General features: G+C 42.4%; 4 protein-coding genes across 8 annotated transcripts in view; 2 read left to right on the top strand and 2 right to left on the bottom strand.

Moving 5' to 3' along the window:
• Positions 1–13,867: 13,867 nt before the first annotated feature.
• Positions 13,868–26,137, bottom strand: LOC139389353 (HscB mitochondrial iron-sulfur cluster cochaperone). The gene is made up of 6 exons (XM_071136037.1): positions 25,589–26,137; positions 24,190–24,286; positions 15,233–15,322; positions 14,545–14,689; positions 14,241–14,288; positions 13,868–14,110 (listed from the first exon to the last, which is right to left on the bottom strand). The coding sequence occupies exons 1-6, from the start codon at positions 25,942–25,944 to the stop codon at positions 14,016–14,018; spliced, it is 831 nt and encodes a 276-aa protein (XP_070992138.1). The 5' UTR covers positions 25,945–26,137; the 3' UTR covers positions 13,868–14,015.
• On the top strand, positions 25,611–45,400 carry LOC139389352 (volume-regulated anion channel subunit LRRC8A-like). 4 transcript variants are annotated; one of them, XM_071136034.1, is made up of 8 exons: positions 25,611–26,208; positions 27,031–27,125; positions 34,076–34,220; positions 34,380–35,543; positions 35,813–36,145; positions 36,330–36,515; positions 39,159–39,449; positions 42,894–45,149. In XM_071136034.1, exons 3-8 carry the CDS (start codon positions 34,083–34,085, stop codon positions 43,167–43,169), a joined length of 2,388 nt encoding a protein of 795 aa, XP_070992135.1. In that variant the 5' UTR covers positions 25,611–26,208; positions 27,031–27,125; positions 34,076–34,082; the 3' UTR covers positions 43,170–45,149. The 4 variants fall into 4 exon arrangements, with proteins under 4 accessions (XP_070992135.1, XP_070992134.1, XP_070992136.1 ...); XM_071136033.1 differs by having other exon boundaries at positions 26,033–26,208; positions 27,031–27,162; XM_071136035.1 differs by lacking the exons at positions 25,611–26,208; positions 27,031–27,125 and adding an exon at positions 28,992–29,303 and having other exon boundaries at positions 42,894–45,400.
• Positions 45,401–52,355: 6,955 nt separating this feature from the next.
• On the top strand, positions 52,356–55,719 carry LOC139389806 (peptidylprolyl isomerase (cyclophilin)-like 3). Its single transcript, XM_071136770.1, has 6 exons — positions 52,356–52,398; positions 53,796–53,870; positions 54,442–54,535; positions 54,754–54,821; positions 54,900–55,018; positions 55,303–55,719. Exons 1-6 carry the CDS (start codon positions 52,396–52,398, stop codon positions 55,427–55,429), a joined length of 486 nt encoding a protein of 161 aa, XP_070992871.1. The 5' UTR covers positions 52,356–52,395; the 3' UTR covers positions 55,430–55,719.
• A 2,158-nt stretch (positions 55,720–57,877) lies between these two features.
• LOC139389650 (collagen alpha-1(XXVII) chain B-like) overlaps positions 57,878–70,838 on the bottom strand; it is a 100,194-nt gene continuing 87,233 nt past the window's right edge. Inside the window, exons 33-60 of one of the 2 annotated variants that reach the window (XM_071136518.1) lie at positions 70,505–70,558; positions 70,327–70,380; positions 70,069–70,122; positions 69,650–69,703; positions 68,227–68,334; positions 67,868–67,921; positions 67,450–67,557; positions 67,299–67,352; positions 66,742–66,795; positions 65,672–65,728; positions 65,506–65,559; positions 65,349–65,402; positions 65,119–65,172; positions 64,890–64,943; positions 64,655–64,762; positions 64,416–64,523; positions 64,115–64,222; positions 63,930–63,983; positions 63,057–63,119; positions 62,769–62,822; positions 62,628–62,663; positions 62,007–62,060; positions 61,832–61,855; positions 61,667–61,732; positions 61,240–61,411; positions 60,839–60,948; positions 60,073–60,294; positions 57,878–59,790 (exon numbers count right to left, since the gene is read on the bottom strand). In XM_071136518.1, coding sequence (XP_070992619.1) covers positions 59,644–59,790; positions 60,073–60,294; positions 60,839–60,948; positions 61,240–61,411; positions 61,667–61,732; positions 61,832–61,855; positions 62,007–62,060; positions 62,628–62,663; positions 62,769–62,822; positions 63,057–63,119; positions 63,930–63,983; positions 64,115–64,222; positions 64,416–64,523; positions 64,655–64,762; positions 64,890–64,943; positions 65,119–65,172; positions 65,349–65,402; positions 65,506–65,559; positions 65,672–65,728; positions 66,742–66,795; positions 67,299–67,352; positions 67,450–67,557; positions 67,868–67,921; positions 68,227–68,334; positions 69,650–69,703; positions 70,069–70,122; positions 70,327–70,380; positions 70,505–70,558 — 2,193 coding nt within the window. In that variant the 3' untranslated portion in view covers positions 57,878–59,643. Of the gene's footprint in view, positions 59,791–60,072; positions 60,295–60,521; positions 60,571–60,838; positions 60,949–61,239; positions 61,412–61,666; positions 61,733–61,831; positions 61,856–62,006; positions 62,061–62,627; positions 62,664–62,768; positions 62,823–63,056; positions 63,120–63,929; positions 63,984–64,114; positions 64,223–64,415; positions 64,524–64,654; positions 64,763–64,889; positions 64,944–65,118; positions 65,173–65,348; positions 65,403–65,505; positions 65,560–65,671; positions 65,729–66,741; positions 66,796–67,298; positions 67,353–67,449; positions 67,558–67,867; positions 67,922–68,226; positions 68,335–69,649; positions 69,704–70,068; positions 70,123–70,326; positions 70,381–70,504; positions 70,559–70,838 lie in introns of those variants that run through there. The other variant, XM_071136519.1, reaches the window with a different exon arrangement.

The raw sequence follows: 70,838 nt of genomic DNA, 5'->3' as shown, positions 1-70,838 counted from the left end.
AAGAGATTTTCCCAGGAATCTCTCAGTAAGACCCTTATCAAAAGCTTAGAAGAGTTGCCTGCTTGCTGCAGTGAGTCCCTCTCTCTCCCTCCCTCTTTCTCTCGCTCCCTCTCCCTCTCCCTCTCACTCCGTCTTTCCATCTTACTCTCTCGGTGTCTCTCGCCTGTCTCTCTCTCTCTCTATCGCTTTCTCAAAGAATACTCTCCTAACAAAGACACAGCCTGCTGTGCAGAGAGGGGCCTGCTTGTGCCGTGTTTGGATTTGACATTATACATGTGTTTTAAAAGAGGAAGACACGACCCCACTATAGCCTTGAGACACTCACAATCCTCACAACGCTGTTAATGAGCCAGGTCCCCTTCAAGTTAAAACAGACCCAGACGAAGAGATTATTTCATACCCAAAATAAAAAATAAAAATGCAGCCAGATAACTCAGTGAGAATGCAAGAAAACGCCTGCAGTCATATCTTTAAAAAAAAACAGCAAAGGAGAAACAACCCCAACAACAGGTGAACATGAGTTGTATTTAAATGTGTTTGGCTCAGATTAATTTCACCTATCATATCACTGCATGTCAATGTTAATAAGCTTTCCATGCCTACAGGGATCCATTTCGATGGCACTGGCAGTAAAAATAGTACTCTGTCAAACTGCCTATTCATCTTATGCAATGATCCTATCATCCCACTGCCATCACAAGTCACAAAGCATTAGTCCAACTTCTTAGCTTTATTTAATGTTCCTCATTAGAGGTAAAGTGACATAGTGCACAGAGTCATTAGAAAGTATTCACACCCCTTTACTTTTTACACATTTTGTTGTGTTGCAGATGTTGTGTTACTGGTCTACACACAATACTCCATGATGTCGAAGTGGAATTTTGTTTGTAGAACATTTTAGGAATTAATTTAAAAAAAATTAAAAGCTGAAATGTCTTGAGTCAATATGTATTCAGCCCCTTTATTATGGCACGTCTAAAAAGTTAATGAGTAAAAATTGGCCTAACAATTAATACGTTGCATGATGTTTAATAGTGTTTAACATGATTTTTGAATGACTAACTCACCTCGGTACCCTACACATACAGATCATTGTAAGATCCCTCACTTGAGCAGTGAATTTCAAACACAGATTCATCCACAAAGACCAGGGAGGATTTCCAATGCCTCACAAAGATCATGGAGGCAAATCCAAAACAACACATCTCTGAGTACCACTCTTCATATTTTCAAGCATTGTGGTGGCTTGTGATGGATATGCTTGTTATCGGCAAGGACCAGGGAGTTTTTGTGGATAAATAGAAACAGAATAGAGCTAAGCACAGGCAAAATCATAGAGGAAAATCTGGTTCAAACTGTGAGAAAATGTCACCTTTCAGCAGGACAATAACCTCAAACACAAATCAAATCAAATTTATTTATATAGCCCTTCGTACATCAGCTGATATCTCAAAGTGCTGTACAGAAACCCAGCCTAAAACCCCAAACAGCAAGCAATGCAGGTGTAGAAGCACGGTGGCTAGGAAAAACTCCCTAGAAAGGCCAAAACCTAGGAAGAAACCTAGAGAGGAACCAGGCTATGTGGGGTGGCCAGTCCTCTTCTGGCTGTGCCGGGTGGAGATTATAACAAAACATGGTCAAGATGTTCAAATGTTCATAAATGACCAGCATGGTCGAATAATAATAAGGCAGAACAGTTGAAACTGGAGCAGCAGCACAGTCAGGTAAACTGGGGACAGCAAGGATTCATCATGTCAGGTATTCCTGGGGCATGGTCCTAGGGCTCAGGTCCTCCGAGAGAGAGAAAGAAAGAGAGAATTAGAGAGAGCATATGTGGGATGGCCAGTCCTCTTCTGGCTGTGCCGGGTGGAGATTATAACAGAACATGGCCAAGATGTTCAAATGTTCATAAATGACCAGCATGGTTGAATAATATTAAGGCAGAACAGTTGAAACTGGAGCAGCAGCACAGCCAGGTGGACTGGGGACAGCAAGGAGTCATCATGTCAGGTAGTCCTGGGGCATGGTCCTAGGGCTCAGGTCCTCCGAGAGAGAGAAAGAGAGAAGGAGAGAATTAGAGAACGCACACCTAGATTCACACAGGACACCGAATAGGACAGGAGAAGTACTCCAGATATAACAAACTGACCCTAGCCCCCCGACACATAAACTACTACTGCTGCATAAATACTGGAGGCTGAGACAGGAGGGGTCAGGAGACACTGTGGCCCACTCCGAGGACACCCCCGGACAGGGCCAAACAGGAAGGATATAACCCCACCCACTTTGCCAAAGCACAGCCCCCACACCACTAGAGGGATATCTTCAACCACCAACTTACCATCCTGAGACAAGGCTGAGTATAGCCCACAAAGACCTCCGCCACGGCACAACCCAAGGGGGGGGGCGCCAACCCAGACAGGATGACCACATCAGTGACGCATCCACTTAGCCACTTGTGGCTTATCCCACAAGGCCAAATATACACCAGATTGCTTAATAAGACGTCATTGAATGTTCCTGAGTTGCCTAGTTACCGTTTCTTACGTAAAATCAGCTTGAAAATCAATGGCAAGACTTGAAAATGGCTGTCTAGCAATGATCAACAACCAACTCGACAGAATGATCAACAACCAACTTGTAGAATTTTAAGAATAATGTGCAAATATTGTACAATCCAGGTGTGCAGCGCTCTTATAGACTTCAGAAAGACTCACAGCTCTAATCGCTGCCAAAGTTGATTCTAACATGTATTGACTCAGGGGGTTGAATACTATTCTAATTAAGATATATTACTGTTTTATTTTCATGATATGTTTTACAAATGTTCAAATTTTTCTTCCACTTTGTCATTACAGAGTATTTTGTGTAGATTATTGACAAAAAATGACAATGAAATCCATTTTAATCCCACTGTGTAACACAACAAAATGTGGAATAAATTAAGGGGTGTCAATACTTTCTGAAGGCACTGTAAATAGCTCAACATGTGTTCTAAATGTTGTTGTTGTTTGTTGTTTGTAAACAACAACAAGGTCAGGGTCAACACAACTAAGAACATTGTATGTGGCACAAATCATTCCCTAAATTCTAGACCTCAGCTGAATCTGATAATGATTGGTGTGACTGTTGAACAAGTTAAGGAGACTAAATTACTTGGTGTTATCTTGGATTGTAAACTATCACAGTCAAAACAGATAGATTCAATGGTTGTAAAGATGGGGAGAGGTCTGTCCATGATAAAGAGATGCTCTGCTTATTTGACACCACACTCCACAAAGCAAGTCCTGCAGGCTCTAGTTTTATCTTATCTGGATTTTTGTCCAGTTATGTGGCCAAAAGCTGAAAGGAAAGACCTAGTTAAGCTGCAGCTGGCCCAGAACATAGCGGCATGTCTTGCTCTTAATTGTGATCAGAGGGCTAAAATTAATACTATGCATGCCAGTCTCTCTTGGCTAAGCGTTGAGGAGAGACTGACTGCATCACTTCTTCTTTGTAGAAGAAACATTGTGTTGAAAATTCCAAATTGTTTGCATAGTCAATTTACTCACAACTCTGACACACACCCTTATCCCACCAGACATGCCACCAGGGGTCTTTTCACAGTCCCCAAATTCAAGAAAGCGTACAGTATTATATAGAGACATTATTTAATGGACTCCCTTCCATCTCATATTGCTCAAATGAACAGCAAACCTGGTTTCAAAAAACAGACAAAGCAACATCTCACGACACAATGCCTCTCATCTATTTGACCTAGATAGTGTGTGTGTATGTATTGATATGTAGGCTACGTGTGCCTTTTTTAAATTGATGTAGTTCTGTCCTTGAGCTGATATTGTCTATTAATGTTCTGTATTATGTCATGTTTCATGTTTTGTGTGGAACTCAGGAAGAGCAGCAGCTGCTTTCGCAACAGCTAATGGGGGATCCTAATAAAATACCAACACTACGGCTTGAGTCCAGTCTAGCGCTGGCAGGAGTTCAGATCTTTGGCCTAACACTGTGTTGGGGGCCAGGGCCTCACGGCCAGAGCCGAGGTGGGTAGAATAAGAAAGAGGACAAACATGTACTCAGGAAGAGGTAGTGCCATATTCAGGAGAAGAGCATAACAGCGAGGGAGACCATTTTGAAGAAAATAACATAACAGCGAGGGAGAAGAGAATAGGTTAGAGGGAGCACGGAATATTTAACAGGTAGACAATGGAAATATTAGAGGTAGCATGAAACCTTGAACAGTGGTAGACAATGGAAATATTAGAGGCAACATGGAACCTTGAACAGTGGTAGACAATGGAAATATTAGAGGCAACATGGAACCTTGAACAGTGGTAGACAATGGAAATATTAGAGGCAACATGGAACCTTTAACAGTGGTAGACAATGGAAATATTAGAGGCAGCATGGAACCTTTAACAGTGGTAGACAATGGAAATATTAGAGGCAGCATGGAACCTTGAACAGTGGTAGACAATGGAAATATTAGAGGCAGCATGGAACCTTTAACAGTGGTAGACAATGGAAATATTAGAGGCAACATGGAACCTTTAACAGTGGTAGATTATTGACATATTAGAGGCAGCATGGAACCTTCAACAGTGGTAGAGAATGGAAATATTAGAGGCAGCATGGAACCTTGAACAGTGGTAGACAATGGAAATATTAGAGGCAACATGGAACCTTGAACAGTGGTAGACAATGGAAATATTAGAGGCAACATGGAACCTTTAACAGTGGTAGACAATGGAAATATTAGAGGCAACATGGAACCTTTAACAGTGGTAGACAATGGAAATATTAGAGGCAGCATGGAACCTTTAACAGTGGTAGACAATGGAAATATTAGAGGCAGCATGGAACCTTGAACAGTGGTAGACAATGGAAATATTAGAGGCAGCATGGAACCTTTAACAGTGGTAGACAATGGAAATATTAGAGGCAACATGGAACCTTTAACAGTGGTAGATTATTGACATATTAGAGGCAGCATGGAACCTTCAACAGTGGTAGAGAATGGAAATATTAGAGGCAGCATGGAACCTTGAACAGTGGTAGACAATGGAAATATTAGAGGCAACATGGAACCTTGAACAGTGGTAGACAATGGAAATATTAGAGGCAACATGGAACCTTGAACAGTGGTAGACAATGGAAATATTAGAGGCAACATGGAACCTTCAACAGTGGTAGAGAATGGAAATATTAGAGGCAACATGGAACCTTTAACAGTGGTAGACAATGGAAATATTAGAGGTAGCATGAAACCTTTAACAGTGGTAGATTATTGACATATTAGAGGCAGCATGAAACCTTTAACAGTGGTAGATTATTGACATATTAGAGGCAGCATGGAACCTTTAACAGTGGTAGATTATTGACATATTAGAGGCAGCATGGAACCTTTAACAGTGGTAGATTATGGACATATTAGAGGCAACATGGAACCTTTAACAGTGGTAGATTATTGACATATTAGAGGCAACATGAAACCTTTAACAGTGGTAGATTATTAACATATTAGAGGCAGCATGGAACCTTTAACAGTGGTAGAGAATGGAAATATTACTCCCTTGGAAAAGGCAGAGTAGACATTCGCTCACACACAGAAATATACACACACGCTGTGTAGCTAAGGTAACACACATCAGAGACTGAGTGAATATTAGCTGATAATGAGACTGGTGGAGGACCAACCACAGCTCAATTCACACTTGTGAACCAGAGGACCAAATTCATTCTCCATTGGTCCAGACCTCAATCATTTGGTTTCTCCATTGTTCCAAACCTCAATCATAGGATTTCTCCATATAAATATGATTATTTTACATTCCTTTTCCTGACTAAATTTACCATGTCAGATTGTGAGCCATACTGGCAGAATCTGTCAGTTTGGGACCAGGCTAATAATTAGCTGTTTCACATTTGGTTTCTGTCAGAAACTTTTGTGAGAAACTTACAAGGTTACAAGATGTTTATTTTATTTTTTCTATCACCCTCAGCTATAACCCTCAGCTTCCAGTAGCAGAACCAAGGAAGCGACTAAAGGGATTAGACAGACAAGCAAACAGTGCCCAAATGTTTTCCCTTTCCACTTTAAGCCCAGGTGCCATTAAAGCAGCAGAAAAAAAGTCTATTTTTGCTTCATTTTCTTTCCCACTCACTGCCGCTAACTAAGCCTACCTTTCTTAATCTAAAACCACATGTACCTAGTTCATTCCACCATGCATTCCCATCCAAGTCAATTTCTCTTGCTATGCTGCAGTTAGTGTTTTCAACCCCTTCCCTTTTCTTTCAAACTCAATTTCAAAGAGTCCCTGGAGACAGCAGTGGCCTCCGAGTTGGTCGATCACATTTTCTCATTAATTTAGAGGCGGTAGATGCCTTCCGATTACAGCATGAATAATAAATAGGCCTGTGAGTCTCACTGCAGTGGGTGTGCCAGGCAGACCTACTGTTTAATTTACTGTCTCTCCAACAGTAATAGGGAAGCGGCTTCTCCAAAGTGGCAGCAGGAACACATTACATTGTTGTTCCAGACTTAATAAACAACCAGTCAAGTCCTGTTACTGTATGGATGGATGTTCCCAGAGAATCCCAGCCCCTAAGAATAGTCCTGGTGCATTTTACATGCCGTTTCTGTTTGACATAGATTGGAGAAAGCAAGTTATGTTCCCCTCTAATACTAGTTTCAGATTGCTGTGTGAGGAACGACTTCACTAATTAGTTGATCTATGTGATGGTGGTTCTGGTTCTGATTGTTGCTTAAGTGTCCCTGTTCTATACATGTAATCACTTTTCATTTGAGTCGAACAAATTGCATAAAATAGGCTAGTAGCAAGGCCTCCAAATTTGTTAGATACCCCGACCTGAGGTAGAACAAAGCACAAGCATGTTTTTTCCCGGCTCTAATGTCTCCCATTTATTAAATGGATGGTTGTGTACAAATGTCTTTCTGTAAAAGTGGTTAAATGTAGCGATAGTGTGACACACCCCATAAACTCAAAAAATACAGAATGCCACAAACTCATGTAACGCAATATTACATGCTCTGATATCGCTAACATTTGGAATACAAGTAGTCAGTTGACTACCCTACACACACAAATACAGCATTAGGATATCTTAATGCATCTAGGACATATAGAAAAGTAAACACAGAGATACAATAAACGGAAATATCAACTAGGAATATTTGATGAATGTAAGCTTTACTTTTTGGTAGCTGATTAATAGACACATTTTCTCTCATTCAGTCCTGCATGGTAGCTGGCTCACAAAAATACATACAGTTACATGTCTTTTGATGCTGTCGTTATTGTAATTGGGTATAAGATGAACAAGCGTGCTCATACATCGGAAAAAAAGTACGAAGGTTCAAGGTTCTTTGAAGGATTTTGTGTCCTTAGCCACTACTCATGCAATTTAGTGAGGGCCACCACAGATTAGCTTTGGGGCCACCACAGATTAGCTTTGGGTCCACCACAGATTAGCTTTGGGTCCACCACAGATTAGCTTTGGGGCCACCACAGATTAGCTTTGGGTCCACCACAGATTAGCTTTGGGTCCACCACAGATTAGCTTTGGGTCCACCACAGATTAGTTTTGGGGCCACCACAGATTAGTTTTGGGTCCACCACAGATTAGCTTTGGGGCCACCACAGATTAGTTTTGGGGCCACCACAGATTAGTTTTGGGTCCACCACAGATTAGCTTTGGGGCCACCACAGATTAGTTTTGGGATTAGCTTTGGGTCCACCACAGATTAGCTTTGGGTCCACCACAGATTAGCTTTGGGGCCACAACAGATTAGCTTTGGGGCCATCACAGATTAGCTTTGGGGCCACCACAGATTAGCTTTGGGGCCACCACAGATTAGCTTGGGGCCACCACAGATTAGCTTTGGGGCCACCACAGATTAGCTTTGGGGCCACCACAGATTAGCTTGGGGCCACCACAGATTAGCTTTGGGGCCACCACAGATTAGCTTTGGGGCCACCCTGGATTTTTCCTAAAATCCCATAGAGCCATAATACGATTTGATGGAGGTCAAATCTCTTGGTTTAACTTTGACTGAGTGGCACTGGAATGACTACGTTTTGTTTGAATAGCTGAAGCAGAATAAAAAACATGAGCTGGCACACACCTAGAAAAATGATTTGGTGTGGAGATGCTGACTAATGGTGAATAAACTATAAACTATCAAAATAAAGAGTGTCGCACACTCCATATATAAACTCCCAGTAATTTATATGGGTTAAATCACCAACGTTTCGGCATCACTGTGCCTTCTTCAGGGTAATGTCATGAATACAGTGTAATTAGTGCAACCAATGACAATAGTGAGGGGTGTGTCATAATGATTAATTTATTGAAAATAAATTGAGAGAACATTATCAAAAACAATAGTTTATGGCATATGTTAGGCTATTGTTATCATAAGGAAACATAATTGAATATTGTACATAATATTAGCATCAACACACATCATTGTTTAATTAAATTTCACATATTTAATTGTTTCCTATTTCATTTCATATTCGTTACATGTAATCTTTTGGTTCAACCTTAATGCATAATAAGCATCATCAACAGGGGGAACATACAGTGCCTTGCGAAAGTATTCGGCCCCCTTGAACTTTGCGACCTTTTGCCACATTTCAGGCTTCAAACATAAAGATATAAAACTGTATTTTTTTGTGAAGAATCAACAACAAGTGGGACACAATCATGAAGTGGAACGACATTTATTGGATATTTCAAACTTTTTTAACAAATCAAAAACTGAAAAATTGGGCGTGCAAAATTATTCAGCCCCCTTAAGTTAATACTTTGTAGCGCCACCTTTTGCTGCGATTACAGCTGTAAGTCGCTTGGGGTATGTCTCTATCAGTTTTGCACATCGAGAGACTGAAATTTTTTCCCATTCCTCCTTGCAAAACAGCTCGAGCTCAGTGAGGTTGGATGGAGAGCATTTGTGAACAGCAGTTTTCAGTTCTTTCCACAGATTCTCGATTGGATTCAGGTCTGGACTTTGACTTGGCCATTCTAACACCTGGATATGTTTATTTTTGAACCATTCCATTGTAGATTTTGCTTTATGTTTTGGATCATTGTCTTGTTGGAAGACAAATCTCCGTCCCAGTCTCAGGTCTTTTGCAGACTCCATCAGGTTTTCTTCCAGAATGGTCCTGTATTTGGCTCCATCCATCTTCCCATCAATTTTAACCATCTTCCCTGTCCCTGCTGAAGAAAAGCAGGCCCAAACCATGATGCTGCCACCACCATGTTTGACAGTGGGGATGGTGTTCAGCTGTGTTGCTTTTACGCCAAACATAACGTTTTGCATTGTTGCCAAAAAGTTCAATTTTGGTTTCATCTGACCAGAGCACCTTCTTCCACATGTTTGGTGTGTCTCCCAGGTGGCTTGTGGCAAACTTTAAAAGACACTTTTTATGGATATCTTTAAGAAATGGCTTTCTTCTTGCCACTCTTCCATAATGGCCAGATTTGTGCAATATACGACTCATTGTTGTCCTATGTACAGAGTCTCCCACCTCAGCTGTAGATGTCTGCAGTTCATCCAGAGTGATCATGGGCCTCTTGGCTGCATCTCTGATCAGTCTTCTCCTTGTATGAGCTGAAAGTTTAGAGGGACGGCCAGGTCTTGGTAGATTTGCAGTGGTCTGATACTCCTTCCATTTCAATATTATCACTTGCACAGTGCTCCTTGGGATGTTTAAAGCTTGGGAAATATTTTTGTATCCAAATCCGGCTTTAAACTTCTTCACAACAGTATCTCGGACCTGCCTGGTGTGTTCCTTGTTCTTCATGATGCTCTCTGCGCTTTTAACGGACCTCTGAGACTATCACAGTGCAGGTGCATTTATACGGAGTCTTGATTACACACAGGTGGATTGTATTTATCATCATTAGTCATTTAGGTCAACATTGGATCATTCAGAGATCCTCACTGAACTTCTGGAGAGAGTTTGCTGCACTGAAAGTAAAGGGGCTGAATAATTTTGTACGCCCAATTTTTCAGTTTTTGATTTGTTAAAAAAGTTTGAAATATCCAATAAATGTCGTTCCACTTCATGATTGTGTCCCACTTGTTGTTGATTCTTCACAAAAAAATACAGTTTTATATCTTTATGTTTGAAGCCTGAAATGTGGCAAAAGGTCGCAAAGTTCAAGGGGGCCGAATACTTTCGCAAGGCACTGTATTTGGTTTACGCTAATAAGCTGTAGAAAGAATATATCAATTTGTAAGACTTGTTCATAAAAGAGAGAATTGTTCATAAGAAGGGCCAATATTCAGACCACTAGGGATCAATGTTTAAAGGTAGGATATCTAGTAAGCCTCCCTTTGTAGTAGTAGGATCTCAATGTTACCTCCTCTCCTTGGTAGAGCAACATGCTTAATGCCTTTGTATTTGAGGGAGGAGATTGGATGGTTAGCTACACCAAAGTCAGGTGCTACTGGATAAACAATGTTCTTACACCTGATTGAGCTGTGTTGTTCAGCTATGCGTTGTTTTAATTGTCTTTTTGTTTGTCCTACGTAGGCTTTTCCACATGAACAGGTGATGAGATAGATTACTCCCTTGGTCTTGCATGAGATGATACCCCTAACAGGGATTTTGAAACTGTATGTGGGTGTCTGAAGAAGGATGTTTTTATAGTGCTATTGCACTGTGCGCATGAGCCACATTTGTAGTTTCCATTTGGAATGGGTGTCAAGAGTGTCTGAGTGGGCTCAAGGGGCATGTCAGATCTCACCAAGATATCTCCAATATTGCAACCACGCTTATAGACCACCAGTGGGAGTTCCTTGAAGAGGTGTGCAATTGTTTTCTCTGATTGCAGAATATGCCAGTGCTTTTTCAGGATTGCTTTCATTTTCTCCGAACACTTGGTGTACTTGGTGCAAAAGACGGTTGCGTTGTTTTTCTTCTTTGGTTGAGTTTTTAGTAATTCCTCTCTTGGATTTTGAGATATTTTCATCATTGCAGCATGAAGAGATTTGTCTTTGTAGCCTCTCATTTAGAATGTGTCTGTCATTTCTTTAGCATCGCTGTCAACATCTGTCTGGTGGCCACATTCGTTTAACCCTGCATAACTGTCTATATGGTAGACCATTCCTGAGGGGAAGGGGATGCATACTATCTGCACATAGCATGGTATTGCGGTCTGTGTGTAATGCATCATTCTCTTTGATGATCCATACTTCCAGGTAGTTTTGAATTTATTTAGTTCCTGCTGACTTCCTTCCCAGAGCGCAAAGATATCATCTATGTATCTCTTCCATAGGAGGATTTTAGAAAGTAGTGGGTGTGTCTGTTTTGTAAAGGAGCGCATCCTCAAATTGTCCCACATACAGGTTCACATAGTTGGGGGAAAAGGGGAGCCAATGGCTACACCCCGAATTTGAAGGAAAAAGTCTGACTCAAAGACGAAGTAGTTATTGAATAATACCAGTTCAGTAAGTTGTAAGATGCGATCATTGGATGGAGCAAGGGTAGAGTCTCTCTGCTGAAGGAAGTGTTGCAGCGTCTGCAAGCCTCCAGTGTGTGGGATGTAAGTGTACAAGCTCTCCACATCAAAAGTGGCCAGCAGGGTGCCCTCTGGAATCCTTCCTAAGCCCTTTATCAATGAGATCATGTGACTAGTGTCTGACATAAAATGGGAGATTCTCAACCATCGGTTTAATGTGGTGGTCCACAAACTTAGAAATGTTGGATGTGACAGAGTCGATTGCTGCTATAATGGGTCTAACTGGAGGAGACACTGGGTCTACCTGGGGGAGGAGACAATTGTTTGTGTAATTTAGCGACTGTATAGAAAGTTGGTATCTCAGGAAATTTCACACAGAAATTCAACTTACTTTTTGGTGATTTGTCCTGATTCCAAACAGCTGTCCACTGTGGAAGAGATATTATGCTGAAATTCTAGGGTCATCATTTATTTTGTAAAAGAAGTCACCTTCAGATACTTGTCGGCAACATTCATTCACATAGTTACATTTGTTTTGTATGAATAGCTGAAGCCAACAAGCTTTTCAATGTGTGTTCATGTTTTTCACGATACAAGCACATAGTAGAATAACCGAGGTACCTGTAGCATACAGTGCATTTGGAAATAATTCAGAACCCTTGACTTTTTACACATTGTTACGTTACAGCCTTATTCTAAAAGAGATTAAATCGTCCCCCCCCCCCCCCATCCCCACAGCATGATGCTGCCACCACCATGCTTCACCGTAGGGATGGTGCTAGGTTTCCTCCAAACGTGACGCTTGGCATTCAGGACGAGTTCAAACTTGGTTTCATCAGACCAAAGTGTCTTGTTTGTCATGGTCTGAGAGTCCTTTAGGTGCCCTTTGGTAAACTCCAAGTGAGCTGTCATGTGCCTTTTACCGAGGAGTAGCTTCTTTCTGTCCACTCTACCATGAAGGCCGGATTGGTGGAGTTCTGCAGAGATGGTTGTCCTTCTGGACGATTCTCCCACCTCCACAGAGGAACTCTGGAGCTCCCCTGATTGCTCAGTTTGGCCGGGCGGTCAGCTCTAGGAAGAGTCTTGATGGTTCCAAACTTCTTCCATTTAAGAATGATGGAGACCACTGTGTTCTTGGGGACCTTCAATGCTGCAGAACACCAAATCTGTTCCTGGACAGAATCCTGTCTTAGAGCTCTACGGACAATTCCTTCAACCTCATGGCTTGGTTTTTGCTCTGACATGGACTGTCAACTGTGGGACCTTAATTAGACGTGTGCTTTTCTAAATCATGTCCAATCAATTGAACTTACCACAGGTGGACTCTAATCAAGTTGTAGAAACATCTCAAGGATCCCTCCCGAGGGGCGCAGATGACTGTGAAGGCTGTGACTGACACAACTTGCCATTCTTCTTGAACTAACAATTACAACGATGAGAGATCCGAGGCCCTACTGAACAGGCAGCTTAATAAGTATTCAATAGCGCCCATCTGACTAGCATAACATTGTTTTATACAAGTGTGTATTTGGCATACATAAATAACTTTCTAATTCTGTGAAGGGCGTCCTCTTGGTTCAGACAGATATGAGCTGCTTTTCTTCACCCTGTATTTTCAAAGTAGTATGTCTCCCTCTACAGGTTACGTGGTGCATATTCACAACTCACATTTCCCAGTGACTCAACCAGAGGACCTATTAATTACATGCTGCACTGACAGGCAGGATAATCATGTAAATGTTGTTTTCGGGCATTTCGATCAGTGCAATTAAATGTCTGTTTGTCATATTACATGTATTCAGTTGAAATACACCATCCTGACCCTCCAATGTCCTTAATACTGTATTATTTACAAATATTTCAAATCAAAGTTTATTGGTCACATACACATGGTTAGCAGATGTTAATGTAAGAGTAGCAAAAATGTTTGTGCTTCTAGTTCCGACAGTGCAGTAATATCTAACAATTCCCCAACAACTACCTAATACACACAAATCTAAAGGGGTGAATGAGAATACGTACATAAATATATGAATGAGTGATGGCTGAGCGGCATAGGCAAGGTGCAATAGGTGGCATAAAATACAGTATATACATATATGAGTAATGTAATGTAAGATATTTAAGCATTGTTTAAAGTGGCATTGTTTAAAGTGACTAGTGATCCATTTATTAAAGTGGCTAGTGATTGGGTCTCTATGTAGGCAGCAGCCTCTTTGAGTTAGTGATTGCTGTTTGGCAGTCTGATGGCCTTGAGAGCTGTGGGGAGATCGAGGGAGTAAAGGATGTCATGTTTTGATTTGAATCAAGCTGGATAATGTAACTGTCTTTTTAACTGACCAACTACACACACAAGAAGGAAAGCAACAAGTAATCAGTAAATACTTGACATTTATTTGTATACCTGAAACTCGCATGCGAATACATCTTTAAAACCTTCTATTCAAAATGTGGCATTGTATTTTTTTGAAAATATCAACAACCTTAAAATGACCGTGGAACCATCAAAGGAAGTCAACAGTTTACATTAGCTCTGAAAGTTTTTCCTTCACCTTCTCTTCAATGTTCGCAAAGTATTTCATTTGGGCGAGAAGCGCTTTGGCATCTTGAAGCTCTCCTGTTTGAAAAGAAATAGACGTTGAGTGAAAGTTGAACCATGTCTCACCAGGGCATCAGCAAGCATCTCCGAAGACTGAAGACAGAGGAGGGAAGAGTAACACTTTGCCCTCTGAGATAGTGCAGCATACCTTTGTGCAGGGATGCATCTATTTGTTCAGTCAAGTCTTTCAACTTCTCTGCAAGTAAAAAGGCAAACTAAAATTTGAATACATTTTGCATTTAGGGGCCATACGGTACAATTTCATCACCCCGAAAAAATCTCATTACTCTCATAAATCTCATTATTCTCATTACATTACTGGAAAAGTAATTACTGGAAAAATAAGCAAAACACTGATCCGTTTCATTAAACTCACATCCTGCCGATTCAAATCAACATACTCAAAAACAAAACAGAAGTAGCCGGAGTAAAATGACTTTTTCAACCCAGACCTTTCATAGAGGCGCCTATCTTGGCCGACTCTTCTTTGCTTCGTGCCTCATCCAGTGCTTGGTTGATCTCCATCAACTCCATAAGGAACAGAGGATCAGCCCCCGCATCAGTCCCCTCCTCTATCCCCATGCCATTCAGCTCCAGCTGAAATAGAAGCAGTAACTCACTTAAAAAAAATAATAATAATCTGACATTGAAGGGAACACAACATTCCACCAGGTTGTCACATATAAACATATCACTGACTATCTGGCATGCTATAAAAACAAACAAGTACAGTAGAAAAACTGATGGGGGGGTGGGCGCTTTGTGCTGCTGATTGCTCTTAGGGGTTCTAGGCTAGGTTACTCTCAAACAATGTGACAACTGTGGTTGTTAAAAGGGTTCTTGCTACGATAATACTATTTAACTGATTGAATTGGTTTGAGAAAAAGGGATTGTTAAGAAAAACTGTGCTAACCACCGAAGGTTGGTGGCACCTTAATTGGGGAGGACGGGCTCGTGGCAATAGCTGGAGCAGAATACGTGGAATGGCATCAAATACATAGTTTCCATTCCATCCACTCCATTCTAGCCATTATTATGAGCCGTCCTCCCCTCAGCAGCCTCCACTGGTGCTAACATTAATTCAAAGTGTGTCTATATAAATAATCAAATAAAAATGTAAAACAAGGACATCAAACTCACCATGTAAAGGCCACGACTCAAAGGCTTGAGCAGGGTCCTGTATGCTTTGTTTACTAGGGCTGACTGGTATTCAGAGTACTCTTGTTCTTTCTGACAAAAGAAATAGACAACTTTAACTTACAAATAAAGATTCGGTACACCAGTACATTGGGCATATAGACTAACTACAGTACAGTGATCAAACTGACATCACATAATGGTAACATACAGTCATATCCAAAATTATCGGCACCCTTTACAAAGATGAACAAAAAAGACTGTATGAAATAAATTATACAAATACTGAGTTATATTGTTAAGGTCAATGGCATCATGAACTTCACCAAGTGCATGACATTTTAGCCAAAAACCTGGTTGCCTCTGCCAGGAGGCTGGAACCTGGCCGCAAGTGGATCTTCCATCAAAACAATAATCCCAAGTTCACATCAAAATCCACAAAGAAATGGTTTATTGAGCACAAAATCTAAATTTTGCAATGGCCAGCTCAGTTTCTGGACTTGAACCCCATTGAAAACCTGGTCTCTCTTCAAGAGAGACTGGCATGCAAAGTATTAATATTAGCTCTCTGATTCTGTTCTGGGCCAGCAGCACCTTAACTAGGTCTTTCTTCAAGATGAGATCAAACTAGAGTCTGCACAACTTGCTTTGTGGAGTGTGGTGTCAAAAAAGCAGAGCATCTCTTTATTAGACAGACATCCCAATCTTTACAACCATTGAATCTATATGTTTTGACCATTAGAGTTTACAGTAACACCAACTAACTTAGTCTCCTCAACTTGTTCAACAGCCACACCATTCATTATCAGATTCAGCTGAGGTCTAAAACTTAGGAAATTATTTGTACCAAATGCAATGCTCTTAGTTTTAGAAATGTTCAGGACCAGTTTATTACTGGCCACCCATTCAAAAACAGACTGCAACTCTATGATCCCTCCCAGTGTGTTCTCCAATCATATAAAACATTTCAGAAAAAGGGTCAGTGCCGTTATCCTCGTAAGCAGAGGGTGCCGGAGTATTGAAAACAGGGGTGCCAATAATTCTGACCTCTATCTAATTTATTACTTGTTAAACAAAATCTCTTTCTCTGAGCAATAATATTAGTATTAAAGAATCTAATTGTCAAAACAATGTTTGCATACAATATAGCTGAGTGTTTGTATTAGTTATTTTACAGTATTTTAAATAAAGGGTACCAGTCATTTGGGATGTGACTGTATATAGAGAATATTGGACGTCAGACACACAAAAATAAACACAAACACATTTAACACATCTTTCCTCAAACTGTCAAACTGTCACAAATGTGGGAAAGACCATGTCACCATGGGAATTACATTACAAGTTATTTCACACATTGCCACCTCTCCGACTCAGAGGGATTGGGTTGAATGTGGAAGACACATTTCGGTTGAATGCTTTAAATTGTGCAACTGACTAGGTATTCCCCTTTCCTCTATATCCATTTATCTTTAAAAGCCAAACCCTGGGTGATAATTAGATTCTTCGACAGTTCTTGACACTTTACAGTGGGAAGCGGGTTGGAATGTGTCTGGATCCATCAGGGAACAGGTATAAGTGAGATGTGGTGGATGGGTGTAACGGTGGATACAAGCTTTGTGTGCATCCCAAATGGCACCCTATTCCATCCAATAAAAAGTAGTGCACTACAAAGTGAATAGGGTGCCATGTGGGATGTAGTTTTGGAGATGGCTGACAGGCAGAAAGCATTTGCAGCTGTCAGGTCCTTCAAACCCAGGCAGGATCAATAGCCTCCAGTGGTGGCCAGAGGGGCTGTCATGTCAACAGTATGCCCTTTGTCTTTACCTGGATGCCTCAAATGCAACAGGAGCATCCTGGAAACCTTGTAATTGTAAGTAATGAGTTTTACCCCCTGTAGGACTGAGTCAAATTAGGGGAATGTAGCCAGGGGTGCTGATTTAATAATACAGTTGGAAAGTTGTGTAATGATTTGGTTGTGGTAGAGGAATCCTTGGCAGCATGTTTTGCGTTCAGTCCCATTGTGCAACAGTATAAGGTCAGCTAATTAGGTGATAACTGTCTAGTCCCATTGAAGTATAGTGGGTAATTTAAATTATATCATTATCCCAGCCGATGTAGATTATAACTGTCTAGTCCCATTGAAGAATGGTGTGTTATTTAAATTACATAATTATCCCAGCCTATCATCATCCCATGATATTACAGGGTCTAAAATGGTTAAGTGTGAAATGCAAGCACCCATTCCTAGTACTGTCCATTCCTAGTACTGTCAATTCATAGTCCTGTACAGGCCTAGTATTGTCCATTCCTAGTCCTGTACAGGACTAGTATTGTCCATTCTTAGTCCTGAGAGGCCTAGTATTGTCCATTCCTAGTCCTGTAGAGGACTAGTATTGTCCATTCCTAGTCCTGTAGAGGCCTAGTATTGTCCATTCCAAGTACTGTACAGGCCTAGTATTGTCCATTCTGAGTCCTGTCCAGGCCTCATCCTGTCCAGGTCTAGCATTGTCCAATTCCCAGTACTGTAGAGGCCTAGCATTGTCCATTCCTAGTATTGTCCATTCCTAGTACTGTCCAGGCCTAGTATTGTCCATTCCTAGTACTGTCCAGACCTAGTACTGTCCAGGCCTAGTATTGTCCATGCCTAGTATTGTCCATTCCAAGTACTGTACAGGTCTAGTATTGTCCATTCCAAGAACTGTACAGGCCTATTATTGTCCATTCCTAGTACTATCCATTTCCAGTATTGTAAAGGCCTAGTATTGTCCATTCATAGTCCTGTCCATTCTTAGCACTGTAGAGGCCTAGTATTGTCCATTCCTAGTACTGTCCAGGCCTAGTACTGTCCAGGCATAGTATTGTCCATGCCTGGTATTGTCCATTCCTAGTACTGTACAGGCCTAGTATTATCCATTCCGAGTCCTGTCCAGGCCTCGTCCTGTCCAGGTCTAGCATTGTCCAATTCCCAGTACTGTAGAGGCCTAGCATTGTCCATTCCTAGTATTGGCCATTCCTAGTACTGCCCAGGCCTAGTATTGTCCAGACCTAGTATTGTCCATTCCTAGTACTGTCCAGGCCTAGTATTGTTCAGGCCTAGTACTGTCCATTCCAAGTACTGTACAGGCCTAGTATTGTCCATTCCTAGTACTGTACAGGCCTAGTACTGTCCATTCCCAGTACTGTCCAGGCCTAGAATTGTCCATTCCTAGTACTGTCCAGGCCTAGTATTGTCCATTCCTAGTACTGTACAGGCCTGGTATTGTCCATTCCTAGTACTGTACAGGCCCGGGATTGTCCATTCCTAGTACTGTACAGGCCTAGTATTGTCCATTCTGAGTCCTGTCCAGGCCTCGTCCTGTCCAGGTCTAGCATTGTCCAATTCCCAGTACTGTAGAGGCCTAGCATTGTCCATTCCTAGTATTGGCCATTCCTAGTACTGCCCAGGCCTAGTATTGTCCAGGCCTAGTATTGTCCATTCCCAGTACTGTCCAGGCCTAGTACTGTCCATTCCCAGTACAGTCCAGGCCCTAGTACTGTCCATTCCCAGTACTGTCCAGGCCTAGAATGGTCCATTCCTAGTACTGTCCAGGCTTAGTATAGTCCAATCCTAGTATTGTCCATTCCTAGTACTGTACAGGCTTAGTATAGTCCAATCCTAGTATTGTCCAGGCCTAGTATTGTCCATGCCTAGTACTGTACAGGCCTATTATTGTCCATTCCAAGAACTGTACAGGCCTATTATTGTCCATTCCTAGTACTGTACAGGCCTGGTATTGTCCCTTCCTAGTACTATCCATTTCCAATACTGTACAGGCCTGGTATTGTCCATTCCCAGTACTGTCCAGGCCTAGAATGGTCCATTCCTAGTACTGTCCAGGCCTAGTATTGTCCATTCCTAGTCCTGTATAGGACTAGTATTGTCCATTCCTAGTACTGTACAGGCTTAGTATAGTCCAATCCTAGTATTGTCCAGGCCTAGTATTGTCCATGCCTAGTACTGTACAGGCCTATTATTGTCCATTCCAAGAACTGTACAGGCCTATTATTGTCCATTCCTAGTACTGTACAGGCCTGGTATTGTCCCTTCCTAGTACTATCCATTTCCAATACTGTACAGGCCTGGTATTGTCCATTACGAGTATTGTAAAGGCCTAGTATTGTCCATTCCTAGTACTGTACAGCCTGGTATTATCCATCCCTAGTACTGTACAGGCCTGGTATTGTCCATTCCTAGTACTGTACAGGCCTGGTATTGTCCATTCCTAGTACTGTACAGGCCTGGTATTGTCCATTCCTAGTACTGTACAGGCCTGGTATTGTCCATTCCAAGTACTGTACAGGCCTAGTATTGTCCATTCCTAGTACTGTAGAGGCCTAGTATTGTCCAATCCTAGTCCTGTCCATTCCTACTACTGTAGAGGCCTAGTATTGTCCATTCCTAGTGTTGTCCATTCCTAGTACTGTACAGGCCTAGTATTGTCCATTCCTAGTCCTGTAGAGGCATAGCATTGTCCAATCCTAGTACTGTAGAGGACATGTATTGTCCATTCCCAGTCCTGTCCAAGCCTAGTACTGTCCAGGCCTAGCACTGTCCAGGCTGTCCAGGCCTAGCACTGTATAGTCCATTCCTAGTCCTGTCCAGGCCTAGTCCTGTCCAGGCCTAGAATTGTTTATTCCTAGTACTGTAGAGGCCTACCATTGTCCATTACTGTTCCTGTACAGGCCTAGTATATTCCATTCCTAGTACTATAGAGTTCTAGTATTGTCCATTCCTAGTCCTGAGAGGCCTAGTATTGTCCAATCCTAGTATTGTCCAGGCCTAGTATTGCCATTCCAAGTACTGTACAGGTCTAGTATTGTCCATTCCTAGTACTATCCATTCCCAGGACTGTACAGGCCTGGTACTGTCCATTCCTAGTACTGTACAGGCCTAGTATTGTCCATTCCTAGTCCTGTCCAGGCCTGGTATTGTCCATTCCTAGTCCTGTAAAGGCCTACTATTGTCCATTCTTAGTCCTGTACAGGCCTATTATTGTCCATTCCTAGTACTGTCCATTCCTAGTACTGTACAGTCCTAGTATTGTCCATTCTTAGTACTGTAGAGGTCTAGTATTGTCCATGCCAAGTATTGTCCAGGCCTAGTACTGTCCATTCCTAGTACTGTCCAGGCCTAGTATTGTCCATTCCTAGTACTGTACAGGCCTGGTATTGTCCATTCCTAGTATTGTCCATTCCTAGTACTGTACTGGCTTTGTATTGTCCATTCCTAGTACTGTACAGGCCTAGTATTGTCCATTCCTAGTACTGTACAGGCCTGGTATTGTCCATTCCTAGTATTGTTCATTCCTAGTACTGTACAGGCATAGTATTGTCCAGTCCTAGTACTGTCCATTCCTACTACTGTAGAGGCCTAGTATTGTCCATTCCTAGTACTGTACAGGCCTGGTATTGTCCATTCCTAGTACTGTACAGGCCTGGTATTGTCCATTCCAAGTACTGTATAGGCCTAGTATTGTCCATTCCTAGTACTGTTCATTCCTAACACTGTACAGGCCTAGTATTGTCCATTCCTAGTACTGTAGAGGCCTAGTATTGTCCATTCCTAGTGTTGTCCATTCCTAGTACTGTACAGGCCTAGTATTGTCCATTCCTAGTCCTGTAGAAGCACAGCGTTGTCCAATCCTAGTACTGTAGAGGACATGTATTGTCCATTCCCAGGCCTAGCACTGTATAGTCCATTACTAGTCCTGTCCAGGCCTAGAATTGTTTATTCCTAGTACTGTAGAGGCCTAGCATTGTCCATTCCTGTTCCTGTACAGGCCTAGTATATTCCATTCCTAGTACTGTAGAGCCTGGTCTTGTCCATAGTATTGTCCATTCCTAGTACTGTACAGGCCTGGTATTGTCCATTCCTAGTATCCTGTACTATACAGGCCTTGTATTGTCCATTCCTAGTACTGTACAGGCCTAGTATTGTCCATTCCTAGTTCTGTACAGGCCTGGTATTGTCCATTCCTAGTATTGTTTATTCCTAGTACTGTACAGGCATAGTATTGTCCATTCCTAGTACTGTAGAGGCCTAGTATTGTCCATTCCTACTGTTGTTCATTCCTAGTACTGTACAGGCATAGTATTGTTCATTCCTAGTACTGTACAGGCATAGTATTGTCCATTCCTAGTCCTGTCCAGGCCTAGCATTGTCCATTCCTAGTACTGTAAAGGCCTAGCATTGTCCATTCCTAGTATTGGCCATTCATAGTACTGCCGAGGCCTAGTACTGTCCAGGCCTAGTATTGTCCATTCTGAGTACTGTACAGGCCTGGTATTGTCCATTCCTAGTACTGTAAAGGCCTGGTATTGTCCATTCCTAGTACAGTACTGGCTTTGTATTGTCCATTCCTAGTACTGTACAGGCCTAGTATTGTCCATTCCTAGTTCTGTACAGGCCTGGTCTTGTCCATTCCTAGTATTGTTCATTCCTAGTACTGTACAGGCATATGATTGTCCATTCCTAGTACTGTAGAGGCCTAGCATTGTCCATTCCTAGTATTGGCCATTCCTAGTACTGCCCAGGCCTAGTATTGTCCAGGCCTAGTACTGTCCATTACTAGTACTGTCCATTCCTAGTACTGTACAGGCCTGGTATTGTCCATTCGTAGTACTGTACAGGCCTGGTATCATCCATTCCTAGTACTGTACAGGCCTGGTATTGTACAGGCCTGGTATTGTCCATTCCTAGTACTGTACAGGCCTGGTATTGTCCATTCCTAGTACTGTACAGGCCTGGTTCTGTCCATTCCTAGTACTGTACAGGCCTGGTATTGTCCATTCCTAGTACTGTACAGGCCTGGTTCTGTCCAATCCTAGTACTGTACAGGCCTGGTAGGCCTATTAACCAATTTTCAAAACCTCTATTCAAACATGAGCCTTCATGAAAATCCTAGCGTAAACCTAGCCCTAGCACTGGATTACTTTTTCAAAACCCTGACCCCCGCCTTTTCTCTTATCCCAGCCTTAGCCTTTTGCAAAACTAGGGCCCAGTTATTATAATATTAAAATATTTGAACGAACGTTAGAATTCGATTAGCCTACTTCTGGGAGTATTCAAAACATGACATAGGCCTATTTGAATAAAAATGCTAAAATGTAATTCAATTATGTATTTGACATTTTCCACATACAAGGATAGACCATGACATTTTTATCAAACAACAGTTTTAGAACAGTTTTTATGACTATTAAAAACATTTTTAAATGTAATTTTTCACAGGTGCACCTTGTTATTGTCGGTCAATCAAAGCTGCACTCCTGTCCGAGGCACCATGTGTACCATGTGTAGCCCCTTGATCAACATCCATTATACTACACATAAGAGTCATTGGACGAAGGCGACTTCTGTAAGGGGGAGTTTGTAAAGGGACCCAATGCTCGGTCTGAACATCTGCGTCTCCAAACATCTGTGTGAACGGAAGACGGACACCACAAATGTATTTTACATTTGTGAAATTAATTTGGATGTGATATGAAAGTAAAAGGATTTATGTTTCAAGAAACGTACCGCAATTGAGAATCGATTCACGTTTAGATGGAGTATTTGGCTGTTTTGGCTTCCAGAGCCAATGCGCCTTTAAACAGAACATGTAAGGTCTTTGGACTATAAGGAGTAAAGTTAGGCTCCTTTAGTCCATTATTGGGCTACTCCATGTGTAGCAAGTGAAGTTGGAGATTTCTAATCAATGCAAAATGGAATTACAATTACAGAATAAATTTGGCTAAATTTTTTATTTTTATTTAACCTTTATTTAACCAGGTAGGCAAGTTGAGAACAAGTTCTCATTTACAAGTGCGACCTGGCCAAGATAAAGCAAAGCAGTTCGACACATACAACGACACAGAGTTACACATGGAGTAAAACAAACATACAGTCAATAATACAGTAGAAACAAGTCTATATACGGCAAAAAAAAAAAAAGGCCATGGTGGCAAAGTCAATACAATATAGCAAGTAAAACACTGGAATGGTAGATTTGCAGTGGAAGAATGTGCAAAGTAGAGATAGAAATAATGGGGTGCAAAGGAGAAAAATAAATAAATACAGTAGGGAAAGAGGTAGTTGTTTCCGCTAAATTATATGTGGGCTATGTACAGGTGAAGTAATCTGTGAGCTGCTCTGACAGCTGGTGCTTAAAGCTAGTGAGGGAGATAAGTGTTTCCAGTTTCAGAGATTTTTGTAGTTTGTTCCAGTCATTGGCAGCAGAGAACTGGAAGGAGAGGCGGCCAAAGAAAGAATTGGTTTTGGGGGTAACCAGAGAGATATAACTGCTGGAGCGCGTGCTAAATGAGAAGTGATAGGCTACAATGATCAACCAATAGGTAGGCTGTTGTTTAATATGAATAGAGCTGTTGTAGCATTAGAACCGGGAGCACAGCAAAACAGTCTCAATTAGCCTTACTAACTAGCTAACTTAACTGGCTAGTGTAGCTTCTTTACATCGATTTGATGGTCATCACAAGTTGCCACAGTCACAAAGTCATAAACCTAGGCTATTTCAAATATGTATCTGCATAAACGTGAATTCAAACATAACCTTAGCAAATAACATTAACCACACTGTTAATTTAAGGTTAGGCATAAGGTTAAGACCCAAAAGCTAATTTTTGTTTTCATGAATTTTTACGATATAGCCAATTTTAACTTTGTGGCTGAGGTAACTATTAATGAGAACCCGATTATTTGACAAGCAGAGAGCACACCGCCTCACCTGATTCGCGCGAGCAAGTCCCCATTAAAGTTTTTAAACTTTAAAACACATGCATTTCAAATACCCAGATATCGCCCCCAAAATTGTATATCATTCTAATAGCGAAATCATTAAAAATGCCCATCCCTACTCAAAACCCAAGTGTTCCCAGCCTTATTGCTGTCAACTGACAAGCCCTGAGCCCTCCATCCATACCGCAGTTTTCTGGCTGAAGTTGTCAGGGTGAAGAGACCGCTGGAGCTTCAAGTATGTTTTCTGCAGCCTCTGGGTATCCACTGCAAAGGTCTGGTCACTGAAAATAAGCAATAACAGAGGTTAAGCATCCATTGCACTGTAGGGTACTTTAGGGTGAATCTGTCCTATTAAAGGCCTTGTTTTTTAACTGATTGTGATTCCTACGCATGCATTTATTCCACATTTTGTTGTGTTACAGCCTGAATTCAAAATAGATTAAATACATATTTTGTTTTCTCAACCTTCTACACACAATACTCCATAATGAAAAAGTGCAAACATGTTTTTAGAAATGTTTGGAAATGTATTGAAAATGAAATACAGAAATATCTCATTTACATAAGTATTCACACTCCCTGTCCTTTACACTTGTGTGTATTCGGTAGTTGTTGTGAAATTGTTAGATTCCTTGTTAGATATTACTGCACGGTCGGAACGTGAAGCACAAGCATTTCACTGCACTCACATTAACATCTACTAACCATGTGTATGTGACCAATAAAACTGGACTTGATTGTATTTCACACAGAGTGAGTACATGCAATTATTATGTGACTTGTTAAGCACATTTTTACTCCTGAACTTATTTAGGCTTGCATTAACAAAGGGGATGAATAATTATTGACTCAAGACATTTAATATTTTCATGTTTAACAGTGGTGGAGAAAGTACTCAATCGTCAAGATATATTTTATAGAAAATGACTCAAGTAAAAGTCACTCAGTAAAATACTACTTGAGTAAAAGTTTGGTTTTAAATATACATAAGTATCAAAAGTAAATGTAATTGCTAAAATATAGTTAAGTATTAAAAGTAAAAGTATCATTCATTTAAAATTCCTTATATTAAGCAAACCAGATGGCACAATTTTGGGGTTTTTAATTTATGGATAGTCAGGGGCACACTCCAACACTCAGACTCCATTTACAAATAAAGCATTTGTGTTTAGTGAGTCTGCCAGATCAGGAGGCAGTAGAGATGACCAGGAATGTTCTCTTGATAAGTATGTCCTTCTAAGCATTCAAAATGTAACGAGTACTTTTGGGTGTCCGGGAAAATGTATGGAGTAAAAAGTACATCATTATATTTAGGAATGTAGTGAAGTAAAATTGCTAAAATTAATTGGGGTGTGCCAGTGACACACAATCTCAATTTAATACATTTTAAACTCAGGCTGTAACACAAATAAAATGAAAAAAGTTAAGGGGTGTGAATACTTTCTGGAGGCACCGTTTGTGATGAGTGCAAACAAAATAGTGAATACAAACTAAATAATAATAATAATAATGATAATAATAGGGAGCTTAGTGAGTGTGTAAACATAATGTAACATTTCAATTGAAAAGGTCATATCACTCACCACTCCATAATCAGGAAATAGGACGCCCTCTCATCTGGAGGCTGGACAAAGTTACACGATAAACAGAAGAAGGCCGGAGTTTGTTCGATAGACTGGCTACAGTTCCAACAGTGTAGCTTCACAGAGGCTGTGCAGAAAGTCGTTTGCAGTGAACTGACATGTTTTACTATACTTTCGTTAAGTAATCTGAAGCCCGTGTGCCTCCTTGTGCCCTTACTGCTGAAGGTGATAGAGTTGTTGCATAGCGTTGCACGAGACGAAGCCTTTGATAACCATTGCCTGATAGCTAATAACTTTGGTGAATGCTGAAGAGCCTGCGATATGCAAATAATGCCTAAATTATTCAGTGACAGCATTGTTGACAGGTGAAAGCATAGGTTAGTTGTCTAAATGTGTATAATGGAGCACTTCCTGGAGAATGATGTTTCTTCTTCTACTGTATGATAAGCGACAAAAAAAGCGCACTACTGCCGCCTATCGGAAATGGGGATAATTGCAGGCTGCAATGCTCAACGACAACAGATGAAAAGAAGGCAACACTAGCTAGCTAACTCCACACCATCATGTATTTCTGTTAGCATGTGGTGTTCGCCAGCCTTGCTGCAGTGGAGCAAAACTGAGTAAGTTGTCTAGTAACTAGACTATAGTTAGTTAAAACGATAGTCAAGATGGGCCTTACTTCTCTGAGAGTTGTTTATGGTAATGCCGGTCGAGCTAACATTTGAATGCTAAGAAATGTCAGCTAGCAAGCTACGCTAGCTAACGTTATAGCTAGCTAACCACTTTAATTATAACTGGTGTATGTGTTTCTAAGCTAGCCATCACTGACATGATAACATCAATAGCTATACACTGGCTAATGGATTATCGATTATAGGCTATCTAGCAGCTGAACTTCTCAACCGTCTGCATCACATACCGGTTTCATCTGGCATGACTTGGCCAACTAGCTACTTAGCTACCATTAGTTACCTAGCTAGCTGTCATTAACGCTAGTTACTAAATGTATATGACAAGGCTCGACAGTTAGCAGGGTAAATAATGTAGCTAGACTGTCTAGCTAGAGTATTTCACCATGGAGATTGCAATTGTCTCTTGAATTTCATGAGATCATCCATGTGTCATGTGTTTTGGACTTTGCAAACTGGTCACATCATCAGACTCCAGAATAAGCCATGTCATGTAATGTGTGTGTCACCCTTTCAAGTGCTTAAATCCACATGTCTTCCCAGCATGTGATTTCAACTTTGGGAATGGAATGTCAGACTTATGTAAGCTTAAGCTGTTAGTGTTGTATACAAGCCTACATCTTGCCAGTCTGTTTGCTAGCTAATGAGTTTGTCTGATAGGTATTAACCCCAGTGCTACAAGACCAGACATTAAATAGTTGCTTGCTAGGCATAATTAGGCTTATTCCTCTTCCAATTTCCTTTCGTTTTCAGATTAGCCACCCATTCCTATGGAGATAGAAGAGACCTGGGCTCATGAGGATCGATGGGCTTTCACTGAGTGGGATATCCACCAACGACCGCACCAGGTACCGAAGTACAGATCACACCAGTACCAACACTGTGGTAAGAGCTCCAGAGTGGAGCAGTGGTCTAAGGCACTGCATCTCAGTGCAAGAAGTGCCACTACAGGCCCTGGTTTGATTCTGTAACACATCTGGCTGTGATTGGAACTCCCATAGGGCGGCGCACAATTGGCTCAGGGTAATCCGGGTTTGGTAGGCCGTCATTGTAAATTTGGCCCGGTCGCAATTGTAAATGAGAACTTGTTCTCAACTTGCTTACTTGCTTAAATAAAGGTGAATAAGAATTTGTTCTTAACTGACTTGCCTAGTTAAATAAAATCAAAAGAGCAGATGCCTAGATACCTGCACAGTTCACAGAAATTAGGCTAATCTCACAGAGATGTCATCTAACCAAGTTTCTAACTCTTCAATTCTCTGTGCAGTACTCAGAATTATTGTGTACTGCATATTACATAAGAATATGAAGTTTGGTCATACATGTGGCTACTGTCACTCACTGAGTGCTGTCTTTCTGTGCTTCTATTGGCCCTGTAGAAAGAAAAGTTTTACAAATCAGTGCGTTTTGTCAGTACTCTAATGGGTTGTCTGGTCTCTGAATATGACTGAATTGCTGTGACAATGACATTGTGTGTGGGAGTAGGTTGGAGGTCTGACTGGGCTAGGCTGTAGTGGGGCTAGGCAGGCGTCAGAGTTCTCATCTCCACAGGAAGTCTCTGTTTTATCTGTCTTCCTCACTGAACACAGGCGGCGACAGATGGCCAACTCCCAGTCTTGTGGGAATGAGGAGGGCAGGGATGGTAGCCTATATTCTCAGGAATATGTTCTTTGGAATTTGTTACAAAATAATGATTGCAAGTAACAAAGTTGGCAATAACGAACACATGTGGATTCTTCAATCCTACAGCTTTTTATGTGCTTTATTTATTACTTTGCAGCAGAATTTTTGGAACACATTCTAAAGAACTAAATAACATATTCCTGAAATAGAATGACCATCCAGAGAGGAGAAGGGCTATTAGGTTCCTTCCAATGTTCCTTCTAGGAGACCACTAGGAGCAGGAGACACGGGGTACAGTGTTGAGCCTACTGGAAGACAGGAGCTGGAGACACAGTGTTGAGCCTACTGGAAGACAGGAGCTGGAGACACAGTGTTGAGCCTACTGGAAGACAGGAGCTGGAGACACAGTGTTGAGCCTACTGGGAGACAGGAGCTGGAGACACAGTGTTGAGCCTACTGGGAGACAGGAGCTGGAGACACAGTGTTGAGCCTACTGGAAGACAGGAGCTGGAGACACAGTGTTGAGACAGAAGCTGGAGACACAGTGTTGAGACTACTGGAGACAGGAGCTGGAGACACAGTGTTGAGCCTACTGGGAGACAGGAGCTGGAGACACAGTGTTGAGCCTACTGGGAGACAGGAGCTGGAGACACAGTGTTGAGCCTACTGGGAGACAGGAGCTGGAGACACAGTGTTGAGCCTACTGGGAGACAGGAGCTGGAGACACAGTGTTGAGCCTATTGGGAGACAGGAGCTAGAGACACAGTGTTGAGCCTACTGGGAGACAGGAGCTGGAGACACAGTGCTGAGCCTACTGGGAGACAGGAGCTGGAGACACAGTGTTGAGACTACTGGAGACAGGAGCTGGAGACACAGTGTTGAGCCTACTGGGAGACAGGAGCTGGACACAGTGTTGAGCCTACTGGAATACAGGAGCTGGAGACACAGTGTTGAGCCTACTGGGAAAAGGAGCTGGTGTCACTGGGTACAGTGTTGAGCCTACTGGAAACAGACAGCCACCCCCGCCTCCTCCTCCTCCTCTAAGGTAAACAGGATCTCCTCCTGAAGGTCGCTGGGAGACAATACCCTGGGTATTATTATGGGAAACGACTAAGAATAGATAACGAAAGTAAGGTGGCTGTCGTGCCTGTGGTTTGTGTTTGGATCAGACGAGCCAAAACGGAAGATTTGTCTATAAAAGTGTTACAGTTGTGAAGATAATGTTCTTGGTGAGAAGGGCACGCAAGTGAAAGAGCGGGACACATGGTAAAACGTCAGATGTTTATCAGTCTGTCTTCATGGTAGTTAAGTATTGGAGTTGAAGGCCTAAATAGAGAAGACCTATTTTGTATGCTGTTCATAAATGGAGACTTACTGTTCTACTGTATTTTATTCCAGATTTTGTAAGTTTCATTTCTTTTACTTTAAAATGTGCAATATTGGACATGTAGGATAACTAGACTGCATCTTTTTTTCTGTTAATTTCGATTTTCTGTCACTTGTGCCTCCTATCTATTCTGGAATGTTTTAATTCTGGAATGTTTGAATGATCTGCCAACTACCTTCCCCATAGCTTGTGTTATACATTCATCTCACTACCCTGCTCTTCTCACTGCATGTAAACACTTCAATATTGTACCTCTTCTATTTTCCAAGTAGGTTCATGGCCAGGTCTCGGTGATTTAAACACTTAAATTACTAATCTAACCGCTGATGAATTAGATTACTGCTAAACTGACTTTGGTCTTCTGAGACATGGTGTGTGTTTTCCAGGGTAATCCAAATTAGTGATGGGGGTGGGGAATTGATACAGTTAAATATCGCAATATTATTTAGGATTATATCAATACTTTGACTCCCAACTATTGATTTGTATTTTTTGTTTTGTTAGGTAGCTCTAGTCGGCTGTACCTACACCAAAACAATTTTTCATCCTATAGCTTGTCCTCCATCTTCTTTTTAAATGGTGAGCCAAAATGTTTTCATTGCCCTGACTGGTCTCTCTGCAGCAGACATTCAGTCAGGTCCATAAGTATTTGGACAGTGACACAATTTGCATCATTTTGGCTCTGTACTCCACCACAATGGATTTGAAAGGAAACAATCAAGATGTGCCTTAAGTGTAGACTTTCATCTTTAATTGAAGGGTTTTGTCCAAATTATTGTGTGAACCGTGTAGGAATTACAACCATTTTTATACTTAGCCCTGAATTTTAGGGACTCAAAAGTAAATGGACAAACTGACATAATCATATATTAAATTGTGATTTTTAATACTTGTTTGCAAATCCTTTGTAGTCAATGACTGCCTGAAGTCTGGAACCCATAGACATCACCAGATGCTGGGTTTCTTCCCTGGTGATGCTCTGCCAGGCCTTTACTGCAGCTGTCTCGAGTTCCTTGTTCTTGGGGTGTTTTGCCTTCAGCAAGTGAAATGCATGCTCAATTGGATTCAGGTCAGACTTGGCCATTGCAGAACATTCCAATTCTTTGCCTTAAAAAAGTATTGGGTTGCTTTCGCAGTATGCTTCGGGTCATTGTCCATCTGCACTGTGAAGCGCCGTCTCATGAGTTTTTTGAAGCATTTGGCTGAATCTGAGCAGATAATATAGACCTACTTCAGAAATCATCCTGCTGCTTGTCAGCAGTCACATCATCAATAAATACAAAGGAACCAGTTCCATTGGCAGCCATACATGCCCACGCCATAACACTACCTCCACCATGCTTCACAGATGAGGTGGTATGCTCTGATGATGAGCAGTTCCTTCCCTTCTCCGTACTCTTCTCTTCCCATCATTCTGATACACGTTGATCTTTGTCTCATCTGTCCATAGGATGCTGTTCCAGAATTGTACAAGCTTTTTTAGACGTTTTTTGGCAAACCTCGATTCTGGTCTTCCTGTTTTTGAGGCTTACCAATGGTTTATATCTTGTGGTAAAGCGTCTGTATTTACTCTGGTGAAGTCTTCTCTTGAATGTTGACTTTGACACTGATACGCCTACCTCCTGGAGGGTGTTCCTGATCTGGCCAACTGTTGTGAAGGGGTTTTTCTTCACCAGGGAAATAATTATTCTGTCATACACCACAGTTGTTTTCCGTGATCTTCCGGACCTTTTGGTGTTCACCAGTGTGTTCTTTCTTGTTAAGAATGTACCAAATAGTTGATTTGGCCACAACTCATGTTTTTGCTATCTCTCTGATAGGCTGAACAATCAAAAGAAACCAAATGATGGCTTGCTTCCCTGGCAGTGACAGCTCTTTGGACTTCATATTGAGGGTTAACAACAGCAACAGATTGCAAATGCCACACTTGAATGCCACACTTGAAATCAACGGAGTCTACAACCCACACATGTGGCTCAGGTAGTGCAGCTCATCCAGGATGGCACATCAATGCGAGCTGTGGCAAGAAGGTTTGCTGTGTCTGTCAGCGTAGTGTCCAGAGCATGGAGGCGCTACCAGGAGACAGGCCAGTACATCAGGAGACATGGAGGAGGCCGTAGGAGGGCAACAACCCAGCAGCAGGACCGCTACCTCCGCCTTTGTGCAAGGAGGAGCAGGAGGAGCACTGCCAGAGCCCTGCAAAATGACCTCCAGCAGGCCACAAATGTGCATGTGTCTGCTCAAACGGTCAGAAACAGACTCCATGAGGGTGGTATGAGGGTCTGACGTTCACAGGTAGGGGTTGTGCCTACAGCCCAACACCGTGCAGGACGTTTGGCATTTGCCAGATAACACCAAGATTGGTAAATTCGCCACTGGCGCCCTGTGCTCTTCACAGATGAAAGCAGGTTCACACTGAGCACATGTGACAGAGTCTGGAGACGCTGTGGAGAACGTTCTGCTGCCTGCAACATCCTCCAGCATGACCGGTTTGGCGGTGGGTCAGTCATGGTGTGGGGTGGCATTTCTTTGGGGGGCCGCACAGCCCTCCATGTGCTCGCCAGAGGTAGCCTGACTGCCATTAGGTACCGAGATGAGATCCTCAGACCCCTTGTGAGACCATATGCTGGTGCGGTTGGCCCTGGGTTCCTCCTAATGCAAGACGATGCTAGACCTCATGTGGCTGGAGTGTGTCAGCAGTTCCTGCAAGAGGAAGGCATTGATGCTATGGACTGGCCGGCCCGTTCCCCAGACCTGAATCCAATTGAGCACATCTGGGACATCATGTCTCGCTCCATCCACCAACGCCACGTTGCACCACAGACTGTCTAGGAGTTGGCGGATGCTTTAGTCCACGTCTGGGAGGAGATCCCTCAGGAGACCATCCGCCACCTCATCAGGAGCATGCCCAGGCGTTGTAGGGAGGTCATACAGGCACGTGGAGGCCACACACACTACTGGGCCTCATTTGACTTGTTTTAAGGATATTACATCAAAGTTGGATCAGCCTGTAGTGTGGTTTTCCACTTTAATTTTGAGTGTGACTCCAAATCCAGACTTCCATGGGTTGATACATTTGATTTCCATTGATAATATTTGTGTGATTTTGTTGTCAGCACATTCAACTATGTAAAGAAACAAGTATTTAATAAGAATATTTCATTAATTCAGATCTAGGATGTGTTATTTTAGTGTTCCCTTTATTTTTTTGAGCTGTGTGTGTGTGTGTGTGTGTGTGTGTGTGTGTGTGTGTGTGTGTGTGTGTATATATCTATATCTGGGATTGGAAATGTTGCAGACAATTACATTGTGGGAGCTACAATCTATCTACAATATTAAAGCTGATCTACCTCCTAAAAAAATGTCTCTAGACCGTTTATCTGCTTACCTGTAAATTAACTAATGAGGGAATAAAACACACCTGGACATGGAACAGCTGAGCAGCCAATTGTCCAATTACTTTTGGTCCCTTGAAAAGGGGGGGACCACATTAAAAAGTGCTTTAATTCCTACCCTGTTCACACGATTTGGATGTAAATACCTCATATTAAAGCGGATGGTCTGCACTTTCAGCTGATATTTATTATTTAATTTCAACTCCAAAATGCTGTGATAGACAGGAAAAATAATAATAACTTGGTCAATGTCCAAATATTTATGGCCTGACTGTATAGTGAGCAATATGTTTGGGACATCAAATTGCAATATTGAATCAAGTGAATCGCAATACATGTATGGTATTGCGATTAATATAGTATTGTGAGGTCCCTGGCAATTCCCAGCCCAACACACCCACACACACACCCTGCCAGTCCTAATGAAAATGCTGTCCCAAACCCTGCCCTATGGCATCTAGATTAACTGGACCTGTTTAACCATAGTGAAATCAATAGCAAACCAGCCAATATAATGCATCAGAGATTCAGGTGTCAGAACATGCATGCGGTAGTCAGTCTATTCAATTACTACACACCTTCAACTGAATCCATCTGGTTGCCTATTATCGGATGCATGACCCTGTTAACATTGCTGCCATTGATTCGGAGTGGCTGGGTTAAATACGGAAGACCTATTTTGGTTGAATGCATTCAGTTGACCAGGTATCTCCCTTTTCTGATGCCGTCAGTACAGAATATGTGTTACACATTACATTCGACACAGGATGCTTGTTTTGTTCATGGAGTTCCAGAAGCAAGAGCTATGGTACTCTTCGTTGATTTGAGTGTTAAATAAAGACGTGAATGGCTGTTACTAATTGCGGTTGCTAATCTACATATGCAATAGATTTTTTTTATGGCATGAAACAGATTTCCCTATTTTAATGTAGTAGACAATTTATTAGTGGCGATTGCACCATTATTTTATTGGACCTGAAGGTCCCCATTTTTAAATGCCAAGTATTTCAGAAATACAGAATTGCTCTTCTGCAATTTGATCATAAAAAAACGTTGAATTTGAAATGATGGAACCTACTGTCTGTCATACTATAGGTGGCAGGTAGCCTAGCGGTTAAAGCGTGGGGCCAATAACTGAAAGGTCGCTAGTTCAAATCCCCAATCCGACAAGGCGCAAAATCCATCTGTGCCCTTGAGCAAGGCACTTAACCTTAATTGCTCCAGGGTCGCCAGTGATAATGGCAGACGCTGGCCGTGACCCAACTCTCGTAGGGTGTCAGAGGGAGAGTTGGGGTTTGCAAAAAAAACACATTTCCAATTGTACATGTGTGAAACAGGATAAATATAACCACCCACCTATTATTATTATTATTATTATCTCTCCTCTTCCCAGATAAGCCATGATCCCCATCACTGAGCTGCGTTACTTTGTAGACTGCCAGCCGGCCTACCGCATCCTGAAGCCATGGTGGGATGTCTTCACCGACTACATCTCCATCGTCATGCTCATGATCGCCGTGTTCGGGGGCACTCTGCAGGTCCGTTAGGGGAAAAAAAAGGGACTGTCCTCTATGTACTTGATCTTGTTTTTGTTCAGCTTCTGTTACAAATCAGAGACAGCATAATATGCACACACTACAGTGAAATGCTTACTTTACTATTGTCGATGTACTTAAAATGCTTTTGTTTCACTCTAGGTCACCCAGGACAAGATGATCTGCCTGCCCTGCAAGTGGGTGGTCAACCATACCTGCAGGAGGTATTTCAACGCTACTCTGTCGGCCCCGCTCTTGTTGGAGCCCAAAGGGATCCAATACAACCTGGATCGCCACCAGTACAACTACGTAGATGCTGTATGCTACGAGAACCGCCTGCACTGGTTTGCCAAGTACTTCCCCTACCTGGTGCTACTGCATACCCTCATCTTCCTGGCCTGCAGTAACTTCTGGTTCAAGTTCCCCCGGACTAGCTCCAAACTGGAGCACTTTGTGTCCATCTTACTCAAGTGTTTTGACTCTCCCTGGACCACCAGGGCTCTGTCTGAGACGGTGGTGGAGGAGCGCGACCCCAAGCCCCACAAGATGAACGGCTCCATGGATAAGAAGGCATCGTGTGTCAGCGAGGACGTGGAGGCCAGCGTCCCCATGCTCCAAAAAACAAAGTCTCGCCTGGAGCAGGGGATCGTGGACCGCACTGAGACAGGCGTCCTGGATAAGAAAGAGGGCGAACAGGCAAAAGCTCTGTTCGAAAAGGTGAAGAAGTTCCGCATACACGTGGAAGAAGGAGACATTGTGTACAGGCTCTACATCCGACAGACTATAATCAAAGTCATTAAGTTCATTTTTATTATCTGCTATACGGGGTATTATGTGCACAATATTCAGTTCAGTGTGGACTGTAGTGTGGATATAGAGAGCCTCACAGGGTACAGCATGTATCGTTGTGCCCATCCTCTGGCCACTCTGTTTAAGATCCTAGCCTGCGTCTACATCAGCTTAGTGGGGGTTTACGGCTTAATTTGCATGTACACTCTCTGTTGGATGCTGCGGCGCTCGCTGAAGAAATACTCCTTCGAGTCGATACGAGAGGAGAGCAGTTACAGCGACATACCGGACGTGAAGAACGACTTTGCTTTCATGCTGCACATGATTGACCAGTACGACCCTCTGTACTCCAAACGCTTTGCTGTCTTCCTGTCCGAGGTGAGCGAGAACAAGCTGCGGCAGCTCAACCTGAACAACGAGTGGACTCTGGACAAACTGAGGCAGAGAATCACCAATAACTCCCAGGAGAAGTTGGAGCTGCACCTCTTCATGCTGAGTGGCATCCCAGACACAGTGTTTGACCTGATGGAGCTGGAGGTAGTTTGCGTAGAGATGGCTGTATTCCATGTTGTCCACGTGCCTTGATTTGTTCTATTTTTGAATGCACACACTGTAGAAACTTTGATTTGTTGTACATTATAGGAAAAGTACTCGCACATCTGAGTCGCAGGTGTGTCGGAATAATTACAGGATGTCTTAAAAGAAGAGAGAAACTTGTACACTGCTCCTGCCAATGTCACTTCAGTTTATTGAGCTTAGATATCAGCCTCTCGGTCCGAATGTATTATTTTTTGTTATTATTGTAGGTGCTGAAGCTGGAGCTCATTCCAGACATTACCATCCCTCCTATCATCGCCCAGCTGGTCAACCTGAAGGAGATGTGGCTGTACCATACCCCGGCTAAGATCGAGGCTCCCGCCTTGGCCTTCCTCAGGGAGAACCTCAAGTCCCTCCACATCAAGTTCACCGACATCAAGGAGATCCCTCTGTGGATCTACAGCCTGAAGAACCTGAGCGAGTTGCACCTGACGGGGAACCTGAGCGCAGAGAACAACCGATACATTGTTATTGATGGGCTACGGGAGCTGAAGAGGCTCAAGGTGCTCCGGCTGAAGAGTAACTTGACCAAGCTACCTCAGGTATTTGTTTCTTTAAAAAAAATCTTCCTCTCTCTGTTTTTCTCTTGTCTTTGTTTGTTTTTCATGTAATTTATAGTTTTAATCATTTGGTTTGGGAGAGGAGCCCCTGTCAAACCCTGTTGTTTTCCCCCCTCTCCCTGCACTGTAATGTTTCACCTTTTATGTATGATGTTCTTCACCTCAGGTGGTGACGGACGTGGGGGTGCACCTCCAGAAGCTGTCAGTCAACAACGAGGGCACCAAGCTGATGGTCCTCAACAGCCTGAAGAAAATGGTGAACCTGACTGAACTGGAGCTGATCCGCTGTGACTTAGAACGCATCCCACACTCCATCTTCAGCCTGCACAACTTGCAGGAGATTGACCTCAAGGTTCGTTTGTCATTGCTGTTTATTACGTTCCGTTAAGGTTGCAACATTCTTGTAACTTTCCCAAATTTCCCTGGTTTCACAGAAATCCTGGTTGCAGGATTTTAGATTTGTGTGCTTATTCTCTCCTCATTCCTGGCATTTTCCAATTGAGATTTCAGGAAAACCAGGGAATTTTGGGAACGTAACAAGAATTTTGCAACCCTGCGTTCAGTGTACTTTTAATTTGTGTTCTCACCAATTTTATTACGTGATTGTATTGTTTCCCAGACGCATTAATCGGGCTCTCACACCAAATTGGTTTGGAGCGTTTTTTCTGAATTCTGCTGCTTTTCCTCCCTTAGTTCGGTTAGTTTGGGCTAGTGTGAATACTCTATCTGCACTCAGGAGCGCACTAAACAACGCACATGGTTCAACGCACAAAGGGTAATCTCGGTCTCATTCATACCGTGGTGCGGTTCGCTGCCAGTGAGAATGCAGTCCAGACCAAACACAGGAAAATAACCAGAGTTATTTATTGGTTGCTTGACTGAGAGCATTTGATGAAGTTCATGCAGTACCATAACTTGATATCTCTGAAACATTCTGTGAGTAGCTGCACATTTATGACCACATCCAATGCAGATTAAGGGGACTGGGGCTATACCGGGGATATAGGCTACTAAATATAGACTATTCAAATCAACTTTTAACTGTCACGTGCGCCAAATACAAGCGGTGTAGACCTTACAAATGCTTACTTACAAGCCCTTAACCAACAATGCAGTTTTAAGAAAAAATAAGTATTTACTAAATTAACTGAAGTAAACCATAAATAAATACAAATGTAAAAAATAATAAAATTAGATTCATTTTCACGTCACAGTTATAGCGGCTTTTACTCTGTTACCTCCCGCATGTTGTGTGTGTGTATGAATAGATATACACTGCTCAAAAAAATAAAGGGAACACTAAAATAACACATCCTAGATCTGAATGAATGAAATATTCTTATTAAATACTTTTTTCTTTACATAGTTGAATGTGCTGACAACAAAATCACACAAATATTATCAATGGAAATCAAATGTATCAACCCATGGAGGTCTGGATTTGGAGTCACACTCAAAATTAAAGTGGAAAACCACACTACAGGCTGATCCAACTTTGATGTAATGTCCTTAAAACAAGTCAAAATGAGGCTCAGTAGTGTGTGTGTGTGGCCTCCACGTGCCTGTATGACCTCCCTACAACGCCTGGGCATGCTCCTGATGAGGTGGGGGATGGTCTCCTGAGGGATCTCCACCCAGACCTGGACTAAAGCATCCGCCAACTCCTGGACAGTCTCTGTGGTGCAATGGAGCGAGACATGATGTCCCAGATGTGCTCAATTGGATTCAGGTCTGGGGAACGGGCCGGCCAGTCCATAGCATCAATGCCTTCCTCTTGCAGGAACTGCAGACACACTCCAGCCACGTGAGGTCTAGCATCGTCTTGCATTAGGAGGAACCCAGGGCCAACCGCACCAGCATATGGTGTCATAAGGGGTCTGAGGATCTCATCTCGGTACCTAATGGCAGTCAGGCTACCTCTGGCGAGCACATGGAGGGCTGTGCGGCCCCCCAAAGAAATGCCACCCCACACCATGACTGACCCACCGCCAAACCGGTCATGCTGGAGGATGTTGCAGGCAGCAGAACGTTGTCCACGGCGTCTCCAGACTCTGTCACGTCTGTCATGTGCTCAGTGTGAACCTGCTTTCATCTGTGAAGAGCACAGGGCGCCAGTGGCGAATTTGCCAATCTTGGTGTTATCTGGCAAATGCCAAATGTCCTGCACGGTGTTGGGCTGTAAGCACAACCCCCGCCTGTGGACGTCGGGCCCTCATACCACCCTCATGGAGTCTGTTTCTGACCGTTTGAGCAGACACATGCACATTTGTGGCCTGCTGGAGGTCATTTTGCAGGGCTCTGGCAGTGCTCCTCCTGCTCCTCCTTGCACAAAGGTGGAGGTGGCGGTCCTGCTGCTGGGTTGTTTCCCTCCTACGGCCTCCTCCATGTCTCCTGATGTATTGTCCTGTCTCCTGGTAGCGCCTCCATGCTCTGGACACTACGCTGACAGACACAGCAAACCTTCTTGCCACAGCTCGCATTGATGTGCCATCCTGGATGAGCTGCACTACCTGAGCCACTTGTGTGGGTTGTAGACTCCGTCTCATGCTACCACTAGAGTGAAAGCACCGCCAGCATTCAAAAGTGACCAAAACATCAGCCAGGAAGCATAGGAACTGAGAAGTGGTCTGTGGTCACCACCTGCAGAACCACTCCTTTATTGGGGGTGTCTTGCTAATTGCCTATAATTTCCACCTGTTGTCTATTCCATTTGTCATAGTTGAAGTGTACCTATGATGAAAATACAGGCCTCATCTTTTTAAGTGGGAGAACTTGCACAATTGGTGGCTGACTAAATACTTTTTAGCCCCACTGTATGTATGTGTAACAAATAATCAAACTCTGATTCGAACTACAGCTAAGTGAAGAACCTGTGTGAAAATGCCCCAAATCTAGTCCAGGACTAAGCTTAATCTGTGTCAGGGAAACTGGCCTTGTATTTATTAAATGTTTTTGTATGTATGAATGAAATGTATTATTATTGTCATCATTGAAGGACAACAACCTGAAGACCATCGAGGAGATCATCAGCTTCCAGCACCTGCACCGGCTGGTCTGCCTTAAGCTCTGGTACAACCAGATCGCCTACATTCCCATCCAGATCGGCACCCTCAACAACATGGAGAGGCTCTATCTGAACAGGAACAAGATCGATAAGATCCCCAGTCAGCTGTTCTACTGTCGGAAGCTGCGCTTCCTAGACCTGAGCCACAACAACCTCACCTACATCCCAGCAGACGTGGGGTACCTGCAGAACCTCCAGTACCTGGTAGTCACTGCTAACAGAGTGAGTGCTTTCCTTTTCAGATTTGGTTTGTTGTACAAACAGTTGGTGTATTCTGGATTAGTTATGAGGAAAGTGTTGTCTGTAGCCGTGTTGACTCATCTGAGAACTGTGAATCAAACCCCATTAATACATTGTGCAGTGATAGTCACGTCCACCTGACACTATAACACATTGTGCAGTGATAGTCACGTCCACCTGACCTCTATAACACATTGTGCAGTGATAGTCACGTCCACCTGACCTCTATAACACATTGTGCAGTGATAGTCACGTCCACCTGACACTATAACACATTGTGCAGTGATAGTCACGTCCACCTGACACTATAACACATTATGCAGTGATAGTCACGTCCACCTGACACTATAACACATTGTGCAGTGATAGTCACGTCCACCTGACCTCTATAACACATTGTGCAGTGATAGTCACGTCCACCTGACACTATAACACATTGTGCAGTGATAGTCACGTCCACCTGACACTATAACACATTGTGCAGTGATAGTCACGTCCACCTGACCTCTATAACACATTGTGCAGTGATAGTCACGTCCACCTGACACTATAATACATTGTGCAGTGATAGTCACGTCCACCTGACCTCTATAACACATTGTGCAGTGATAGTCACGTCCACCTGACCTCTATAACACATTGTGCAGTGATAGTCACGTCCACCTGACACTATAACACATTGTGCAGTGATAGTCACGTCCACCTGACACTATAATACATTGTGCAGTGATAGTCACGTCCACCTGACCTCTATAACACATTGTGCAGTGATAGTCACGTCCACCTGACACTATAACACATTGTGCAGTGATAGTCACATCCACCTGACACTATAACACATTGTGCAGTGATAGTCACGTCCACCTGACACTATAACACATTGTGCAGTGATAGTCACGTCCACCTGACACTATAACACATTGTGCAGTGATAGTCACGTCCACCTGACACTATAACACATTGTGCAGTGATAGTCACGTCCACCTGACACTATAACACATTGTGCAGTGATAGTCACGTCCACCTGACACTATAATACATTGTGCAGTGATAGTCACGTCCACCTGACACTATAACACATTGTGCAGTGATAGTCACGTCCACCTGACCTCTATAACACATTGTGCAGTGATAGTCACGTCCACCTGACACTATAACACATTGTGCAGTGATAGTCACGTCCACCTGACACTATAACACATTGTGCAGTGATAGTCACGTCCACCTGACACTATAACACATTGTGCAGTGATAGTCACGTCCACCTGACACTATAACACATTGTGCAGTGATAGTCACGTCCACCTGACACTCTATAACACATTGTGCAGTGATAGTCACGTCCACCTGACTCTATAACACATTATGCAGTGATAGTCACGTCCACCTGACACCTATAACACATTGTGCAGTGATAGTCACGTCCACCTGACCTCTATAACACATTGTGCAGTGATAGTCACGTCCACCTGACACTATAACACATTGTGCAGTGATAGTCACGTCCACCTGACCTCTATAACACATTGTGCAGTGATAGTCACGTCCACCTGACCTCTATAACACATTGTGCAGTGATAGTCACGTCCACCTGACACTATAACACATTATGCAGTGAGTCACGTCCACCTGACACCTATAACACATTATGCAGTGATAGTCACGTCCACCTGACCTCTATAACACATTGTGCAGTGATAGTCACGTCCACCTGACACTATAACACATTATGCAGTGAGTCACGTCCACCTGACCTCTATAACACATTATGCAGTGATAGTCACGTCCACCTGACCTCTATAACACATTATGCAGTGATAGTCACGTCCACCTGACCTCTATAACACATTGTGCAGTGATAGTCACGTCCACCTGACCTCTATAACACATTGTGCAGTGATAGTCACGTCCACCTGACACTATAACACATTGTGCAGTGATAGTCACGTCCACCTGACACTATAACACATTGTGCAGTGATAGTCACGTCCACCTGACCTCTATAACACATTGTGCAGTGATAGTCACGTCCACCTGACCTCTATAACACATTATGCAGTGATAGTCACGTCCACCTGACACCTATAACACATTGTGCAGGGATAGTCACGTCCACCTGACCTCTATAACACATTGTGCAGTGATAGTCACGTCCACCTGACACTATAACACATTGTGCAGTGATAGTCACGTCCACCTGACCTCTATAACACATTGTGCAGTGATAGTCACGTCCACCTGACCTCTATAACACATTGTGCAGTGATAGTCACGTCCACCTGACCTCTATAACACATTATGCAGTGATAGTCACGTCCACCTGACACCTATAACACATTATGCAGTGATAGTCACGTCCACCTGACCTCTATAACACATTATGCAGTGATAGTCACGTCCACCTGACCTCTATAACACATTGTGCAGTGATAGTCACGTCCACCTGACCTCTATAACACATTGTGCAGTGATAGTCACGTCCACCTGACACTATAACACATTGTGCAGTGATAGTCACGTCCACCTGACACTATAACACATTGTGCAGTGATAGTCACGTCCACCTGACCTCTATAACACATTGTGCAGTGATAGTCACGTCCACCTGACACCTATAACACATTATGCAGTGATAGTCACGTCCACCTGACCTCTATAACACATTATGCAGTGATAGTCACGTCCACCTGACACTATAACACATTGTGCAGTGATAGTCACGTCCACCTGACCTCTATAACACATTATGCAGTGATAGTCACGTCCACCTGACACTATAACACATTGTGCAGTGATAGTCACGTCCACCTGACACTATAACACATTGTGCAGTGATAGTCACGTCCACCTGACACTATAACACATTGTGCAGTGATAGTCACGTCCACCTGACCTCTATAACACATTATGCAGTGATAGTCACGTCCACCTGACCTCTATAACACATTGTGCAGTGATAGTCACGTCCACCTGACCTCTATAACACATTATGCAGTGATAGTCACGTCCACCTGACCTCTATAACACATTATGCAGTGATAGTCACGTCCACCTGACCTCTATAACACATTGTGCAGTGATAGTCACGTCCACCTGACACCTATAACACATTGTGCAGTGATAGTCACGTCCACCTGACCTCTATAACACATTGTGCAGTGATAGTCACGTCCACCTGACACTATAACACATTATGCAGTGATAGTCACGTCCACCTGACCTCTATAACACATTGTGCAGTGATAGTCACGTCCACCTGACCTCTATAACACATTGTGCAGTGATAGTCACGTCCACCTGACACCTATAACACATTATGCAGTGATAGTCACGTCCACCTGACACTATAACACATTGTGCAGTGATAGTCACGTCCACCTGACACTACCTCTTCATCCCACTTATCTTTCTTTTTGCCCCACTTAGATTGAGGCCCTGCCCAACGAGCTGTTCCAGTGTAAGAAGCTCCGTACTCTGAACCTGGGTAACAACTGCCTGGCGTCTCTGCCGTCACGTTGCGGGGAGCTGACGGCCCTGACCCAGCTGGAGCTGAGGGGGAATAGACTGGACTGTCTGCCCGTGGAGCTGGGGGAATGCAGGCAGTTGAAGAAGACGGGCCTGGTGGTGGAGGAGGACCTCTTCAACACCCTGCCCACCGAGGTGAAGGAGCAGCTGTGGAAGGTGGACAAGGAGACTGCCTGAGTAGATAGGGGGTTGGGGGATGGTAACTTAGTCGAAACAGACACAGGCCGGACACCTGGAGGACTAGAGAGGACTACACAGACTCGGACAGCTCGCTAACAGAGCAGCCCCTGCTCACTCTGACTGTACACTACTCTGCTGCAGGGATGCTTTTCAAGGGAATCAAAGTCCCACCGCCATGCCACTTTTTTTTCCAGACATAAAAAAAGATCCAAAAAAGTCTGCCAGGGGATACAGTGTGTGCGTTGAACAAGATGATGAGAGATGTCAGCTCGAATGTGTTGCACGTGAGGATACAAAATACAAATGCCATATTTCTGTAAGAGAAGGGACTCTGCAGGTGGGCAGTGTAATTGTCATTCAGGCAGGGTATATTATCCTGTTACATACAGTACAATAGGCCCCCCTTGATAGATTCTAGTCCATAGGGTGCTAAGTGGCAATAGTTAGTTGCCCACTCTCAGTATGTGCCATGAGAGATGGTGTATAGCTACTGTCCGCAATGACAGGAGGAAGAAGCTCCATTAAATGAGGATTCTCCAAGATCTCTGGTCCTGTGCTCATTACTCTAGTGTGTGTGTGTGTGTGTGTGTGTGTGTGTGTGTGGTCCATTACATTCATAACAGAAAATATCTTAAATGGGGAATTTTCCACTCAAAATTGGACGGACCTAGCTGAATTTGTCAAAATCAAATAATGTTGTAGCGGCCAGGTCTTTATTCCTTGCTCACTGACTGACATTTTAGTTAACATGTTTATAAAGTGCTTAAGAACAGCCCGTAGGTGTGGTATATTGGCCATATACCACACCCCCTCGGGCCTTATTGCTTAAATACACCAGTGTTTTTTTTTTTTTTTTTTTCTCCAGTGGCAATTCGGCAAATTGTTGTTTAATCAGTCAATTATGTCAAAGTAAACGTAGCCGACGACTGCTATACAATCCATTTATATTACTCCTCCTATGCATCAGCACTGGAATGTGCTGCTTAAATTAGATACGATGTCTGTAACAGCTGAGGTATGGGGCTGGAGAATTGTAACCACTCTCAAATTCATTGGCGGAGCCATGCAACTATGGACTAAGCATTCTCAGTCTCAATGGAAATTCTCCTTTTGAAAGAGGTTTTTATTCCAGGACTAAGATGAATCTGAGTTATATTATTCAAAATCAATGGGTGTATATATCATTCATTTATAAGTCCACAAATAGATATAGCAATTACAGATAGACCCTTTCCTCAGCAATCCACTGCTGATGACATTGACAATCAACTCTTATTTCATGGTGTTATCTCAGACATACTTGTCTCTTCATGGAATTATGCAAATATTCATGCTAGACTAGATAGTGACTAACAGAAGGGATCCGTTTCTTAGACACAGGCCTAAAAAGCATTCTCAGTCTCAATGGAAATTCTCCTTTGAAATAGGGTTTTATTCCAGGACTAAGCTTAATCTGTGTCTTGGAATTGGAGTTATATTATCCAATAATTAATTTATAACTCCACAAATGGATATAACAATTGCAGATAACATCCCCAACCCCACCGCCACCATGGGGCACTCTTCACAACGTTGACATCCGCAAACCACTCGCCCACAGGACGCCATACATGTGGTCTGAGGTTCTCAGCCTGGTTGGACCTACTGCCAAATTCTCTAAAATGACATTGGAGGCGGCTTATGGTAGAGAAATGAACATTCTCTGGCAACAGCTCTGGTGGACATTCCTGCAGTCAGCATGCCAATTGCACGCTCCCTCAACTTGAGACGTCTATTGCATTGTGTTGTGACAAAACTGCACATTTTAGAGTGGCCTTTTATTGTCCCCAGCGCAAGGTGCACTGGTGTAATGATCATGCTGTTTAATCAGCTTCTTGATATGCCACACCTGTCAGGTGGATGGATTATCTTGACGAAGGAGAAATGCTCACTAACAAGGATGTAATCAAATTTCTGCATAAAAAAATATGGAACATTTCTGAGATGTTTTTATTTCAACTCATGAAACATGGGACCAACACTGCATCTTGCATTTATATTGCTGTTCAGTGCATTAACAATAGCTACCTGGATGGCATCAGCATTATGTGGATTAATGGCAGTATTTGAATAGAATGGTCATATAAGGTTGAATTCAATCAAACCCACATGGTATTTCCAGTTCTGGGGTCTATATAATAATGCAGCATATTTTATTGAGGCTGCTGAATAAACAAGATGAATCACAATAGACAGATTTGATTCAATCTGTCCCTTTGTCAGGCTACCACAGTGGAGCATAGCCATCACTATGAAGGGATCTTGCTGACTACATTATGTTCATTTTCAGAATTAAGGACCAAAATTGAGTTAGGATTTGAAATCAAAATGTATTGGTCACGTACACATATTTAGTAGATGTTGTTGCCGGTGTAGCGAAAAGCTCCGATGGTGCAGTAGGATCTACACATACATCTAAAAAATCTAATGGAAATGGCATTGAGCGGCATTGACCAAAATACAGTATATACACATGAAATGAGTAAAACGGGATGTAAACATGAAAGTGTTCCATGGGTACTTTGGCCTTGTTAACTTGTTCTTAAAGATGGGGATCGATGTTCAAGTTGATCCTTAATGTGTGGGTGCTATATTGAGCTACCGGTTATTACTGTTCATTAGTGTGGATACGCAACCATGAATAAGGCTCTATGCTCTAGTTAAGAGGTTGTTAGGGTGCAGCTGAAAAGGCACCCTAAGTAATGCACTGTAGGGAATAGGATGCCATTTCAGATGCAGTTGAGTTTCCATTTCTTAACTAGTCATTCTAGCTGTTATGAGTCTGACAACCAAATATCTCATCCTCATAGGTCATTCCATATTCATCTATTTGTTCATTTACTTCTATTTTTGTGAGTAAAATTCTATACCCCCCCCCAGCATTTCTGGGTTTGTCTAAGTGAGCATGATGATGTTGCGATGATTGGGTTTGTCTCAGTGAGCATGATGATGTTGCGATGATTGTGGACTTCTGTATGCAAGGTCAACGCATGGCTCTGACACAGCAACACAACATGTGCATAGAGGAGCTGTCTTGTCATCAGGAAACAGGGATTATAACACAGATGCAAAGAACATTGCTGTGGATGACTTGGAGATTAACAAAATATGCACAGTGGTCTTATGACTGAAGGACAACACAAACAACACCGGAATGATGGCTGGCTGTGTAAAGCTGTTCTGCCAATGCTTGTCTTTCGCACTTGCCCATGCAAGAAGTTAAGAAGATTTAAAGCTATAGGAAGATGGGCTCATTGTAATGGTTGGAATGGAATTAATGGAACGGAGTCAAACATATGGAAACCACGTGTTTGACTCCATTCCATGAATTCTAGTCCAGCTATTACAATGAGCCCGTCCTTCTATAGCTCCTCCCATCAGCCTCCACTGGTATTTATGTTCTTAAAAGGTTATTATGACATGCACGTTTCCTCAGCAATCCACTGCTGATGACGTCAACAATCAACTCTTATTTCATACTTGTCTCTTCATGGAATTATGCAAATATTCATGCTAGACTAGATAGTGAGACAAGACTAACAGAAGGGATCCGTTTTTTAGACACAGATTAGTCCAGGACTAAAAAGCATTCTCTGTCTCAATGGACATTCTCCTTTGAAATAGGTTTTTATTCCAGAACTAAGCTTAATCTGTGTCTGGGAAACAGCCCTTGGATGAGTGCAGCCCATCGTCAAGTGTGAGGTGTCTTGGAGAAAGTGTGCACCCTTGTGATTGGATAGTCAGTATGGAAACTATGCATTCAGTGCACAGTTTGTGTTGAAGTCTGTTAATCGTTGTGTCATCCCATAGAAATCTATTTAAATAAGGGTTTTTATTTGTTTTAAATCTACTATCACTCACTAAATGAATCTTCTTGAAGCCATTAGTATTGTTGTAGATTTTCAGAGCATGTCTATATTTTTTTTTCATTTTTTAAATTTTGTATTTTGTGTTCTGTATAGGGTAGCATAATCAAGTGGTGAATGCAATACCAAATTATGATAGTTATTCATTAGAAAAACAGTTGAACGTACACATTTTTCTGACCATTTTTCTTCAGTGTTGACAGTTATTATTAGTACAGTACACTATAACCTCAGGAAATGTACATTTCAGTTTTATCCGTGCATTTTTTTGGTGTTGCTTTAATAGCAGATTTTTTTTACTCCACTCATTTTTTTGTTCATTTAAACAGTTGTTATACCACACATTTTTATAATTATATACATTTTGAAAATGTTCTAGTCAATAGGATTTAATATATTTAATATTAATTGCAGCTTCAAAATTATATTTAAATAAAACATTTTTGTTTCTGAAATCATACATCACATATGTCAATAGATATATTTTGTGTGTATTAATTAGTGTTGTTTCCTTTGTTGCTCACTTTAATTAAGAGTATGGAAGAAATTGATGTGTACAGTATATGTTTTAGAGCCATCATAGATGTACAGTAGACCCTACTCCTACCACAATACCATGTAGTTGGATTTTTAAACTGGAATGTCATCCTCCAACATGTTTTTTTTACACCATATTTTGTTTTTAAATCAAATTCCTCATCTAAGAGACTGACAACCCCCATTTTACTACTAGTAAGTAGTGTATCAGCAGTATTAACTTTGTTGCCAAAAAATCTCCTAGCACTTCAGGAAAATAACATTGCTATTTTGTTTACATGACATGATGTTGTCAACTGTCTATTTGATCCTAATTATGCTCTACAATATTGTCATCATTCCCCTCCTTTAATTCCTCTTGTGAAATTACAGTATAATAAACTTACGCACTTATACTTGTCTCATTTTAGCATTTGCTTCCTGGATCAATTTGTGTTGAATTTGATCAATTAAGTGGACACTTTACACTGCCTAACCACAACAATCAAGAGGCTTGATATGGATATGAAGTACTACTATATTGTAATAATATTGGAATATGAGATCTGATTTTGTAATAGACATTTGAGCACAAGTCTGCAAGTAATTATGTTGACCTTCTCTAGATGAGAGAAAAAAAGTTCCATCATAACAGTAGTAAGAAAGGCCATGTGAGGATGTGACAGATCCAGGTGACAATGGTCGTGTTCTTCTGCTCAGTGCTCCTGGTGCTTTCAAAACAACTTGGAACCTCTATGAGTTAACATTTGCATCCGTTTTTTGCATAGAGCTTTCTTTTAGTTGATTGTGACTCTTTCCAAATGGGAAACTCGGAGCTCATCCTTCTACAATGTGATTCCAAGTTGGTAAAACAATAGGAGTTTTACGAGTTCAAAGTTGTCTTGAACTCGGCATCATGCGTTGCATGCATTAACCGTCGGGCACCAGACTGCTACAACATATGATGTTGTAAAATACCTATCCAGGCGTTGTAAGATCTGCCAGGTCAAATCATGATGTCAGTGATTTTCAGGTCGGAAAGTCGGAACTCTAGAAAAATGTGGGTTAACATAGAGATAGATAGAGGACTCATCTTTGTATCTGTGCCATTATAGCATCTGTGAGAGCATGGGCTGCGCCACTGAGGCAATCTCCATTTTGAAGTGGTCAATTTTCTACTTTGCAATTGGCTGATCCCTCCTGATGACACGGTTGGACATGACTCAAAACGGGTGACTAGGATAGTATCATGGCGCCGGAGAAGATGGCTGACGTTTTACTTGCTCCTAACCGAATGTGTTTTTTCCCTTGTTATTTTCTGTTGTTTGTAACTTGTTTTTTTACTTATTCTGTGCGTAATGTTGCTGCTACCATCTCTTATGACAGAAAATAACTTCTGAACATTGAATACTCACAATGAACTGGCAGAAGCTTTTTTTCTTCTTTAATGAGTCCGACGAGCCCGACGTGAAGGACATACTGCTTTCCCGGGAACAGATGCAAATCCCCATAATTTGCTTAAAGAGAAGATGGAGAAAAAGAGGACGGAAGTTCGTAGGCGATCGAATAAACCCCCACTGCCTTCCGTTCTACTAGCTAGCATGCAATTTTGGGAAATAAAATCGACGACCTACGAGGAAGATTAAATTACCAACAGAACATTAAAAACTGTAATATCTTATGCTTCACGGAGTCGTGGCTGAAGGACGACATTATCAACATACAGCTGGCTGGTTATACACTGTATCAGCAGGATAGAACAGAGGCGTCTGGTAAGACAAGGGGGACGGACAATCTATATTTGTAAACAACAGCTGGTGCACGACATCTAAGGACATCTCAAGGTTTTGCTCGCCTGAGTACCTCATGATAAGCTGTAGACCACACTATCTACCTAGAGAGTTTTCACCAGTTTTTTTTTGTAGCTGTCTACATACCACCACAGACGGATACTGGCACTAAGACCGCACTCAATGAGCTGTATTCCCCCATAAGCAAACAGGAAAACACTCATCCAGAGGCGGCGCTCCTAGTGGCCGGTGACTAATGCAGGGAAACTTAAATCCATTTTACCAAATTTCTATCAGCATGTTAAATGTGCAACCAAAGGGAAAAATAACTCTAAACCACCTTTACTTCACACAGAGAGACACGTACAAAGCTCTCCCTCGCCCTCTATTTGGCAAATCTGACCATAATTCTATCCTCCTGATTCCTGCTTCCAAGCAAAAATGGAAGCAGGAAGCACCAGTGACTTGGTCAATAAAAAAGTGGTCAGTTGAAGCAGATGCTAAGCTTACAGATCTGTTTTGCTATATGTTCCGGGATTCTTCCAATGGCATTGAGGAGAATTCCACATCAATCACTGGCGTCATCAGTAAGTGCATTGATGACGTTGGACGCTCGTCCGATGTGGCAGGGCTTGCAAACCATAACAGACTACAAAGGGAAGCACAGCCGAGAGCTGCCCAGTGACACGAGCCTACCAGAGGAGCTAAACTAATTATATGCTCGCTTCGAGGCAAATAACACTGAAACATGCATGAGAGCAACAGCTTTTCTGGACGACTGTGTGACTACGCTCTCCGCAGCCGATGTGAGTAAGGCCTTTTAACAGGCCAGCATTCACAAGGCCGCACGTCGCAGGACGTGTACTGCGAGCATGCACTGACCAATTGGAAAGTGTCTTCACCGACATTTTCAACCTCTCCATGTCCGAGTCTGTAATACCAACATGTTTTAAGCAGACCACCATAGTCTCTGTGCCCAAGGACACTAAGGTAACCTGCCTAAATGACTACCGACCCGTAGCACTCACGTCTGTTCCCATGAAGTGCTTTGAAAGGCTGGTCATGGCTCACATCAACATCGTTATCCCAGAAACCCTAGACCCACTCCAATTTGCATACCACCCTAACAGATCGAAAGATGATGCAATCACTATTGCACTCCACACTGCCCTGTCCCACCCGGACAAAAGGAACACCTATGTGAGAATGTTATGCATTGACTACAGCTCAGCGTTCAACACCATACTGCCCTCAAAGCTCATCAATAAGCTAAGGACCCTGGGACTAAACACCTCCCGCTGCAACTGGATCCAGGACCTTCTGACGGGTCGCCCACAGGTGATAAGAGTAGTTAACAACACATCTGCCATGTTGATCCTCAAGACAGGGGCCCCTCAGGGGTGCTTGCTCAGTCCCCTCCTGTACTACCTGTTCACCCATGACGGCACGGACAGGCATGACTCCAACACCAGCATTAAGTTGGTGGTTGACACAACAGTGGTAGGCATGATCACCGACAATGATGAGACAGTCCTGCCGTACATACACTACCATTCAAAAGTTTGGGGTCAGTTAGAAATGTCCTTGTTTTTGAAACAAACGCACATTTTGTCTTAAAATAACATCAAATTGATCTGAAATACAGTGTAGACATTGTTAATGTTGAAAATGACTATTGTAGCTGGAAGTGGCTGATAAAAAAAATATATATATATCTACATAGGCATATAGAGGTTCATTATCAACAACCATCACTCCTGTGATCCAATGGCGCGTTGTGTTAACTAATCCGAGTTCATCATTCTAAAAGGCTAATTGATCATTAGAAAACCCTTTTGCAATAATGTTAGCACAGCTGAAAACTGTGGTTCTGATTAAAGAAGCAATGAAACTGGCCTTTAGACTAGTTGAGTATCTGGAGCGTCAGCAGTTGTGGGTTCAATTACAGCCTCAAAATGGCCAGAAACAAATAACTTTCTTCTGAAACCCGGCAGTCTATTCTTGTTCTGACAAATGAAGGCTATTCCATGCGAGAAATTTCCAAGAAACTGAAGAGCTTGTACAACGCTGTGACTACTCCTTTCACAGAAAAGCGCAAACCGGCTCTAACCAGAATAGAAAGAGGAGTGGGAGGCCCCGGTGCACAACTGAGCAAGAGGACAAGTACATTAGAGTGTCTAGTTTGAGAAACAGACACCTCACAAGTCCTCAACTGGCAGTTTCATTAAATAGTACGCACAAAACACCAGTCACAACAGGGCCCCCGGTTGCACGTTTTGTTTTTTGGCCTTGCACTACACAGCTGATTCCAATAACCAACTCATCATCAAGCTTTGACTCTTTGAATCAGCTGTGTAGCGCTAGGGCAAAAAACTAAACGTGGGCAGGACCAAGTTTGGGAAACACTGGTCCAAAAAAGTCACTGTCCCAGCGCTACTGGTCGTGGTTCTCGTGGTTTCGTCTTCAACCGAAAATGTGTTTCCCAAAAAATGTATTCCCTTTCAATATTCCCGCTGTAATGATGTTTTCCATTTTAACCAAATTAACCAATCCAATCTATCTGTTTCAACGTTGATCTCGTGTACGTAATTGGTATCAGCTGATCGAGGCCGCTGGCAACCATAGAGCTAATTAGAGGACATAACATCGTCTGTCCGATTATGGAATCTATGAGATCATCGGCAGCGCCATTGACAGTAAAATATACTTTGGGGCACTAGAGTCCTTTATCTACTTTTATGGCGGCAACAACAAATATGTGATTTCATTTCCTGCCACTGTGGGTATTACATATATTTTCATGGGTTATTCAGATTCTCCGGTAATCAAGCACGGGCGATTGAAATTCATGGTCTTGTATTTTTCGGCTAATACAAAACACTACGGTAATTTTAACGTCCGATAAGTAGGCCAATCGAACTATAGACGCAGCGGAACCATTGTGCGTTCAGTGTATGACGCTAGTCGAATCTATTTGTTTAATGCACCATCTCATCTTCCGGCGTTAAGAAAATGGTGAGAATATTCAATTTTACTACGCATGTTTCATGTATAATCTTTGACGAAATGCACAAAACATGTAATAAATACAACGCCTGTTATCACTGAACACAGTCATCTTTGTTTGAAGTAAATATTTTGCAGCTGTAAACTTCGGGAGCAACACATAAGTTTACGCGTCTGCTTCAATGCCAATTTCCACTCCCTAACAATACAATCTACCTAGTTATTTAGTCAACTTCGTGTGAACAAATAATTGCAGGCAATTCTTAATACGTAGATTATTAAGGATGAATTAAACATACATTTTTCAATAATGGTAAGTTACAGTTCATATAAGGAAATCAGTCAATTGAAATACATTAATTAGGCCCTGATCTATGGATATCACATGACATCAGAAAACCAGTCAGTATCTGGTGTGACCACCATTTGTTGCATGCAGCGCAACACATCTCCATCACAGAGTGGATCAGGCTGTTGATTATGGAATGTTATCCCACTCCTCTGCAATGGCTGCGTGAAGTTGCTGGATATTGGCGGGAACTGGAACATGCTGTCGATCCAGAGCATCCCAAACATACTCAATGGTATGCAGGCCATGGAAGAACGGACATTTTCAACTTCCAGGAATTATATACAGATACTTGTGACATGGGGCCGTGCATTATGCTGAAAGATGAGGTAGTGGCGACAGATAAATGGCATGACATTGGGCCTCAGGATCTTGTCACGGTGTCTCTGCATTCAAATTGCCATTGACAAATTGCAATTGTGTTTGTTGCCTGTAGCTTATGCTTTCCCTTACCATAACCCCACCTCCACCATGGGTCACTGTTCACAACGTTGACATCCGCAAACCGCTCGCCCACACAATGCCATACAAGCTAAGCTGTCTGCCATCTGCCCAGTACAGTTGAAACCGGGATTCATCCATGAAGAGTACACTTCTCCAGCGTGCCAGTGGCCATCGACGGTGAGCATTTTCCCACTGAAGTCGTTTACGACGCCAAACTGCAGTCAGCTCATGACCCTGGTGAGGACGACAAGCGGTTTCATTAGCTGTCTGGGAGGCTGGTCTCAGATGATCCCACAGGTGAAGAAGCCAGATGTGAAGGTCGTGGGCTGGCGTGGTTACACGTGGTCTGTGGTTGAGGCCGGTTGGATGTACTGCCAAATTCTCTAAAACAACATTGAATTATCTGGCAATGGCTATGGTGGACATTCCTGTAGTCAGCATACCAATTGCACACTCCCTCAACTTCAGACACCTTTGGCATTGTGTTGTGACAACTTCACTTGTTGCATTCTTATTTTGCGTTTATTTTAGTTCAGTATAGATAAAGACGGAAACAATTCACAACTTTGTGCCTTTTGGACAATATTTCATTATTTTCAAATCCCTTTTACAGGCAGTGACACTGCACACAGACCTTGGGGATTTAAAAATCGAGCTGTTCTGTGAACGTGCCCCGAAATCATGTGAGGTGAGTCATACACTGTGTGTGCTTATTTGCTCTGATCATGGTGTCTCACCGGTCTTTGTTCTACCTCAATACTATACTTGGATTTGTCACCTCCATCGATAGAGGACTTAACATTCTACAAACGCATGTCATACAGCAATTGGCTGCTACGCACTAGCTCAGCACCGGGATTAAACACTCTTGTCAAGTCAAACAGTAGTTACCTAGCCATAGCCATCTTCCACCTCTGCACCGTTTTGAGTGGAAATGTCATGCTATTCACTGCAGTTGAGTTGATGTGCTTGTCCTAAAGCCAGCTGGGCAAGTAGCCTTCCCGCCCGCTTTGAGCCACTAGTATGGTCCTTAAGCCAACCCCTTTATACTGCACTTGCCTTTTAATCAGGATTGGAATGATTTTAGGTGCCTATTTTAAATGTGATGTTGCACTAGCATACCCAATCACCATCCCTGCTTTACATCCTTTTGGTCTCTAGAACCAGGGTTGAAGAACACTGCTCTACACTAGCAAGTCATTACAGTTGGCTGTAGCCAATAGATTGCTCTAATCAGAACTTTCTGTTTGTGTTGACAGAATTTCTTAGCACTGTGTGCAGGTGGGTTCTACAATGGCTGCATATTCCACAGGAACATCAAAGGGTTCATGGTTCAGACCGGCGACCCCACAGGTAGCTTCATCAAAACTGAATTATTGTTTTTAATTTGGTTTTTTTTGGCAAAAAAAAAATGTTAAAGGACCAATAGCCCAATGTACAAGTCAATTACTTTATCAGATACCAATTGTCAGCATGTCAGTCCAAACCCATGGAATAGTTTGTTTTCTGATCATGCAAAGAAAATGATCTGCCTCTCTTGACAACATGCATTACTTTTTTAATCTTGGAAGGCACTGGAAAAGGAGGGACGAGTATTTGGGGACGGAAATTTGAAGATGAGTTGAGCGAACACCTAAAAGTGAGTACCTCAATGGGACAGGTAGCAGCAATTCTCGGTATATATTAACTGACATTTTTTTCATTTATTTCTGTGCAGCATAATGTGCGTGGCGTGGTTTCTATGGCGAACAACGGCCCCAACACTAATGCCTCCCAGTTCTTCTTCACCTATGCCAAGCAGCCCCATCTGGACATGAAGTACACCGTGTTTGGAAAGTAGGTCTTTGTGGATGTCTGTAGTTAGCTAACTAAGAGGATTATCAAGAATGGTTTCAGCTACAATCTGCCGTTGTATGTCATTGGGGATCCAAATAAACACAGTGTCAGTATTTAATGTGGTTATAAGTGATTGCTAGCAGATCATGACTTCAGTCTGTTATTTTGATCTAAACATTCTCTTGACTGTGCATATTATGTGGTTTGTGTTATCTCCAACATTTTGTGAACTAATGCATTGCTACAATACTTTTTTCCTCTGTTTATTTTCTTTCGATTAACAGAATAATAGATGGCTTGGAAACACTGGATGAACTGGAGAAGCTCCCTGTCAATGAAAAGTCATTTCGGCCGCTGACTGAGACTCGTATAAAGGACGTGACTCTTCATGCCAACCCATTTGCAGGATAGACTGTCTTAAGCACATGAACACACAGCCTTAGACCTGACATCTGCCAATTTAGATGAAATCTTCATTTAAGCCTCTTAAATGTTTAGACCGTTTATAAACCAGAGGCCTTTGAATTCAGTAAGGCAACTAAAGATACTGTCACTGGAGTTGAAAACACATTTCCCTTCTCATTGAATTTGGCATGTAGTATGTCCTCAATGCTTGGCCCTTGCAGCTATGTGAGCTCAAAATGTTGGTTTTATAAGTAAATTGTTTAGTATTTTGTACCAAATAAACTTTTTTTTATATACATTGTGCGTTTTCTTTTTTACACCATGATAACTTGACATGCCCTGGGTTTGTGAAATCCTTAAAGAAAACTGCATTCGTGGAGTTGCTGAGCACAGCCAACGATGGTGGCTCAATTAAGATTCGTTCACTCAGGCCGTTTACCATTGGAAACAATAGTTGGTTCCGGTCTAATTAACTTGGTGTCTCCCACACACACCAATCTAATAGCAGCTGGTTCTGGTCTACTTGGTAGTTTGTTGACTTTAATTTAACCGTCTCTGGCACAGCCACAAGTGAACTTGACCGACATAAAATGAAATTGTAATAGACGTTCTAAAAGCAGTTACGGCCTCGGAAGGATTTCGGGTGAGTCGGATTTCAGTGCATGTTACCCCTCAATCACACCGATCGTAAATGCACCAGAAGTACATTAATTTCCAATGGAACGCTGGGTTTGCCTCGCAGTTGCAGTGCGTTCTGTGGTACATACGTTGGATTTATCAAACTGACGGTTTGACAATAGCGGTATCTAATTTGTAACTACGAAAATAGTTTTGTCAAACCGATTGTGAACCCAGAAGTTCACGTTTTATTCTAGAGGGGATAATAAACATAATTTGGTTAGGGTGTAGGGGCAGATTTGTTATCTTGTCTTCAGGAGATTTTATTTACTTTATCTAGTCTGATCAATGGAATAATTCTTATAACAATGGGATACAATAGAGGGTAATTACTGTGCTTGTCTGCAAGAACTCTACTGTTATTCCCCACTATTTTATTATTCCACTTCTTCCCAATTTTGCCAGTGTTATCACATATTTGAAATCTGATATGGCTACTGGTGTCTTTGAAAATAAATTATATGAGGCTGTGTTTTTGCAGCCATTTATCGGCAGTTTTGAGCAAGTCATACAAATAAGCATTGGATATTATCTCCAGGAATCAAATATCATTTTGTACATTTTAGTATTATTCACATTCTAGGCAGAGATGTTAGGGGTACTCACAGCTCATAAACAGATATTCTGTCCAGGTAGAATAAGATAATGGCAAGGATCTTGCAAGTACAAAGAACATCTTGACTAACCCTACTTGTAGAGAAACGCCAATGCCATCCTGTCTTTCATGTTGCCTAAATGGTCTATGACTGTCCTAGGCTACCTGGCTAAAATGCTTTCAGCTAGTTAACATTCACCTACTATATCTAGCTACATATTGAACTACTCCCTAACCCTGTTTATTATGTAGTTATTACTACAGTGTTGATCTCTCTCTCTCCGTCTTTCCTCCTCCAGTCCTAGTGTGATCATAACGTGTCCATGGGAGAGCTGGACTGGATGAGGAGCAGCATGCTCAGGTAACTCTTATGTTATACAAACGTCACATCATGGTTTACCAGGTCAGGTCCACTGGCTGGGCTTCCAAAGGTCGTGTAGAGGTCATTTGTTTGGAGAAAACACGGTTCACATCACAGACCCTACTCTACTTAGTCTATCTTGCACAATGTACTTCATCAGTCTTTCCTATTACGCTCACTTATCTCTCGCTCACTATCTCTCTCTCAATAGCTCGCACTCTCACACACACACGGACGCTGTCACATTCATCACAGAGGTCAACCTACCTGTGGACAGGGGGCGCTATGCCATGTGTCCAATAGAATATCCTGTGACTTCGTCATCAGTGGCCTGTCAATACTGAACTATCTGGTTTATGTCATTTTTGTATCTCTGGACCCCAGACAGATTAAGTGTAGAATATGCTATGTTCTAGTGTAGAGAAGGGAATAAATAAGGATCATGTGACGAATTAGACCCTGAGCTAAATGTTCAACTAGACTTACATTTTGCTTAAAAATTAGATAAGAGTACCCTCATGTGGCGAAGAGGTGAAGTGTATAGAGTTGAGCCGCTCGCTATTCTTTCAAGATACATTTTTCAAAAGGGATAACTATTCATATTGCAGTATTTAAGTTGCAATAACACATGAGCTGTTTTACAATAAAAGCCTCGTGGTTCATGTACCATGATAACTATTAATACTCCATTAAGTATTTCACTTTAATTGAGAACTAAACTCTGCTCAGTGTCTTTGTAGCTGACAATGAAAGTTGTACTGGATAGATTATCAACTTTTTTTTAATAAGAGAATGAGAACCAATGGAAACACACATCTACTTGGGTTTCAAATATTTATTGAACACCTGAATGTTGAAGAAAATGAAAGTGTTGAAAACTACAAGCTGTATAATTTTAATGCTGACAGACAGAGGACCTGCAGAGATGAATGGGTGAAGTACACGATGACCACGAATATCTGTTCCTGGCCCTTAACAAAGACGTCAGATGACTCTTTGGATGTGTTATGGCTATACTAATGTAAGAACATGATGGAGGGCTGTTTAAGATGTGTGATATGAGAGGTATTCTGAGTTTATAGGTTGGTTGGTTGAGCTGACCGCCTGTACAGAGATTTCACAAACATGGTCAACAAAGTAAAACAGTAAGGCATAAAAGCATTGAAAATGGTTCCAGTACAGTTATGATTATTAAAAAAACAAACCTATAAAACAAAATCAATGAAGCCCCAAATTTATAAAAAATAAAAAATGCTCTGCTAATGATGGGTGTCTGGCTTAAAGTTTACAGAAAGTTGCAAAACCCATGGACATTAAATAACATAAATTAGCATGTTGGGATCCACTGTATACAACAAAGCTTTGCATAATTATACACATTTATACATTTCATACAAGTCAAAAATAAGACCTAAATCTTTCAATAATAGGTTCAGACTCATACAAAGGGGAGTACAATAGCGATGCAGAGAAAGAAACGCTGTTTGCTAGCTTGTTTTGCTAGCTTGGAGTGAATTTGAACATTTTTCCTTCTTTGCATTCATACTGTGTAAAAAAATATTCCCTTTGCTGTAGACAAGGTTTATATGTTCTGTCAGGATTAAACAAGACCGCCTCATAATCCACCACAGGAATTATTATAGCACCAGGTACCAGGTGTCATCATCTCTGGTTCAGCTCATTGAGAGATGGGAGGTAGACCGACTCTTCTGACACTCGCTGGATTCACTCTCTAACTGCAAGCTTCAATTCATTTGACTAGGGAAACACACATCAGGAATGCAATAGCGCAATAGTTATTCGTAGACCGGTGGGCTTTTCTTCAGCACCTAATCACTATTACAAGTAGATTCATACGTCATCTGCAGACCAGGCAGGAGAAAATAGCTGGACAGCACACACCTGTGGATGGATGTATGCTGGAAACTAAGCCTAAGCCTGAATGTTCTGATAATATTATATCCAATTGTTAGGTCTCACTGTAAACCTTAATTGCTTTGAAAAACTGCAGAACGAGATATGTTTATTGCACTTTTATATTAAGATATACATATAACATGTATAAATAATACACGTGTATGTGTGACATCTAGAAGGATAAGTAATGCATTCATAATATGCAAATGCATTTATAATCGTTCCCTATTACTTTACAGATTTCATAACATTTTGAGAGTTCATGACCATAGAAAGTAATAAGTTAAAAATGTTGTCCAAGAGTGATGTTAGAGACTCATTATTTTTTATCTCACTCGGGCATCCAGGGCTCGTGCCGTGCGACAGTAAAACAAGTCCCTGAAAAAAAGCCAAAGCTTATCTTCTCTTCAGGCAGGCGGTAGGAACTAGTGCGAGACGTCTCAGTATCTCTGCAGTTTCTCCTGGTGCGTCCCTCAATGGTGCCCCCTGCCTGTTTCTGCAGTCCGAGCATATGCTGGAGGGTTAGGGGCCTGGCCTGGCCTGCCTCTCCTGAAGGGCCCCAGTATATGGGGACAGGAAGACCCCCTAACCTTCCCCATCCCCCCGCAAGTCACTCCTATGAGGAGGCTGTGTATGTACTGTATCCTGGGCCTCTATAAGAACAGGCCTCTATAAGAAGCACACGGGGCCCACCTCTAGGTGGTAGTGCGAGCCAGGCTCTGTGGCCGGTAGGTTATACACGTCCAGGATGGGGAGTAAGTTGGGGTCCTGGGTCTGGAAGACGAAATGGGTCTGGTGCCAGCGGCCATCTTTGATCTGAAAGACAAGTGGATTTTACTTTTTAGAACCTACAGAGACTGGTTTGGTCAGACTGTGCAATACATTATATTCAGTTGGTGTACAACTTACTATAATTAGAGCTTAAATACATGGTAGCCTTAAATACATGGTAGCCTTAAATACATGGTAGCCTTAAATACATGGTAGCCTATGTAACAACATGTAAAGTGTCATGCACTATTTCATCCACTATTCCACCAGCTGTATGTTCAGTAGGAGAGCAGCCTGTCACATGATCCAGGCTGGAGGTTGACATACCCAGCATTCGTCCTTCACTACGTGGGGCTCCAGGAGCCCTCCAGCCTGGATCATGTCTCCTCCGCTCCAGGCCTTGAAGCGCACCGCGGTGGGGGAGGGCTCCAGGGAGGAGCTGTTGGCCCACACGGGAACGTTCAGGCAGTGGATGGTGATGTGCTGCACTGCCTCAGAGCTCAGTAGATGGAGGAAGTTCATCTGGATACGACCCACCCCCATCTCCAGCTGCAGACGGACACACATCAACTACCGTTACAATTTAATCCCTAATCTATTGTGTCAGACAACACCAGTGGACATGCAAGATTTGGTTCTGGATGCCAGATACAAAACCTGTCTGAAGTAAAAATGTAGGATGTGTCAAAAGAAACAAAAGACAGGAAATTCAAATGAGCTAAATAGTAAGAATGCTGTTCTGTAGTACAGTACGACGGTTGTGTGTGGAAACATACAGATGTAGGTTCTTCATTTGAGCCAGTTTGCTACAGCAGGAAAATAATCCTGCAGCAACAGGAAATGTGAATTATTATGTGGATCCTAATTAATGGGCATTTTTGTAGGGGTTGATACATATTTAGTAAGGGAAAATAAAGTCTGAAATTTCAAAGTGTAAATTGCAAACTTCAAAAGCCTTTTTAAACCTCAAATACACTACGAGTTTCTCTGAAAACCTGACTAAAATATTGGCTTCCTATTATCAGTTGTTTTGACTGGATTGTGGCTTGTTTTGACTGTAAATGGCTGAGTAGTAGTGGAAGTTGATGCTGACCTTGGATACTGTGATGGGTTTCAGACAGGTCTGGCCACCGCTGCTGAAGTTGCATGTCACCTCGATGGAGTCAGCAGAGCAGCCAAGGTTTGGGTCGATCCAGTAAGTTCCTTAGGAAAGGAGAACAAACTGAGTGAAAAAGGAGTCTTGATACAGTAGTGTACTTTTAGCAAAGTGGACAAGTATGTAATGCTTTAGGAAGGGATATCACTGGTCAGGTGTTTATAATTATCACTATAGATGGCAATTTATAGATTAGTTATAGCTTATAACTAATCAGGTCCACATGGTCTAGAAAAACTATTGGACCAAGTATACTATAACTGAAGGATTGAACCCACAATGTGAATCTCAGGCTACAGTGTGTCCTGTATCTCAGATGACGTTTGTGCCTTCCTCACCATCATTCATCCTCTGTTCACAGTCTTTGAGGTCTCTGCAGATGCGCGCGGGGTTGTCGTGGGTTCCTAGTGGGTTCTTCAGGCTCTGGATCAAGGTGCTGAGGTAGTGGAGGGTCTTGAATATCTCTGTACCCTGGTGGTCCAACATGGGCAGGTCCATGTCGTGGTAACTCTAGAAATAATAAGAGACAAACGGTCACACACTGAGCACCAAATCTTCACAAACAGCCAGCCACCATTGGAGAGTGATAAATGACATGGCTTGAGAAGCATGAGGGTAACCATACTTTTGTCATGCATTAATGCAAATGGAATATTTGTGTAAGAGTTGGTCATACATACAGTACGAACATACAAGTTTTCTGTATTGTACTGGGTACATTGCTTATTTGCCAAGGGAAAAATGATGCTTCTCACAGTGACTCACCTCTGACCTCAGCGCAGCATGGGAATCAATAATGAGCTGAAAAGCAGCACCGATAGCCTCCCTTCTCTAGAAGAGAAGACAAAAAGACAAAAGTATGGACTCTGAAACACCTTACTCCTCTCCATTGCTTCTGAGAAAGTTCAATTGTAAATAGAGGAGACTTACAAATGGCATAGAACCAGGGAGACCCTATAAGACAATGGAAATAGAAGGGGGGGGGGGGGGGGGGGGGGGGGGCTTAATGCATGGTCCAGTCATAGTGCAGCATATAAAAAAAAAACTGAAAAATGAGTGATACCACGATTGCAAAGTCTTTACATAAATAACAGAAAATACTTACTGGGGGTCCGGGTGGTCCACGAGGACCAGGAGGGCCCCTTGGTCCTTGTACCCCCTGTTTGTAAAAAAGCAATAACACTATTGGATTAATACACCCCCCTAGACCATAATGCTGCAGTTTGACCTCTCAATATCAAGATCCTCTTCATCTAAACTCCTCTGCCAACAGACGGTAAAGCAGCGGCAAGCAGTAAGTAGCCTTTCTGTCTCAACTTATTCCTAGTTGTCATGGTGAGTGGAACAACAAACAGAAGCACTGAGGGAAATGAAAAGTGCTTTAGGGGTTGAGGCTGAATCTCTTCTAAGCAGTGTGCTCTACATACTAAGCACCCTATCCTGTCCTGTGATAAGTAGTGTGGTCTCCATACTAAGCATCCTATTCTGTCCTGTGATCACTCTAAGCCTCGGTGTAAGGCAGAGCTGGGTTCAAATACTATTTGAAATCATTTCAAATACTTTGTGTGATTCATTTCCTGTCTTAATGGACCAATAGAATAGTGCCACAACTCTAAACCCCGCCCATCTAAAATTCCAGGCAGACAGGCTAGAGTATATACTCAAAATACTATTTGAACCCAGGCCTGGAATAAGGGATATGATTCATAAAAATAAGGACACGCACCGTATCCCCTCGACTTCCTTTGTCACCTTGGGGACCCTGAGAGAGAGAGAGGGGAAGTTACTCCATCGCCCCCCCCAAAAAAACTGAGTGATAACATGTTCTTTGGCAGATAAGGGGTATGAGATATGATGATGTACATACTGTATTACCACTGGGGCCGATGATACCGACTGGGCCTGTGGCACCAACATTACCCTGGAGAGAGAGAGAGAGAAAGATAAACATTGTTAGTGAGGGCAGCCGCTATCTGAATTAACAAGGCATATGTTGTCAATATGGTGGCCCTCTTTTGCTTAGTTATTAATATGCCCAGTTTTTCAGCCTAGGATGAACTATTGACCCAAGTTCCAACCTATAAATAGGCCATGTTACCTGACCAGGAAAAACATAGAGAATTACGTAATAACAATTTTTCGAATCTCCTTTTACCATCAAGCCATGTGGCCCTTTTGGTCCCTGTATGCCGGCTGGGCCCAGATCTCCTGGAGGTCCCTGTGAAGATAAAACATATGTGTTGATAAGATACAATGTGTTAATAAGGCAAGTATCACTTCATATAGAAGCTTAGGCCAACTGAGTGCAAGGTTGCACCATATGGGCTGTATGTAATATGCACAGTAAGCAACACAGTCAGCAAGAGACACAACACTGCAAGTTTCTTCAGTTAACAGCTCTTTCACTGGAAATTATTATTTGATAAGTCTTGATGATGAGTCAGTAAGCCTACAGTGCGTTTGACATCTAATTTGCCAAGTCAGAGAGTCTATCTCCACTTCTGCATAACGCCAAGGCTCAGCAGCCTAACATTCCTCTGTGCAATGTGTGTATACAGTATGTCAAAATGGAACACTCTAGGAAAAATGTTCAGTAAAGACTGTAACTTCTCGGTTTTCTTAGCTGCCCAACACCTGCAGAGCAACATCACTAGAGAGTAATAAAGTAACTGAAGTTATGGGTGTTAAGTGACAGTACATGTGGGTGGAGTAAACTTCTTGTGGACCGTGATAGATTTTCTGCCCCAATGCAGCAGTCTTTAATTCGATTTATCCCTTTCAGAGCAAAGACAATAAACGCTACCAAATCGTTTGAGGCTTTAAATTCCTTTAAAGCTTTCCTATTAATCTCCAGCAGATCCCTGATTTCCCGCTGAAAATGGGTTCTGCTTCTTTGCCGGTGTTTTATTAGAACCATATTTTTTGCGGCTTAGAACTTGATTCTTGATGGTCCACGTTTAAAGCCCTGTGTTATTTGATCATGTGACTCAGGTGTGAGATGGAAATGGGTTGGGGAAGTCTAGCGTACCTTTGGTCCGAACATCCCGAGAACCCCTGGGTACCCTGATTCACCTGTGTCACCCTGGGGAGAGAAATGGAACCATCTTCATCATTCTCACCGTCGTCATTGTCATGCACTTCCTCATCATCATTATCATGTCCTAGTCATGATGACCAATCAAACGGTCTCAGCAATGTTGCTATGTTACTCACGGGCTGTCCTTTGTTCCCCTGGTCACCCTGTTTTCCTGGAATTCCCATTCCACCAATGTGGCCTTTTTTCCCTGAATATCCAGTTTGGCCGGGGAGACCCCTCTCACCCTGTGACACACACACAAGGACAGACAACCACTCAGAACCAGTACTGTGTGGAGAAGGTTGATTTCTTTCAACACTCGAGTGGGAAGTTATGATGGAGCAATAGCTCAGGTGCTTATTTCTCGTCCTTCAGACCATGTACAACATAACCATGGTGGTCACAGTTCATTGGAGCATGTTCTCTCTTCTCTCTCACCTTGGGTCCGAAGGAGCCCTGGTCGCCTGGAAGCCCTGGCACGCCCATTTTACCACTGTTACCAGCTTTGCCAATGATACCAAACTCTCCGTCGTCTCCCTGCTCCCCCTAAGGAGTGGACACAAACAATTGAGGATGGTTGACGCTTAACAGAGAAGACCAATCATACAGTAGCAAAAGACTCAGCTTATTTCAGTCAATGAAAATAATGCACAGTTATGGTGTCTGTCCTTCCTCACCTTCATTCCTTTGTCACCATCTTTCCCAGGAGGCCCGTCCATTCCAGGTTGGCCCTCAAGGCCCTCTCTTCCCACCACTCCCTTTGGGCCAGGAGGACCCTCAGGACCCTGGAAAAGATAGAGATTAATGCTACATATGAGATGCATTCTAGCACAATCAATCAATTAATCAATCAACCAATCAATCAATAAATGACATGCAGTATTAAAATGAAAAGATAAAGATCTCACTCACCGGTGGTCCTTTGGTCCCAGACTCGCCTTGTTTGCCCCGTTTGCCTTTCTGACCCTGGAGTAGATCAGTGAGGTACAGACCATCAGCTCCAACATGACATCACCACATAGCAAAAGAGCCCCAAATACATTCAAATCGAATTAAAGGGGTACCAAAGTGGTTGAAACAGGTGTTGTGAGGTAAAACTGGATACACCAGTTAGGTTGTTGTTGAGGTATTTTGTCCTTACTTCATCTCCTTTGGATCCTTTCAGACCCTGTATTCCCCTTGGTCCAGGATGTCCCTACAATATAAAAACAAGAACGAACGAATGAAAGATGAAACAATCAAACAAACGACAAGTTTGACCTTTTTTAATAGGTAGATATTCTAATGTGGACACTGTCTCAAATTTGATTTGATTTGATTCAGTGTGAGAGAACACATTTCATCATGTCACAAACAGAACATTTTACTCACAGGTAGTCCAGTTGCACCGGCTTTGCCTCTCGATCCGTCCACCCCTGGCTGGCCCTGGGAAATAGACATTTGTTAATGTTAGCCGTTTCCATGTATAAAGTATATATTCCAAATGAGACAACATTAACGTATACAATACAATCGACGTCCCACTTACTAGGTATCCTGGGTCCCCTGATTCTCCTCTGTCTCCCCTGTCTCCGGTAGGACCCTGGTTTCAGATGGGAACCAAACAGAATGAAGCATATAGATCCCTATCTATTTTAGCAAAGAAACACCAAAGTACACAGCAGGCGGAGGGCTACATGATGAGAGGAACTCACTCTGTCACCTTGTGGACCGGGAGGGCCTTCCATCTTACTGTCCTCCCCCTGTTCACCCTGGAAAACATACAGGGAAAACAGATTTTTTTTTTAAAATTAAACATTTTAATAAAGTTAAATTCATGATATTCCTTCCAGTACAATGGAATATTCCAAGCAATTATAGTTTTTGTTGGTGATGTAATAGGTTGCGTTCAATAAAAAGGGGACCTAGATTGCATTAAATGTTCCAGGGACTTTACAGGGGCCGGTGAATGACGTGGAATGCTTGTAGTATTTCATAGTGCATGAGGATCAGCTAAACACAGGAGGAAACAGTGGAACAGGGATCCAAAACGAAACAATTTATGAGTAGTAGCACAATATTGATCTCATTAGAAAGTAAGTATGGTCAACATTACGAGTGTACCAGCAAACAGAAAAGAGTACTTCATATCGAAGTCCTATTTATCAAACTGAAACATGATTGATCTGAATAATGATGACAAGGAGTATTCCAATAGCAGTTGAAAGCAGTTTGTGGCCAATGACCTATATTTGATACAATTTCTCCAGAGTTAATGAGAAGTGCCATTGTGCATACCATTGATCAATTATATTTAATCGCTTCTTGTGGGATAATCAGACTGAAATAGCCGTGGAATTCAGTCACTTTCAGTGGCTGGAAACCATGTGATATGGCTAGGACTTTTTCCTGATAGCAATGGCCTATCTCTAGTGCCCAGTAATTGCCTATCTCTAGGGCCCGGAGTTTATCCTGGTCAGGGCATGTGTTCAGGAGAAACTCCTAGCCCTACCAACATGTGATAATGGGATATGTGGGACATACTGTATGTATGCAAATGTGTGCAAACACGACTGTCAGTCGTTTTGGATAAAAGTGTCTGCTAAATCGCACACATTAACATTAGTTTTATATATTACATGGATTGACTATAGGACAGAGAGAGAGATGGACAGTGCTAGGGCTGTCACCACTAATCCTCCACAGACCATAAGTCTAGACACACATGTCAAGACACCCACAAATAGAGAGCTATTAGACACAGACAGGACTGTGGGAAGTGTACCTTTTCACCTTTTGGTCCAGGAGGTCCCAGTGGGCCTTGCCGTCCTGTGTGGCCCTACAATCACAGAGAAGGACAATAGAGACCGTGTTATTCATCACACAGGGCAACAACAATAGCTACCTTCTTGGAGGCATTCAATGGTATGTGTCATTAGGTAAACTATACTCACTGGAGGCAGCAATTTAGATACCGTAGATGTTAGATTTATTTATTTAACTAGGCAAGTCAGTTAAGAACAAATTCTTATTTACAATGACGGCCTACACCGGCCAAACACAGACCATGCTGAGCCAATTGTGTGCCGCCCTATTGGACTCCCAATCACAGCCGGTTGTGATACAATCTAGATTTGAACCAGGTTGTCTGTAGTGACGCCTCTAGCTGAGATGCAGTGCCTTAGACCACTGTGCCACTTGGGAGCCCAATGATGATGTCCTAGGTGGCAATGCTTCATAACTCTTCCTCGATCGATCATCTGGCTATATTTAATTGATATAGAATCATATTGAGTTGATATTGAGTGAAGGATATTGTATGTGGTAAGGGGTACATTTTACCTCGTATCCTGTGATGCCTGTTTCACCTTGCTGGCCCATTCTCCCTGGTGCACCCTGTAAATGTCAGATGTTCAGTCTTTTTGACCTAGCACATTAGGAAACCAACATATCTGTCAAAAAACTAGGAACAAATCCACAGAGCCTTCCTTACCACTGGTCCAATGGTTCCTCTCGACCCCTTCGGCCCAAGAAATCCTGCTTCTCCTTGTTCACCAATTGCCCCAGTCTCTCCCAGGTGACCCATGTGACCTTTGCTGCCCTAGAGAAGGGTCGCAATAGAGCAGGCATGCAAAAATAGCAAGGTTGACTTTCAGTGACTGGCAACTCGTGTGTGGATAGTTTTACAGTGTCAACTCTCCATTTTGAATGTCCACTTTCAACACAGTGGCTCTAGAGGCCATTGATGCCTAATGTTTGTTGAATACAATAACAGATAAGGAGACATCCAACTTTCTTTAAAAACCAAGAAAGGTACGGTGAAACAACTAACAGGTTTCAGTGAATGAAATGAATGAGAGTGACAGGTGTAAGGAGGCGTACTTCATGAGGAACTGAGCTGACATACATACCTTCTCTCCTGGTTTTCCTCTTTCACCAAACTTGCCAGGTTTGCCCTCCTGACCCTGGAAGACAGTTATTGGTGTCAGAAGTCAACAGCTGTTTATTTTAACAGCAATAAACCTCTATGACGAAGACAAGGCAATGGTCAAAATGGTCAGCCACAGTATTCTCAGTAAAGACAGTTTGCAGGAGACAAAAGTGTGTTGGTATCCTTTTTGCCTTGACATGTTGTAGCATACTAGATGCAGAGTAACATTTCATCTAAAACAACAGCAAGTGAAGTGAGAAACTCATCAATCTGATTCATGAGAACCTGAGAGTCAAGTACAGGAAATGTAAATATGTTAGGTTGAGTTTGGACACTCACCCACACTCCCACTAAGCCAGGAGGTCCGGGAGACCCTTCCTTTCCTTTCAGTCCGGTGTCACCCCTCTCTCCTGTACCCCCCTCCGGTCCCATGTCCCCCTTCTCGCCCTGAGCAGAGAACCAAGAAGACAATTATACCTGATCACACATTTCATGGGTGCAGATGTTGGCGGTAGTAGAAAATATTCAGACAAGGTCTTTCAAGGCCGAAGTGGAGAAGGGTAGGGTCCCTTGTGAACAGCAATGTATTTCCATAACAACTCCTGCCAGAAGGAAGAGCTCAAAATAGGCCGGCTGCCTGCTCCCTGTTTATTTTCACTCAGCGTCAACAGAATTCAGCTCCAACTCTACGACGGCCAGCATCTTACACAATGCAACACTTGAGTCTGACTTAAAATAATTACAGTTTAACAGTGTAGTACAGTTCATTAACTCCATATGAACATGGCTTAGATCACATCTGATGACGATAGAATCGCATTCTCTTGTGAATGGCTGTTCAAAACAGTGACAGTTATCCTAAAACACGCTCTTCTCTTCTACTAAGAACTGGCTATGAACCCATAAGAGTCTGAGCCCTGTCTAAGCAATATGGAATTGTTTTAAGAAGGTCATAACAAGGATCATTTTGCTATTTGATTTAGAATTTTAAGACCCCTTGAAGCATCCCCAAAATATAACAAATAATTATTTGATAAAAGATAATTTTTGGCCTTACTGCTATTAGCCCATACAAATGCATTGAAAAACAGATTCACTACATAGAACAGTAAATAGTTTGTTCTGAAGTGTTCTATATCCGAGAGAGATAAGAAAGATCAGGAAACGTTTGTATATTTGTTTTTTCACATGTATTTAACCCCTTGTTTTTTGGCACGAAAGAGTCTCCAAACAGTATGTACTGTACTTCCATTCATTTGTTCAACTGATACCGGTGGACCTTCCGACGAGTCTTGTGAGGCCTGTCGGCGTCCTAGAGCAGAACCAGCACGTACGTGTTCGTGAGAGTCTCACCTTTCCACAGACGGCTCAGATTAGTGGGTTGCCCAAACTGTTCGGACGCTACAGACCATTTTGTGAGAAGACCGATTTTCGGGACGTCTCATGGTCTGACAAGCACCGCTCTAGCTCTGTTACCTTTCATCGCAGATGCGGAAGTGCGACATGGGAGGATGCGGTGCGGATTGAGACGCATCCAATGCAACAAAAAAAAACACATCTCTAGCTTAAACTGATGGGGGCGTGGACATCGACCTTAGGGGGTTAAACAGCCATACCCTAACTGGAGATATGTACATATAACTAACTGGCAAATCGTCTATTGATGTCAATGAGACAATGACTGTCAACTCTGGTCTTAGACTTTCAACGCAAGTTAGGATTCATCACAGTGATTATTGCCTTAGTGTTATTCATCTCTTACCTTGAGTCCATCAGGACCACTCTGTCCGGCATCCCCATCGATCCCCATCTCACCCTGAAGGAGAGGGGGTTAAAGTAAGTTAATAAGGCCAAACTACCTATGGAACACTGGTCACTTTAATAATACTGTAATAATACTGTATATGCTGTATTCTACTGCATTTTTGGTTAATGCCACTCCGACATTACTCGTCCTAATATTTATGTATTTCTTAATTTCAATCTTTTAGATTTGTGTGTATTGTTGTGTATTGTTAGATATTACTACACTGTTGGAGCTAGGAACACATGCATTTTGTTACACTCGCAATAACATCTACTAAATATGTGTACGTTACCAATAACATTTGATTCGATTCGATTTGATTTTTTACAAGAATCCCAAACATTGGTAGAAGAAGTGTGCTCTGGGGTACTCACCCTCTGTCCGATGAGGCCCTGCTCTCCGAGGTTTCCTGCTGGTCCGAGGGCACCCTGTCACACAGGTCAATAACAAAATGAACAAATTGACGCTTTCCATTTCAATACACTGTGTGCAACATAAATAGACTGAATCGATTACTGGAAATGTGATTACTGGAAATGTGAATATGTCCCATTAGCTGTTGCCAAGGCAGCTACTCTTCCTGGTGTCCAAACAGTGAGTACCTTGTTGAGTATTAAAGAGTATAATCTTACCTTCTCTCCTGATTCGCCTGGTAGTCCCCACTCCCCAACCTTTCCAGTTGGACCCTGTCAAAGAACAATTACCATTCATAATCAAATTAGGGGGCAAGGCATTGGTCGCTGGAGCCTGAACTAAACACATTACACCACGAGAATGGCACACTACGTTATGTAGAATAGTGTAACTCACCTTGACTCCCATCTCTCCCAGTGGACCCATAGTTCCTGGTGGCCCAGTAAGTCCCTATGGTGATAAGACAGAGCCATGGTATGATGTGATGACCGAGAGCACCAAAATACATTGGCCTGCGAAGCACTTCGTATCCTAGATAACTACACTGGTAAAACCAAACAAATACAGTGCAGATAAACAGCTAATGTGAGTGAAAAAAGGCAGCAAGAATAGAGTGTGAAAAAGACGTTGAGGATATACATGTGGATGGTGGAGATACGTTCATCTGGACTTAAGATGCAGACCCTCTCCTGGTGTCTTAGAACACAGAGTCAAAGCTTCTGAATGTGGT

Source organism: Oncorhynchus clarkii, chromosome 30, assembly GCF_045791955.1.
Source record: "Oncorhynchus clarkii lewisi isolate Uvic-CL-2024 chromosome 30, UVic_Ocla_1.0, whole genome shotgun sequence".
NCBI classification, from domain to species: domain Eukaryota; kingdom Metazoa; phylum Chordata; class Actinopteri; order Salmoniformes; family Salmonidae; genus Oncorhynchus; species Oncorhynchus clarkii.
Note: the sequence above shows the minus strand (reverse complement) of the source record. Positions and strands in the feature narration are given on the sequence as shown.

Excerpts from the sequence above, each read along its gene's own strand:
- LOC139389353 (XM_071136037.1), bottom strand. The coding sequence starts at position 25,944 with ATGCTGTCACTGAATAATTTAGGCATTATTTGCATATCGCAGGCTCTT. Across the intron at positions 24,287-25,588 it reads TATTTCCTGATTATGGAGTG|TGACCAGACCTTTGCAGTGG; the intron begins GTGAGTGATATG and ends GCTTATTTTCAG. Across the intron at positions 14,111-14,240 it reads AGATGCATCCCTGCACAAAG|GAGAGCTTCAAGATGCCAAA; the intron begins GTATGCTGCACT and ends CTTTTCAAACAG.
- LOC139389352 (XM_071136035.1), top strand. The coding sequence starts at position 34,083 with ATGATCCCCATCACTGAGCTGCGTTACTTTGTAGACTGCCAGCCGGCC. Across the intron at positions 34,221-34,379 it reads TGTTCGGGGGCACTCTGCAG|GTCACCCAGGACAAGATGAT; the intron begins GTCCGTTAGGGG and ends GTTTCACTCTAG. Across the intron at positions 36,146-36,329 it reads ACTTGACCAAGCTACCTCAG|GTGGTGACGGACGTGGGGGT; the intron begins GTATTTGTTTCT and ends TCTTCACCTCAG.
- LOC139389806 (XM_071136770.1), top strand. Across the intron at positions 54,536-54,753 it reads TCAGACCGGCGACCCCACAG|GCACTGGAAAAGGAGGGACG; the intron begins GTAGCTTCATCA and ends TAATCTTGGAAG. Across the intron at positions 55,019-55,302 it reads AAGTACACCGTGTTTGGAAA|AATAATAGATGGCTTGGAAA; the intron begins GTAGGTCTTTGT and ends TTCGATTAACAG.